The following is a 72,089-nucleotide window of genomic DNA, read 5'->3' as shown; positions in this document are numbered from 1 at the left end:
ACCCATGGAATGGGGGCCATGCATTATTGCTTGAAAGGGTCTGCATTTGCTCACCCAATCTCACCAATCCTCTCAGTCCCAAGTGTCCAGCCTTATGCCACATCCAGCTGTCATTGTAAATAGGGTCTTTCCAGGTTTCCTCAGACACCCTGAAGGAATTGTAAAGAATTTCCCTGTTTTTTGGTTTTGCTTTTGAAATTCCTTTTTATAGTGGGTTTGAGCTGATTCTCGCTGCCATGTTTATGCCACTCTAGACACACTTGATTCCCTTATGGAGTCATATCAATACATAGGTTTTAAGATTCTTACTAGTCAGATATATTCCTCTGCGGGAAATATGGGGTTTTGAGTCTCTTTCATTGAGGAAGGTGTAGGTCTTGTCTATTCCAAAGTTGGTTTTTGGAACGGTCCCTGTGCTTATATCAAACTCTGGTTTTATGCATCACCCCACCTCTCCATCCCCTTTATGCAGGCATAAGAGTGTTTTCTAAATGTGAGACTCTGTTCTCTTTCCTAACTCAGTTCACGTGTAGCCATGTTTACAGGATCTTCATAAGTGATATCTTATGATAAGTTTCTTTTTCTGTGTGACTTATTTCACTTAGAATCATCGTACCTGAATCCACTCACTTTGCTGCTACTGGTCTTATGACATTGATTTCATGGCTGAGGGATATTCCATCGTACGTAAGTACCACAATGTTTTGAACCATTTTTATATTTCCTGGGATATTTAAGGTGTACCCAAGTTGAGGTTCTTGTAGTCAGAGCAGCCCTAAATTTGGAGGTGGCTCTTTCTTATTGATTTTCAGTTTTCCCAAGGTATATTCCCTAGACTGGAAGTGGCCTTGGCTCTGTAGCTCTGTTGTTTACTTGTTTTAGGGAACACAATGCACTCCTCCAGTGAGGCAGTTGGCAATTTACATCCCGCCCATCAGCATAACAAGGCTCCCAGTTCTCCAGGGCCTGTCTTGCCTTTCTGGTTTTTACACATTTTGTGGATGTCCCTTTTGACCGGTGGGAAGTGATACTTCTTTGTAGTGCAGATTTGCATTGCCCGCTTGCTTGCTTGGCCAAAATGGGCGTATGCGTTTTCTCCTGAATATATTCAGGAGAAAACGCATACGCCCTTTTTGGCCAAGTGCACCATTGTCCAAGTTGTGCCCCTCTTCCTGTGCTTTACAGGCGATTCGAACGTACCTCTTGAAATCTGTTTCCTGCTATTTTGCCTCGCTTTCAAGTCCGCCTCGTTGACTTCCCTCAACAGATTTTTGGACGATAGTTGTCCTTTATCACTCTGCCAGTTTGTGAATTGCTGTGCCCCTGAGCTCCATTTCTCAACTCGTTTTTTGTGAGCTGAACGCAAGTCCAAAATTTTGGATCATGTCCTATACTGGTTCCCGGTGGGTGGCTGAGACTTTGGTTAATTCTTCTTCCTGCCGGGAAATTAGAGTGACATGTGCCCATCCAAATGCCTAACACCTACTCTCTCATGGGTTCTCCCTCGTCCCTTCCATCCTCTGCCAAATTGGGAACCTGTGCAAACCAGGAGGTTAAAGGGCCTGTCTCTCCAAGTTGGGAGATTGATAGTAAGGCAGTTGGAAAGTCAAACTGGAGCACCAGGAGAGGGACTATTCGTTGAGTTTTAGAAACCTTTCGTATTCACAGTGTGTCCATTCTCTAGGTTTCCTGTACATGTTATAGCTGTAGTAATATTCCCTTGAACATGGAGAGTTGGGACCCATGGAATGGGGGCCATGCATTATTGATTGAAAGGGTCTGCATTTGCTCACCCAATCTCACCAATCCTCTCAGTCCCAAGTGTCCAGCCTTATGCCACATCCAGCTGTCATTGTACATAGGGTCTTTCCAGGTTTCCTCAGACACCCTGAAGGAATTGTAAAGAATTTCCCTGTTTTTTGGTTTTGCTTTTGAAATTCCTTTTTATAGTGGGTTTGAGCTGATTCTCGCTTCCATGTTTATGCCACTCTAGACACACTTGATTCCCTTATGGAGTCATATCAATACATAGGTTTTAAGATTCTTACTAGTCAGATATATTCCTCTGTGGGAAATATGGGGTTTTGAGTCTCTTTCACTGAGGAAGGTGTAGGTCTTGTCTATTCCAAAGTTGGTTTTTGGAACGGTCCCTGTGCTTATATCAAACTCTGGTTTTATGCATCACCCCACCTCTCCATCCCCTTTATGCAGGCATAAGAGTGTTTTCTAAATGTGAGACTCTGTTCTCTTTCCTAACTCAGTTCACGTGTAGCCATGTTTACAGGATCTTCATAAGTGATATCTTATGATAAGTTTCTTTTTCTGTGTGACTTATTTCACTTAGAATCATCGTACCTGAATCCACTCACTTTGCTGCTACTGGTCTTATGACATTGATTTCATGGCTGAGGGATATTCCATCGTACGTAAGTACCACAATGTTTTGAACCATTTTTATATTGCCTGGGATATTTAAGGTGTACCCAAGTTGAGGTTCTTGTAGTCAGTGCAGCCCTAAATTTGGAGGTGGCTCTTTCTTATTGATTTTCAGTTTTCCCAAGGTATATTCCCTAGACTGGAAGTGGCCTTGGCTCTGTAGCTCTGTTGTTTACTTGTTTTAGGGAACACAATGCACTCCTCCAGTGAGGCAGTTGGCAATTTACATCCCGCCCATCAGCATAACAAGGCTCCCAGTTCTCCAGGGCCTGTCTTGCCTTTCTGGTTTTTACACATTTTGTGGATGTCCCTTTTGACCGGTGGGAATTGATACTTCTTTGTAGTGCAGATTTGCATTGCCCGCTTGCTTGCTTGGCCAAAATGGGCGTATGCGTTTTCTCCTGAATATATTCAGGAGAAAACGCATACGCCCTTTTTGGCCAAGTGCACCATTGTCCAAGTTGTGCCCCTCTTCCTGTGCTTTACAGGCGATTCCAACGTACCTCTTGAAATCTGTTTCCTGCTATTTTGCCTCGCTTTCAAGTCCGCCTCGTTGACTTCCCTCAACAGATTTTTGGACGATAGTTGTCCTTTATCACTCTGCCAGTTTGTGAATTGCTGTGCCCCTGAGCTCCATTTCTCAACTCGTTTTTTGTGAGCTGAACGCAAGTCCAAAATTTTGGATCATGTCCTATACTGGTTCCCGGTGGGTGGCTGAGACTTTGGTTAATTCTTCTTCCTGCCGGGAAATTAGAGTGACATGTGCCCATCCAAATGCCTAACAGCTACTCTCTCATGGGTTCTCCCTCGTCCCTTCCATCCTCTGCCAAATTGGGAACCTGTGCAAACCAGGAGGTTAAAGGGCCTGTCTCTCCAAGTTGGGAGATTGATAGTAAGGCAGTTGGAAAGTCAAACTGGAGCACCAGGAGAGGGACTATTCGTTGAGTTTTAGAAACCTTTCGTATTCACAGTGTGTCCATTCTCTAGGTTTCCTGTACATGTTATAGCTGTAGTAATATTCCCTTGAACATGGAGAGTTGGGACCCATGGAATGGGGGCCATGCATTATTGATTGAAAGGGTCTGCATTTGCTCACCCAATCTCACCAATCCTCTCAGTCCCAAGTGTCCAGCCTTATGCCACATCCAGCTGTCATTGTAGATAGGGTCTTTCCAGGTTTCCTCAGACACCCTGAAGGAATTGTAAAGAATTTCCCTGTTTTTTGGTTTTGCTTTTGAAATTCCTTTTTATAGTGGGTTTGAGCTGATTCTCGCTGCCATGTTTATGCCACTCTAGACACACTTGATTCCCTTATGGAGTCATATCAATACATAGGTTTTAAGATTCTTACTAGTCAGATATATTCCTCTGCGGGAAATATGGGGTTTTGAGTCTCTTTCACTGAGTAAGTTGTAGGTCTTGTCTATTCCAAAGTTGGTTTTTGGAACGGTCCCTGTGCTTATATCAAACTCTGGTTTTATGCATCACCCCACCTCTCCATCCCCTTTATGCAGGCATAAGAGTGTTTTCTAAATGTGAGACTCTGTTCTCTTTCCTAACTCAGTTCACGTGTAGCCATGTTTACAGGATCTTCATAAGTGATATCTTATGATAAGTTTCTTTTTCTGTGTGACTTATTTCACTCAGAATCATCGTACCTGAATCCACTCACTTTGCTGCTACTGGTCTTATGACATTGATTTCATGGCTGAGGGATATTCCATCGTACGTAAGTACCACAATGTTTTGAACCATTTTTATATTTCCTGGGATATTTAAGGTGTACTCAAGTTGAGGTTCTTGTATCCAGTGCAGCCCTAAATTTGGAGGTGGCTCTTTCTTATTGATTTTCAGTTTTCCCCAGGTATATTCCCTAGACTGGAAGTGGCCTTGGCTCTGTAGCTCTGTTGTTTACTTGTTTTAGGGAACACAATGCACTCCTCCAGTGAGGCAGTTGGCAATTTACATCCCGCCCATCAGCATAACAAGGCTCCCTGTTCTCCAGGGCCTGTCTTGCCTTTCTGGTTTTTACACATTTTGTGGATGTCCCTTTTGACCGGTGGGAAGTGATACTTCTTTGTAGTGCAGATTTGCATTGCCCGCTTGCTTGCTTGGCCAAAAAGGGCGTATGCGTTTTCTCCTGAATATATTCAGGAGAAAACGCATACGCCCTTTTTGGCCAAGTGCACCATTGTCCAAGTTGTGCCCCTCTTCCTGTGCTTTACAGGCGATTCCAACGTACCTCTTGAAATCTGTTTCCTGCTATTTTGCCTCGCTTTCAAGTCCGCCTCGTTGACTTCCCTCAACAGATTTTTGGACGATAGTTGTCCTTTATCACTCTGCCAGTTTGTGAATTGCTGTGCCCCTGAGCTCCATTTCTCAACTCGTTTTTTGTGAGCTGAACGCAAGTCCAAAATTTTGGATCATGTCCTATACTGGTTCCCGGTGGGTGGCTGAGACTTTGGTTAATTCTTCTTCCTGCCGGGAAATTAGAGTGACATGTGCCCATCCAAATGCCTAACAGCTACTCTCTCATGGGTTCTCCCTCGTCCCTTCCATCCTCTGCCAAATTGGGAACCTGTGCAAACCAGGAGGTTAAAGGGCCTGTCTCTCCAAGTTGGGAGATTGATAGTAAGGCAGTTGGAAAGTCAAACTGGAGCACCAGGAGAGGGACTATTCGTTGAGTTTTAGAAACCTTTCGTATTCACAGTGTGTCCATTCTCTAGGTTTCCTGTACATGTTATAGCTGTAGTAATATTCCCTTGAACATGGAGAGTTGGGACCCATGGAATGGGGGCCATGCATTATTGATTGAAAGGGTCTGCATTTGCTCACCCAATCTCACCAATCCTCTCAGTCCCAAGTGTCCAGCCTTATGCCACATCCAGCTGTCATTGTAGATAGGGTCTTTCCAGGTTTCCTCAGACACCCTGAAGGAATTGTAAAGAATTTCCCTGTTTTTTGGTTTTGCTTTTGAAATTCCTTTTCATAGTGGGTTTGAGCTGATTCTCGCTGCCATGTTTATGCCACTCTAGACACACTTGATTCCCTTATGGAGTCATATCAATACATAGGTTTTAAGATTCTTACTAGTCAGATATATTCCTCTGCGGGAAATATGGGGTTTTGAGTCTCTTTCACTGAGGAAGGTGTAGGTCTTGTCTATTCCAAAGTTGGTTTTTGGAACGGTCCCTGTGCTTATATCAAACTCTGGTTTTATGCATCACCCCACCTCTCCATCCCCTTTATGCAGGCATAAGAGTGTTTTCTAAATGTGAGACTCTGTTCTCTTTCCTAACTCAGTTCACGTGTAGCCATGTTTACAGGATCTTCATAAGTGATATCTTATGATAAGTTTCTTTTTCTGTGTGACTTATTTCACTTAGAATCATCGTACCTGAATCCACTCACTTTGCTGCTACTGGTCTTATGACATTGATTTCATGGCTGAGGGATATTCCATCGTACGTAAGTACCACAATGTTTTGAACCATTTTTATATTGCCTGGGATATTTAAGGTGTACCCAAGTTGAGGTTCTTGTAGTCAGTGCAGCCCTAAATTTGGAGGTGGCTCTTTCTTATTGATTTTCAGTTTTCCCAAGGTATATTCCCTAGACTGGAAGTGGCCTTGGCTCTGTAGCTCTGTTGTTTACTTGTTTTAGGGAACACAATGCACTCCTCCAGTGAGGCAGTTGGCAATTTACATCCCGCCCATCAGCATAACAAGGCTCCCAGTTCTCCAGGGCCTGTCTTGCCTTTCTGGTTTTTACACATTTTGTGGATGTCCCTTTTGACCGGTGGGAATTGATACTTCTTTGTAGTGCAGATTTGCATTGCCCGCTTGCTTGCTTGGCCAAAAAGGGCGTATGCGTTTTCTCCTGAATATATTCAGGAGAAAACGCATACGCCCTTTTTGGCCAAGTGCACCATTGTCCAAGTTGTGCCCCTCTTCCTGTGCTTTACAGGCGATTCCAACGTACCTCTTGAAATCTGTTTCCTGCTATTTTGCCTCGCTTTCAAGTCCGCCTCGTTGACTTCCCTCAACAGATTTTTGGACGATAGTTGTCCTTTATCACTCTGCCAGTTTGTGAATTGCTGTGCCCCTGAGCTCCATTTCTCAACTCGTTTTTTGTGAGCTGAACGCAAGTCCAAAATTTTGGATCATGTCCTATACTGGTTCCCGGTGGGTGGCTGAGACTTTGGTTAATTCTTCTTCCTGCCGGGAAATTAGAGTGACATGTGCCCATCCAAATGCCTAACAGCTACTCTCTCATGGGTTCTCCCTCGTCCCTTCCATCCTCTGCCAAATTGGGAACCTGTGCAAACCAGGAGGTTAAAGGGCCTGTCTCTCCAAGTTGGGAGATTGATAGTAAGGCAGTTGGAAAGTCAAACTGGAGCACCAGGAGAGGGACTATTCGTTGAGTTTTAGAAACCTTTCGTATTCACAGTGTGTCCATTCTCTAGGTTTCCTGTACATGTTATAGCTGTAGTAATATTCCCTTGAACATGGAGAGTTGGGACCCATGGAATGGGGGCCATGCATTATTGCTTGAAAGGGTCTGCATTTGCTCACCCAATCTCACCAATCCTCTCAGTCCCAAGTGTCCAGCCTTATGCCACATCCAGCTGTCATTGTAGATAGGGTCTTTCCAGGTTTCCTCAGACACCCTGAAGGAATTGTAAAGAATTTCCCTGTTTTTTGGTTTTGCTTTTGAAATTCCTTTTTATAGTGGGTTTGAGCTGATTCTCGCTGCCATGTTTATGCCACTCTAGACACACTTGATTCCCTTATGGAGTCATATCAATACATAGGTTTTAAGATTCTTACTAGTCAGATATATTCCTCTGTGGGAAATATGGGGTTTTGAGTCTCTTTCACTGAGTAAGGTGTAGGTCTTGTCTATTCCAAAGTTGGTTTTTGGAACGGTCCCTGTGCTTATATCAAACTCTGGTTTTATGCATCACCCCACCTCTCCATCCCCTTTATGCAGGCATAAGAGTGTTTTCTAAATGTGAGACTCTGTTCTCTTTCCTAACTCAGTTCACGTGTAGCCATGTTTACAGGATCTTCATAAGTGATATCTTATGATAAGTTTCTTTTTCTGTGTGACTTATTTCACTCAGAATCATCGTACCTGAATCCACTCACTTTGCTGCTACTGGTCTTATGACATTGATTTCATGGCTGAGGGATATTCCATCGTACGTAAGTACCACAATGTTTTGAACCATTTTTATATTTCCTGGGATATTTAAGGTGTACTCAAGTTGAGGTTCTTGTATCCAGTGCAGCCCTAAATTTGGAGGTGGCTCTTTCTTATTGATTTTCAGTTTTCCCCAGGTATATTCCCTAGACTGGAAGTGGCCTTGGCTCTGTAGCTCTGTTGTTTACTTGTTTTAGGGAACACAATGCACTCCTCCAGTGAGGCAGTTGGCAATTTACATCCCGCCCATCAGCATAACAAGGCTCCCTGTTCTCCAGGGCCTGTCTTGCCTTTCTGGTTTTTACACATTTTGTGGATGTCCCTTTTGACCGGTGGGAAGTGATACTTCTTTGTAGTGCAGATTTGCATTGCCTGCTTGCTTGCTTGGCCAAAAAGGGCGTATGCGTTTTCTCCTGAATATATTCAGGAGAAAACGCATACGCCCTTTTTGGCCAAGTGCACCATTGTCCAAGTTGTGCCCCTCTTCCTGTGCTTTACAGGCGATTCCAACGTACCTCTTGAAATCTGTTTCCTGCTATTTTGCCTCGCTTTCAAGTCCGCCTCGTTGACTTCCCTCAACAGATTTTTGGACGATAGTTGTCCTTTATCACTCTGCCAGTTTGTGAATTGCTGTGCCCCTGAGCTCCATTTCTCAACTCGTTTTTTGTGAGCTGAACGCAAGTCCAAAATTTTGGATCATGTCCTATACTGGTTCCCGGTGGGTGGCTGAGACTTTGGTTAATTCTTCTTCCTGCCGGGAAATTAGAGTGACATGTGCCCATCCAAATGCCTAACAGCTACTCTCTCATGGGTTCTCCCTCGTCCCTTCCATCCTCTGCCAAATTGGGAACCTGTGCAAACCAGGAGGTTAAAGGGCCTGTCTCTCCAAGTTGGGAGTTTGATAGTAAGGCAGTTGGAAAGTCAAACTGGAGCACCAGGAGAGGGACTATTCGTTGAGTTTTAGAAACCTTTCGTATTCACAGTGTGTCCATTCTCTAGGTTTCCTGTACATGTTATAGCTGTAGTAATATTCCCTTGAACATGGAGAGTTGGGACCCATGGAATGGGGGCCATGCATTATTGATTGAAAGGGTCTGCATTTGCTCACCCAATCTCACCAATCCTCTCAGTCCCAAGTGTCCAGCCTTATGCCACATCCAGCTGTCATTGTAGATAGGGTCTTTCCAGGTTTCCTCAGACACCCTGAAGGAATTGTAAAGAATTTCCCTGTTTTTTGGTTTTGCTTTTGAAATTCCTTTTTATAGTGGGTTTGAGCTGATTCTCGCTGCCATGTTTATGCCACTCTAGACACACTTGATTCCCTTATGGAGTCATATCAATACATAGGTTTTAAGATTCTTACTAGTCAGATATATTCCTCTGTGGGAAATATGGGGTTTTGAGTCTCTTTCACTGAGTAAGGTGTAGGTCTTGTCTATTCCAAAGTTGGTTTTTGGAACGGTCCCTGTGCTTATATCAAACTCTGGTTTTATGCATCACCCCACCTCTCCATCCCCTTTATGCAGGCATAAGAGTGTTTTCTAAATGTGAGACTCTGTTCTCTTTCCTAACTCAGTTCACGTGTAGCCATGTTTACAGGATCTTCATAAGTGATATCTTATGATAAGTTTCTTTTTCTGTGTGACTTATTTCACTTAGAATCATCGTACCTGAATCCACTCACTTTGCTGCTACTGGTCTTATGACATTGATTTCATGGCTGAGGGATATTCCATCGTACGTAAGTACCACAATGTTTTGAACCATTTTTATATTGCCTGGGATATTTAAGGTGTACCCAAGTTGAGGTTCTTGTAGTCAGTGCAGCCCTAAATTTGGAGGTGGCTCTTTCTTATTGATTTTCAGTTTTCCCAAGGTATATTCCCTAGACTGGAAGTGGCCTTGGCTCTGTAGCTCTGTTGTTTACTTGTTTTAGGGAACACAATGCACTCCTCCAGTGAGGCAGTTGGCAATTTACATCCCGCCCATCAGCATAACAAGGCTCCCAGTTCTCCAGGGCCTGTCTTGCCTTTCTGGTTTTTACACATTTTGTGGATGTCCCTTTTGACCGGTGGGAATTGATACTTCTTTGTAGTGCAGATTTGCATTGCCCGCTTGCTTGCTTGGCCAAAATGGGCGTATGCGTTTTCTCCTGAATATATTCAGGAGAAAACGCATACGCCCTTTTTGGCCAAGTTCACCATTGTCCAAGTTGTGCCCCTCTTCCTGTGCTTTACAGGCGATTCCAACGTACCTCTTGAAATCTGTTTCCTGCTATTTGGCCTCGCTTTCAAGTCCGCCTCGTTGACTTCCCTCAACAGATTTTTGGACGATAGTTGTCCTTTATCACTCTGCCAGTTTGTGAATTGCTGTGCCCCTGAGCTCCATTTCTCAACTCGTTTTTTGTGAGCTGAACGCAAGTCCAAAATTTTGGATCATGTCCTATACTGGTTCCCGGTGGGTGGCTGAGACTTTGGTTAATTCTTCTTCCTGCCGGGAAATTAGAGTGACATGTGCCCATCCAAATGCCTAACAGCTACTCTCTCATGGGTTCTCCCTCGTCCCTTCCATCCTCTGCCAAATTGGGAACCTGTGCAAACCAGGAGGTTAAAGGGCCTGTCTCTCCAAGTTGGGAGATTGATAGTAAGGCAGTTGGAAAGTCAAACTGGAGCACCAGGAGAGGGACTATTCGTTGAGTTTTAGAAACCTTTCGTATTCACAGTGTGTACATTCTCTAGGTTTCCTGTACATGTTATAGCTGTAGTAATATTCCCTTGAACATGGAGAGTTGGGACCCATGGAATGGGGGCCATGCATTATTGATTGAAAGGGTCTGCATTTGCTCACCCAATCTCACCAATCCTCTCAGTCCCAAGTGTCCAGCCTTATGCCACATCCAGCTGTCATTGTAGATAGGGTCTTTCCAGGTTTCCTCAGACACCCTGAAGGAATTGTAAAGAATTTCCCTGTTTTTTGGTTTTGCTTTTGAAATTCCTTTTTATAGTGGGTTTGAGCTGATTCTCGCTGCCATGATTATGCCACTTTAGATACACTTGATTCCCTTATGGAGACATATCAATACATAGGTTTTAAGATTCTTACTAGTCAGATATATTCCTCTTCTGGAAATATGGCGTTTTCAGTCTCTTTCACTGAGGAAGGTGTCGGTCTTGTCAATTCCAAAGTTGGTTTTTGAAACGGTCCCTGTGCTTATATCAAACTCTGGTTTTATGCATCACCCCACCTCTCCTTCCCCTTTATGCAGGCATAAGAGTGTTTTCTAAATGTGAGACTCTGTTCTCTTTCCTAACTCAGTTCACGTGTAGCCATGTTTACAGGATCTTCCTAAGTGATATCTTATGATAAGTTTCTTTTTCTGTGTGACTTATTTCACTTAGAATCATCGTACCTGAATCCACTCACTTTGCTGCTACTGGTCTTATGACATTGATTTCATGGCTGAGGGATATTCCATCTTACGTAAGTACCACAATGTTTTGAACCATTTTTATATTGCCTGGGATATTTAAGGTGTACCCAAGTTGAGGTTCTTGTAGTCAGTGCAGCCCTAAATTTGGAGGTGGCTCTTTCTTATTGATTTTCAGTTTTCCCAAGGTATATTCCCTAGACTGGAAGTGGCCTTGGCTCTGTAGCTCTGTTGTTTACTTGTTTTAGGGAACACAATGCACTCCTCCAGTGAGGCAGTTGGCAATTTACATCCCGCCCATCAGCATAACAAGGCTCCCAGTTCTCCAGGGCCTGTCTTGCCTTTCTGGTTTTTACACATTTTGTGGATGTCCCTTTTGACCGGTGGGAAATGATACTTCTTTGTAGTGCAGATTTGCATTGCCCGCTTGCTTGCTTGGCCAAAAAGGGCGTATGCGTTTTCTCCTGAATATATTCAGGAGAAAACGCATACGCCCTTTTTGGCCAAGTGCACCATTGTCCAAGTTGTGCCCCTCTTCCTGTGCTTTACAGGCGATTCCAAGGTACCTCTTGAAATCTGTTTCCTGCTATTTTGCCTCGCTTTCAAGTCCGCCTCGTTGACTTCCCTCAACAGATTTTTGGACGATAGTTGTCCTTTATCACTCTGCCAGTTTGTGAATTGCTGTGCCCCTGAGCTCCATTTCTCAACTCGTTTTTTGTGAGCTGAACGCAAGTCCAAAATTTTGGATCATGTCCTATACTGGTTCCCGGTGGGTGGCTGAGACTTTGGTTAATTCTTCTTCCTGCCGGGAAATTAGAGTGACATGTGCCCGTCCAAATGCCTAACAGCTATTCTCTCATGGGTTCTCCCTCGTCCCTTCCATCCTCTGCTAAATTGGGAACCTGTGCAAATCAGGAGGTTAAAGGGCCTGTCTCTCCAAGTTGGGAGATTGATAGTAAGGCAGTTGGAAAGTCAAACTGGAGCACCAGGAGAGGGACTATTCGTTGAGTTTTAGAAACCTTTCGTATTCACAGTGTGTCCATTCTCTAGGTTTCCTGTACATGTTATAGCTGTAGTAATATTCCCTTGAACATGGAGAGTTGGGACCCATGGAATGGGGGCCATGCATTATTGCTTGAAAGGGTCTGCATTCGCTCACCCAATCTCACCGATCCTCTCAGTCCCAAGTGTCCAGCCTTATGCCACATCCAGCTGTCATTGTAGATAGGGTCTTTCCAGGTTTCCTCAGACACCCTGAAGGAATTGTAAAGAATTTCCCTGTTTTTTGGTTTTGCTTTTGAAATTCCTTTTTATAGTGGGTTTGAGCTGATTCTCGCTGCCATGTTTATGCCACTCTAGACACACTTGATTCCCTTATGGAGACATATCAATACATAGGTTTTAAGATTCTTACTAGTCAGATATATTCCTCTGTGGGAAATATGGGGTTTTGAGTCTCTTTTACTGAGGAAGGTGTCGGTCTTGTCAATTCCAAAGTTGGTTTTTGAAACGGTCCCTGTGCTTATATCAAACTCTGGTTTTATGCATCACCCCACCTCTCCTTCCCCTTTATGCAGGCATAAGAGTGTTTTCTAAATGTGAGACTCTGTTCTCTTTCCTAACTCAGTTCACGTGTAGCCATGTTTACAGGATCTTCCTAAGTGATACCTTATGCTAAGTTTCTTTTTCTGTGTGACTTATTTCACTTAGAATCATCCTACCTGAATCCACTCACTTTGCTGCTACTGGTCTTATGACATTGATTTCATGGCTGAGGGATATTCCATCTTACGTAAGTACCACAATGTTTTGAACCATTTTTATATTGCCTGGGATATTTAAGGTGTACCCAAGTTGAGGTTCTTGTAGTCAGTGCAGCCCTAAATTTGGAGGTGGCTCTTTCTTATTGATTTTCAGTTTTCCCAAGGTATATTCCCTAGACTGGAAGTGGCCTTGGCTCTGTAGCTCTGTTGTTTACTTGTTTTAGGGAACACAATGCACTCCTCCAGTGAGGCAGTTGGCAATTTACATCCCGCCCATCAGCATAACAAGGCTCCCAGTTCTCCAGGGCCTGTCTTGCCTTTCTGGTTTTTACACATTTTGTGGATGTCCCTTTTGACCGGTGGGAAATGATACTTCTTTGTAGTGCAGATTTGCATTGCCCGCTTGCTTGCTTGGCCAAAAAGGGCGTATGCGTTTTCTCCTGAATATATTCAGGAGAAAACGCATACGCCCTTTTTGGCCAAGTGCACCATTGTCCAAGTTGTGCCCCTCTTCCTGTGCTTTACAGGCGATTCCAAGGTACCTCTTGAAATCTGTTTCCTGCTATTTTGCCTCGCTTTCAAGTCCGCCTCGTTGACTTCCCTCAACAGATTTTTGGACGATAGTTGTCCTTTATCACTCTGCCAGTTTGTGAATTGCTGTGCCCCTGAGCTCCATTTCTCAACTCGTTTTTTGTGAGCTGAACGCAAGTCCAAAATTTTGGATCATGTCCTATACTGGTTCCCGGTGGGTGGCTGAGACTTTGGTTAATTCTTCTTCCTGCCGGGAAATTAGAGTGACATGTGCCCGTCCAAATGCCTAACAGCTACTCTCTCATGGGTTCTCCCTCGTCCCTTCCATCCTCTGCCAAATTGGGAACCTGTGCAAACCAGGAGGTTAAAGGGTCTGTCTCTCCAAGTTGGGAGATTGATAGTAAGGCAGTTGGAAAGTCAAACTGGAGCACCAGGAGAGGGACTATTCGTTGAGTTATAGAAACCTTTAGTATTCACAGTGTGTCCATTCTCTAGGTTTCCTGTACATGTTATAGCTGTAGTAATATTCCCTTGAACCTGGAGAGTTGGGACCCATGGAATGGGGGCCATGCATTATTGCTTGAAAGGGTCTGCATTTGCTCACCCAATCTCACCAATCCTCTCAGTCCCAAGTGTCCAGCCTTATGCCACATCCAGCTGTCATTGTAGATAGGGTCTTTCCAGGTTTCCTCAGACACCCTGAAGGAATTGTAAAGAATTTCCCTGTTTTTTGGTTTTGCTTTTGAAATTCCTTTTTATAGTGGGTTTGAGCTGATTCTCGCTGCCATGTTTATGCCACTCTAGACACACTTGATTCCCTTATGGAGACATATCAATACATAGGTTTTAAGATTCTTACTAGTCAGATATATTCCTCTGTGGGAAATATGGGGTTTTGAGTCTCTTTCCCTGAGGAAGGGTCGGTCTTGTCAATTCCAAAGTTGGTTTTTGAATCGGTCCCTGTGCTTATATCAAACTCTGGTTTTATGCATCACCCCACCTCTCCTTCCCCTTTATGCAGGCATAAGAGTGTTTTCTAAATGTGAGACTCTGTTCTCTTTCCTAACTCAGTTCACGTGTAGCCATGTTTACAGGATCTTCATAAGTGATATCTTATGATAAGTTTCTTTTTCTGTGTGACTTATTTCACTCAGAATCATCGTACCTGAATCCACTCACTTTGCTGCTACTGGTCTTATGACATTGATTTCATGGCTGAGGGATATTCCATCGTGCGTAAGTACCACAATATTTTGAACCATTTTTATATTTCCTGGGATATTTAAGGTGTACCCAAGTTGAGGTTCTTGTAGTCATTGCAGCCCTAAATTTGGAGGTGGCTCTTTCTTATTGATTTTCAGTTTTCCCAAGGTATATTCCCTAGACTGGAAGTGGCCTTGGCTCTGTAGCTCTGTTGTTTACTTGTTTTAGGGAACACAATGCACTCCTCCAGTGAGGCAGTTGGCAATTTACATCCCGCCCATCAGCATAACAAGGCTCCCAGTTCTCCAGGGCCTGTCTTGCCTTTCTGGTTTTTACACATTTTGTGGATGTCCCTTTTGACCGGTGGGAAGTGATACTTCTTTGTAGTGCAGATTTGCATTGCCCGCTTGCTTGCTTGGCCAAAAAGGGCGTATGCGTTTTCTCCTGAATATATTCAGGAGAAAACGCATACGCCCTTTTTGGCCAAGTGCACCATTGTCCAAGTTGTGCCCCTCTTCCTGTGCTTTACAGGCGATTCCAAGGTACCTCTTGAAATCTGTTTCCTGCTATTTTGCCTCGCTTTCAAGTCCGCCTCGTTGACTTCCCTCAACAGATTTTTGGACGATAGTTGTCCTTTATCACTCTGCCAGTTTGTGAATTGCTGTGCCCCTGAGCTCCATTTCTCAACTCGTTTTTTGTGAGCTGAACGCAAGTCCAAAATTTTGGATCATGTCCTATACTGGTTCCCGGTGGGTGGCTGAGACTTTGGTAAATTCTTCTTCCTGCCGGGAAATTAGAGTGACATGTGCCCGTCCAAATGCCTAACAGCTACTCTCTCATGGGTTCTCCCTCGTCCCTTCCATCCTCTGCCAAATTGGGAACCTGTGCAAACCAGGAGGTTAAAGGGCCTGTCTCTCCAAGTTGGGAGATTGATAGTAAGGCAGTTGGAAATTCAAACTGGAGCACCAGGAGAGGGACTATTCGTTGAGTTTTAGAAACCTTTCGTATTCACAGTGTGTCCATTCTCTAGGTTTCCTGTACATGTTATAGCTGTAGTAATATTCCCTTGAACATGGAGAGTTGGGACCCATGGAATGGGGGCCATGCATTATTGCTTGAAAGGGTCTGCATTCGCTCACCCAATCTCACCAATCCTCTCAGTCCCAAGTGTCCAGCCTTATGCCACATCCAGCTGTCATTGTAGATAGGGTCTTTCCAGGTTTCCTCAGACACCCTGAAGGAATTGTAAAGAATTTCCCTGTTTTTTGGTTTTGCTTTTGAAATTCCTTTTTATAGTGGGTTTGAGCTGATAATCGCTGCCATGTTTATTCCACTCTAGACACACTTGATTCCCTTATGGAGACATATCAATACATAGGTTTTAAGATTCTTACTAGTCAGATATATTCCTCTGTGGGAAATATGGGGTTTTGAGTCTCTTTTACTGAGGAAGGTGTCGGTCTTGTCAATTCCAAAGTTGGTTTTTGAAACGGTCCCTGTGCTTATATCAAACTCTGGTTTTATGCATCACCCCACCTCTCCTTCCCCTTTATGCAGGCATAAGAGTGTTTTCTAAATGTGAGACTCTGTTCTCTTTCCTAACTCAGTTCACGTGTAGCCATGTTTACAGGATCTTCCTAAGTGATACCTTATGATAAGTTTCTTTTTCTGTGTGACTTATTTCACTTAGAATCATCCTACCTGAATCCACTCACTTTGCTGCTACTGGTCTTATGACATTGATTTCATGGCTGAGGGATATTCCATATTACGTAAGTAGCACAATGTTTTGAACCATTTTTATATTTCCTGGGATATTTAAGGTGTACCCAAGTTGAGGTTCTTGTAGTCAGTGCAGCCCTAAATTTGGAGGTGGCTCTTTCTTATTGATTTTCAGTTTTCCCAAGGTATATTCCCTAGACTGGATGTGGCCTTGGCTCTGTAGCTCTGTTGTTTACTTGTTTTAGGGAACACAATGCACTCCTCCAGTGAGGCAGTTGGCAATTTACATCCCGCCCATCAGCATAACAAGGCTCCCAGTTCTCCAGGGCCTGTCTTGCCTTTCTGGTTTTTACACATTTTGTGGATGTCCCTTTTGACCGGTGGGAAATGATACTTCTTTGTAGTGCAGATTTGCATTGCCCGCTTGCTTGCTTGGCCAAAAAGGGCGTATGCGTTTTCTCCTGAATATATTCAGGAGAAAACGCATACGCCCTTTTTGGCCAAGTGCACCATTGTCCAAGTTGTGCCCCTCTTCCTGTGCTTTACAGGCGATTCCAAGGTACCTCTTGAAATCTGTTTCCTGCTATTTTGCCTCGCTTTCAAGTCCGCCTCGTTGACTTCCCTCAACAGATTTTTGGACGATAGTTGTCCTTTATCACTCTGCCAGTTTGTGAATTGCTGTGCCCCTGAGCTCCATTTCTCAACTCGTTTTTTGTGAGCTGAACGCAAGTCCAAAATTTTGGATCATGTCCTATACTGGTTCCCGGTGGGTGGCTGAGACTTTGGTAAATTCTTCTTCCTGCCGGGAAATTAGAGTGACATGTGCCCGTCCAAATGCCTAACAGCTACTCTCTCATGGGTTCTCCCTCGTCCCTTCCATCCTCTGCCAAATTGGGAACCTGTGCAAACCAGGAGGTTAAAGGGCCTGTCTCTCCAAGTTGGGAGATTGATAGTAAGGCAGTTGGAAAGTCAAACTGGAGCACCAGGAGAGGGACTATTCGTTGAGTTTTAGAAACCTTTCGTATTCACAGTGTGTCCATTCTCTAGGTTTCCTGTACATGTTATAGCTGTAGTAATATTCCCTTGAACCTGGAGAGTTGGGACCCATGGAATGGGGGCCATGCATTATTGCTTGAAAGGGTCTGCATTTGCTCACCCAAACTCACCAATCCTCTCAGTCCCAAGTGTCCAGCCTTATGCCACATCCAGCTGTCATTGTAGATAGGGTCTTTCCAGGTTTCCTCAGACACCCTGAAGGAATTGTAAAGAATTTCCCTGTTTTTTGGTTTTGCTTTTGAAATTCCTTTTTATAGTGGGTTTGAGCTGATTCTCGCTGCCATGTTTATGCCACTCTAGACACACTTGATTCCCTTATGGAGACATATCAATACATAGGTTTTAAGATTCTTACTAGTCAGATATATTCCTCTGTGGGAAATATGGGGTTTTGAGTCTCTTTCCCTGAGGAAGGGTCGGTCTTGTCAATTCCAAAGTTGGTTTTTGAAACGGTCCCTGTGCTTATATCAAACTCTGGTGTTATGCATCACCCCACCTCTCCTTCCCCTTTATGCAGGCATAAGAGTGTTTTCTAAATGTGAGACTCTGTTCTCTTTCCTAACTCAGTTCACGTGTAGCCATGTTTACAGGATCTTCATAAGTGATATCTTATGATAAGTTTCTTTTTCTGTGTGACTTATTTCACTCAGAATCATCGTACCTGAATCCACTCACTTTGCTGCTACTGGTCTTATGACATTGATTTCATGGCTGAGGGATATTCCATCGTACGTAAGTACCACAATGTTTTGAACCATTTTTATATTTCCTGGGATATTTAAGGTGTACCCAAGTTGAGGTTCTTGTAGTCAGTGCAGCCCTAAATTTGGAGGTGGCTCTTTCTTATTGATTTTCAGTTTTCCCAAGGTATATTCCCTAGACTGGAAGTGGCCTTGGCTCTGTAGCTCTGTTGTTTACTTGTTTTAAGGAACACAATGCACTCCTCCAGTGAGGCAGTTGGCAATTTACATCCCGCCCATCAGCATAACAAGGCTCCCAGTTCTCCAGGGCCTGTCTTGCCTTTCTGGTTTTTACACATTTTGTGGATGTCCCTTTTGACCGGTGGGAAATGATACTTCTTTGTAGTGCAGATTTGCATTGCCCGCTTACTTGCTTGGCCAAAAAGGGCGTATGCGTTTTCTCCTGAATATATTCAGGAGAAAACGCATACGCCCTTTTTGGCCAAGTGCACCATTGTCCAAGTTGTGCCCCTCTTCCTGTGCTTTACAGGCGATTCCAAGGTACCTCTTGAAATCTGTTTCCTGCTATTTTGCCTCGCTTTCAAGTCCGCCTCGTTGACTTCCCTCAACAGATTTTTGGACGAGAGTTGTCCTTTATCACTCTGCCAGTTTGTGAATTGCTGTGCCCCTGAGCTCCATTTCTCAACTCGTTTTTTGTGAGCTGAACGCAAGTCCAAAATTTTGGATCATGTCCTATACTGGTTCCCGGTGGGTGGCTGAGACTTTGGTTAATTCTTCTTCCTGCCGGGAAATTAGAGTGACATGTGCCCATCCAAATGCCTAACAGCTACTCTCTCATGGGTTCTCCCTCGTCCCTTCCATCCTCTGCCAAATTGGGAACCTGTGCAAACCAGGAGGTTAAAGGGCCTGTCTCTCCAAGTTGGGAGATTGATAGTAAGGCAGTTGGAAATTCAAACTGGAGCACCAGGAGAGGGACTATTCGTTGAGTTTTAGAAACCTTTCGTATTCACAGTGTGTCCATTCTCTAGGTTTCCTGTACATGTTATAGCTGTAGTAATATTCCCTTGAACATGGAGAGTTGGGACCCATGGAATGGGGGCCATGCATTATTGCTTGAAAGGGTCTGCATTCGCTCACCCAATCTCACCAATCCTCTCAGTCCCAAGTGTCCAGCCTTATGCCACATCCAGCTGTCATTGTAGATAGGGTCTTTCCAGGTTTCCTCAGACACCCTGAAGGAATTGTAAAGAATTTCCCTGTTTTTTGGTTTTGCTTTTGAAATTCCTTTTTATAGTGGGTTTGAGCTGATAATCGCTGCCATGTGTATTCCACTCTAGACACACTTGATTCCCTTATGGAGACATATCAATACATAGCTTTTAAGATTCTTACTAGTCAGATATATTCCTCTGTGGGAAATATGGGGTTTTGAGTCTCTTTTACTGAGGAAGGTGTCGGTCTTGTCAATTCCAAAGTTGGTTTTTGAAACGGTCCCTGTGCTTATATCAAACTCTGGTTTTATGCATCACCCCACCTCTCCTTCCCCTTTATGCAGGCATAAGAGTGTTTTCTAAATGTGAGACTCTGTTCTCTTTCCTAACTCAGTTCACGTGTAGCCATGTTTACAGGATCTTCCTAAGTGATACCTTATGATAAGTTTCTTTTTCTGTGTGACTTATTTCACTTAGAATCATCCTACCTGAATCCACTCACTTTGCTGCTACTGGTCTTATGACATTGATTTCATGGCTGAGGGATATTCCATCTTACGTAAGTACCACAATGTTTTGAACCATTTTTATATTGCCTGGGATATTTAAGGTGTACCCAAGTTGAGGTTCTTGTAGTCAGTGCAGCCCTAAATTTGGAGGTGGCTCTTTCTTATTGATTTTCAGTTTTCCCAAGGTATATTCCCTAGACTGGAAGTGGCCTTGGCTCTGTAGCTCTGTTGTTTACTTGTTTTAGGGAACACAATGCACTCCTCCAGTGAGGCAGTTGGCAATTTACATCCCGCCCATCAGCATAACAAGGCTCCCAGTTCTCCAGGGCCTGTCTTGCCTTTCTGGTTTTTACACATTTTGTGGATGTCCCTTTTGACCGGTGGGAAATGATACTTCTTTGTAGTGCAGATTTGCATTGCCCGCTTGCTTGCTTGGCCAAAAAGGGCGTATGCGTTTTCTCCTGAATATATTCAGGAGAAAACGCATACGCCCTTTTTGGCCAAGTGCACCATTGTCCAAGTTGTGCCCCTCTTCCTGTGCTTTACAGGCGATTCCAAGGTACCTCTTGAAATCTGTTTCCTGCTATTTTGCCTCGCTTTCAAGTCCGCCTCGTTGACTTCCCTCAACAGATTTTTGGACGATAGTTGTCCTTTATCACTCTGCCAGTTTGTGAATTGCTGTGCCCCTGAGCTCCATTTCTCAACTCGTTTTTTGTGAGCTGAACGCAAGTCCAAAATTTTGGATCATGTCCTATACTGGTTCCCGGTGGGTGGCTGAGACTTTGGTAAATTCTTCTTCCTGCCGGGAAATTAGAGTGACATGTGCCCGTCCAAATGCCTAACAGCTACTCTCTCATGGGTTCTCCCTCGTCCCTTCCATCCTCTGCCAAATTGGGAACCTGTGCAAACCAGGAGGTTAAAGGGCCTGTCTCTCCAAGTTGGGAGATTGATAGTAAGGCAGTTGGAAAGTCAAACTGGAGCACCAGGAGAGGGACTATTCGTTGAGTTTTAGAAACCTTTCGTATTCACAGTGTGTCCATTCTCTAGGTTTCCTGTACATGTTATAGCTGTAGTAATATTCCCTTGAACCTGGAGAGTTGGGACCCATGGAATGGGGGCCATGCATTATTGCTTGAAAGGGTCTGCATTTGCTCACCCAAACTCACCAATCCTCTCAGTCCCAAGTGTCCAGCCTTATGCCACATCCAGCTGTCATTGTAGATAGGGTCTTTCCAGGTTTCCTCAGACACCCTGAAGGAATTGTAAAGAATTTCCCTGTTTTTTGGTTTTGCTTTTGAAATTCCTTTTTATAGTGGGTTTGAGCTGATTCTCGCTGCCATGTTTATGCCACTCTAGACACACTTGATTCCCTTATGGAGACATATCAATACATAGGTTTTAAGATTCTTACTAGTCAGATATATTCCTCTGTGGGAAATATGGGGTTTTGAGTCTCTTTCCCTGAGGAAGGGTCGGTCTTGTCAATTCCAAAGTTGGTTTTTGAAACGGTCCCTGTGCTTATATCAAACTCTGGTTTTATGCATCACCCCACCTCTCCTTCCCCTTTATGCAGGCATAAGAGTGTTTTCTAAATGTGAGACTCTGTTCTCTTTCCTAACTCAGTTCACGTGTAGCCATGTTTACAGGATCTTCATAAGTGATATCTTATGATAAGTTTCTTTTTCTGTGTGACTTATTTCACTCAGAATCATCGTACCTGAATCCACTCACTTTGCTGCTACTGGTCTTATGACATTGATTTCATGGCTGAGGGATATTCCATCTTACGTAAGTACCACAATGTTTTGAACCATTTTTATATTGCCTGGGATATTTAAGGTGTACCCAAGTTGAGGTTCTTGTAGTCAGTGCAGCCCTAAATTTGGAGGTGGCTCTTTCTTATTGATTTTCAGTTTTCCCAAGGTATATTCCCTAGACTGGAAGTGGCCTTGGCTCTGTAGCTCTGTTGTTTACTTGTTTTAGGGAACACAATGCACTCCTCCAGTGAGGCAGTTGGCAATTTACATCCCGCCCATCAGCATAACAAGGCTCCCAGTTCTCCAGGGCCTGTCTTGCCTTTCTGGTTTTTACACATTTTGTGGATGTCCCTTTTGACCGGTGGGAAATGATACTTCTTTGTAGTGCAGATTTGCATTGCCCGCTTGCTTGCTTGGCCAAAAAGGGCGTATGCGTTTTCTCCTGAATATATTCAGGAGAAAACGCATACGCCCTTTTTGGCCAAGTGCACCATTGTCCAAGTTGTGCCCCTCTTCCTGTGCTTTACAGGCGATTCCAAGGTACCTCTTGAAATCTGTTTCCTGCTATTTTGCCTCGCTTTCAAGTCCGCCTCGTTGACTTCCCTCAACAGATTTTTGGACGATAGTTGTCCTTTATCACTCTGCCAGTTTGTGAATTGCTGTGCCCCTGAGCTCCATTTCTCAACTCGTTTTTTGTGAGCTGAACGCAAGTCCAAAATTTTGGATCATGTCCTATACTGGTTCCCGGTGGGTGGCTGAGACTTTGGTAAATTCTTCTTCCTGCCGGGAAATTAGAGTGACATGTGCCCGTCCAAATGCCTAACAGCTACTCTCTCATGGGTTCTCCCTCGTCCCTTCCATCCTCTGCCAAATTGGGAACCTGTGCAAACCAGGAGGTTAAAGGGCCTGTCTCTCCAAGTTGGGAGATTGATAGTAAGGCAGTTGGAAATTCAAACTGGAGCACCAGGAGAGGGACTATTCGTTGAGTTTTAGAAACCTTTCGTATTCACAGTGTGTCCATTCTCTAGGTTTCCTGTACATGTTATAGCTGTAGTAATATTCCCTTGAACCTGGAGAGTTGGGACCCATGGAATGGGGGCCATGCATTATTGCTTGAAAGGGTCTGCATTTGCTCACCCAAACTCACCAATCCTCTCAGTCCCAAGTGTCCAGCCTTATGCCACATCCAGCTGTCATTGTAGATAGGGTCTTTCCAGGTTTCCTCAGACACCCTGAAGGAATTGTAAAGAATTTCCCTGTTTTTTGGTTTTGCTTTTGAAATTCCTTTTTATAGTGGGTTTGAGCTGATTCTCGCTGCCATGTTTATGCCACTCTAGACACACTTGATTCCCTTATGGAGACATATCAATATATAGGTTTTAAGATTCTTACTAGTCAGATATATTCCTCTGTGGGAAATATGGGGTTTTGAGTCTCTTTCCCTGAGGAAGGGTCGGTCTTGTCAATTCCAAAGTTGGTTTTTGAAACGGTCCCTGTGCTTATATCAAACTCTGGTTTTATGCATCACCCCACCTCTCCTTCCCCTTTATGCAGGCATAAGAGTGTTTTCTAAATGTGAGACTCTGTTCTCTTTCCTAACTCAGTTCACGTGTAGCCATGTTTACAGGATCTTCATAAGTGATATCTTATGATAAGTTTCTTTTTCTGTGTGACTTATTTCACTCAGAATCATCGTACCTGAATCCACTCACTTTGCTGCTACTGGTCTTATGACATTGATTTCATGGCTGAGGGATATTCCATCGTACGTAAGTACCACAATGTTTTGAACCATTTTTATATTTCCTGGGATATTTAAGGTGTACCCAAGTTGAGGTTCTTGTAGTCAGTGCAGCCCTAAATTTGGAGGTGGCTCTTTCTTATTGATTTTCAGTTTTCCCAAGGTATATTCCCTAGACTGGAAGTGGCCTTGGCTCTGTAGCTCTGTTGTTTACTTGTTTTAGGGAACACAAAGCACTCCTCCAGTGAGGCAGTTGGCAATTTACATCCCGCCCATCAGCATAACAAGGCTCCCAGTTCTCCAGGGCCTGTCTTGCCTTTCTGGTTTTTACACATTTTGTGGATGTCCCTTTTGACCGGTGGGAAATGATACTTCTTTGTAGTGCAGATTTGCATTGCCCGCTTACTTGCTTGGCCAAAAAGGGCGTATGCGTTTTCTCCTGAATATATTCAGGAGAAAACGCATACGCCCTTTTTGGCCAAGTGCACCATTGTCCAAGTTGTGCCCCTCTTCCTGTGCTTTACAGGCGATTCCAAGGTACCTCTTGAAATCTGTTTCCTGCTATTTTGCCTCGCTTTCAAGTCCGCCTCGTTGACTTCCCTCAACAGATTTTTGGACGAGAGTTGTCCTTTATCACTCTGCCAGTTTGTGAATTGCTGTGCCCCTGAGCTCCATTTCTCAACTCGTTTTTTGTGAGCTGAACGCAAGTCCAAAATTTTGGATCATGTCCTATACTGGTTCCCGGTGGGTGGCTGAGACTTTGGTTAATTCTTCTTCCTGCCGGGAAATTAGAGTGACATGTGCCCATCCAAATGCCTAACAGCTACTCTCTCATGGGTTCTCCCTCGTCCCTTCCATCCTCTGCCAAATTGGGAACCTGTGCAAACCAGGAGGTTAAAGGGCCTGTCTCTCCAAGTTGGGAGATTGATAGTAAGGCAGTTGGAAAGTCAAACTGGAGCACCAGGAGAGGGACTATTCGTTGAGTTTTAGAAACCTTTCATATTCACAGTGTGTCCATTCTCTAGGTTTCCTGTACATGTTATAGCTGTAGTAATATTCCCTTGAACCTGGAGAGTTGGGACCCATGGAATGGGGGCCATGCATTATTGCTTGAAATGGTCTGCATTTGCTCACCCAATCTCACCAATCCTCTCAGTCCCAAGTGTCCAGCCTTATGCCACATCCAGCTGTCATTGTAGATAGGGTCTTTCCAGGTTTCCTCAGACACCCTGAAGGAATTGTAAAGAATTTCCCTGTTTTTTGGTTTTGCTTTTGAAATTCCTTTTTATAGTGGGTTTGAGCTGATTCTCGCTGCCATGTTTATGCCACTCTAGACACACTTGATTCCCTTATGGAGACATATCAATACATAGGTTTTAAGATTTTTACTAGTCAGATATATTCCTCTGTGGGAAATATGGGGTTTTGAGTCTCTTTCACTGAGGAAGGTGTCGGTCTTGTCAATTCCAAAGTTGGTTTTTGAAACGGTCCCTGTGCTTATATCAAACTCTGGTTTTATGCATCACCCCACCTCTCCTTCCCCTTTATGCAGGCATAAGAGTGTTTTCTAAATGTGAGACTCTGTTCTCTTTCCTAACTCAGTTCACGTGTAGCCATGTTTACAGGATCTTCATAAGTGATATCTTATGATAAGTTTCTTTTTCTGTGTGACTTATTTCACTCAGAATCATCGTACCTGAATCCACTCACTTTGCTGCTACTGGTCTTATGACATTGATTTCATGGCTGAGGGATATTCCATCGTACGTAAGTACCACAATGTTTTGAACCATTTTTATATTTCCTGGGATATTTAAGGTGTACCCAAGTTGAGGTTCTTGTAGCCAGTGCAGCCCTAAATTTGGAGGTGGCTCTTTCTTATTGATTTTCAGTTTTCCCAAGGTATATTCCCTAGACTGGAAGTGGCCTTGGCTCTGTAGCTCTGTTGTTTACTTGTTTTAGGGAACACAATACACTCCTCCAGTGAGGCAGTTGGCAATTTACATCACGCCCATCAGCATAACAAGGCTCCCAGTTCTCCAGGGCCTGTCTTGCCTTTCTGGTTTTTACACATTTTGTGGATGTCCCTTTTGACCGGTGGGAAATGATACTTCTTTGTAGTGCAGATATGCATTGCCCGCTTACTTGCTTGGCCAAAAAGGGCGTATGCGTTTTCTCCTGAATATATTCAGGAGAAAACGCATACGCCCTTTTTGGCCAAGTGCACCATTGTCCAAGTTGTGCCCCTCTTCCTGTGCTTTACAGGCGATTCCAAGGTACCTCTTGAAATCTGTTTCCTGCTATTTTGCCTCGCTTTCAAGTCCACCTCGTTGACTTCCCTCAACAGATTTTTGGACGATAGTTGTCCTTTATCACTCTGCCAGTTTGTGAATTGCTGTGCCCCTGAGCTCCATTTCTCAACTCGTTTTTTGTGAGCTGAACGCAAGTCCAAAATTTTGGATCATGTCCTATTCTGGTTCCCGGTGGGTGGCTGAGACTTTGGTTAATTCTTCTTCCTGCCGGGAAATTAGAGTGACATGTGCCCGTCCAAATGCCTAACAGCTACTCTCTCATGGGTTCTCCCTCGTCCCTTCCATCCTCTGCCAAATTGGGAACCTGTGCAAACCAGGAGGTTAAAGGGCCTGTCTCTCCAAGTTGGGAGATTGATAGTAAGGCAGTTGGAAAGTCAAACTGGAGCACCAGGAGAGGGACTATTCGTTGAGTTTTAGAAACCTTTCGTATTCACAGTGTGTCCATTCTCTAGGTTTCCTGTACATGTTATAGCTGTAGTAATATTCCCTTGAACCTGGAGAGTTGGGACCCATGGAATGGGGGCCATGCATTATTGCTTGAAAGGGTCTGCATTTGCTCACCCAATCTCACCAATCCTCTCAGTCCCAAGTGTCCAGCCTTATGCCACATCCAGCTGTCATTGTAGATAGGGTCTTTCCAGGTTTCCTCAGACACCCTGAAGGAATTGTAAAGAATTTCCCTGTTTTTTGGTTTTGCTTTTGAAATTCCTTTTTATAGTGGGTTTGAGCTGATTCTCGCTGCCATGTTTATGCCACTCTAGACACACTTGATTCCCTTATGGAGACATATCAATACATAGGTTTTAAGATTCTTACTAGTCAGATATATTCCTCTGTGGGAAATATGGGGTTTTGAGTCTCTTTCACTGAGGAAGGTGTCGGTCTTGTCAATTCCAAAGTTGGTTTTTAAAACGGTCCCTGTGCTTATATCAAACTCTGGTTTTATGCATCACCCACCTCTCCTTCCCCTTTATGCAGGCATAAGAATGTTTTCTAAATGTGAGACTCTGTTCTCTTTCCTAACTCAGTTCACGTGTAGCCATGTTTACAGGATCTTCCTAAGTGATACCTTATGATAAGTTTCTTTTTCTGTGTGACTTATTTCACTTAGAATCATCCTACCTGAATCCACTCACTTTGCTGCTACTGGTCTTATGACATTGATTTCATGGCTGAGGGATATTCCATCTTACGTAAGTACCACAATGTTTTGAACCATTTTTATATTGCCTGGGATATTTAAGGTGTACCCAAGTTGAGGTTCTTGTAGTCAGTGCAGCCCTAAATTTGGAGGTGGCTCTTTCTTATTGATTTTCAGTTTTCCCAAGGTATATTCCCTAGACTGGAAGTGGCCTTGGCTCTGTAGCTCTGTTGTTTACTTGTTTTAGGGAACACAATGCACTCCTCCAGTGAGGCAGTTGGCAATTTACATCCCGCCCATCAGCATAACAAGGCTCCCAGTTCTCCAGGGCCTGTCTTGCCTTTCTGGTTTTTACACATTTTGTGGATGTCCCTTTTGACCGGTGGGAAATGATACTTCTTTGTAGTGCAGATTTGCATTGCCCGCTTGCTTGCTTGGCCAAAAAGGGCGTATGCGTTTTCTCCTGAATATATTCAGGAGAAAACGCATACGCCCTTTTTGGCCAAGTGCACCATTGTCCAAGTTGTGCCCCTCTTCCTGTGCTTTACAGGCGATTCCAAGGTACCTCTTGAAATCTGTTTCCTGCTATTTTGCCTCGCTTTCAAGTCCGCCTCGTTGACTTCCCTCAACAGATTTTTGGACGATAGTTGTCCTTTATCACTCTGCCAGTTTGTGAATTGCTGTGCCCCTGAGCTCCATTTCTCAACTCGTTTTTTGTGAGCTGAACGCAAGTCCAAAATTTTGGATCATGTCCTATACTGGTTCCCGGTGGGTGGCTGAGACTTTGGTAAATTCTTCTTCCTGCCGGGAAATTAGAGTGACATGTGCCCGTCCAAATGCCTAACAGCTACTCTCTCATGGGTTCTCCCTCGTCCCTTCCATCCTCTGCCAAATTGGGAACCTGTGCAAACCAGGAGGTTAAAGGGCCTGTCTCTCCAAGTTGGGAGATTGATAGTAAGGCAGTTGGAAAGTCAAACTGGAGCACCAGGAGAGGGACTATTCGTTGAGTTTTAGAAACCTTTCGTATTCACAGTGTGTCCATTCTCTAGGTTTCCTGTACATGTTATAGCTGTAGTAATATTCCCTTGAACCTGGAGAGTTGGGACCCATGGAATGGGGGCCATGCATTATTGCTTGAAAGGGTCTGCATTTGCTCACCCAAACTCACCAATCCTCTCAGTCCCAAGTGTCCAGCCTTATGCCACATCCAGCTGTCATTGTAGATAGGGTCTTTCCAGGTTTCCTCAGACACCCTGAAGGAATTGTAAAGAATTTCCCTGTTTTTTGGTTTTGCTTTTGAAATTCCTTTTTATAGTGGGTTTGAGCTGATTCTCGCTGCCATGTTTATGCCACTCTAGACACACTTGATTCCCTTATGGAGACATATCAATACATAGGTTTTAAGATTCTTACTAGTCAGATATATTCCTCTGTGGGAAATATGGGGTTTTGAGTCTCTTTCCCTGAGGAAGGGTCGGTCTTGTCAATTCCAAAGTTGGTTTTTGAAACGGTCCCTGTGCTTATATCAAACTCTGGTTTTATGCATCACCCCACCTCTCCTTCCCCTTTATGCAGGCATAAGAGTGTTTTCTAAATGTGAGACTCTGTTCTCTTTCCTAACTCAGTTCACGTGTAGCCATGTTTAGAGGATCTTCATAAGTGATATCTTATGATAAGTTTCTTTTTCTGTGTGACTTATTTCACTCAGAATCATCGTACCTGAATCCACTCACTTTGCTGCTACTGGTCTTATGACATTGATTTCATGGCTGAGGGATATTCCATCTTACGTAAGTACCACAATGTTTTGAACCATTTTTATATTGCCTGGGATATTTAAGGTGTACCCAAGTTGAGGTTCTTGTAGTCAGTGCAGCCCTAAATTTGGAGGTGGCTCTTTCTTATTGATTTTCAGTTTTCCCAAGGTATATTCCCTAGACTGGAAGTGGCCTTGGCTCTGTAGCTCTGTTGTTTACTTGTTTTAGGGAACACAATGCACTCCTCCAGTGAGGCAGTTGGCAATTTACATCCCGCCCATCAGCATAACAAGGCTCCCAGTTCTCCAGGGCCTGTCTTGCCTTTCTGGTTTTTACACATTTTGTGGATGTCCCTTTTGACCGGTGGGAAATGATACTTCTTTGTAGTGCAGATTTGCATTGCCCGCTTGCTTGCTTGGCCAAAAAGGGCGTATGCGTTTTCTCCTGAATATATTCAGGAGAAAACGCATACGCCCTTTTTGGCCAAGTGCACCATTGTCCATGTTGTGCCCCTCTTCCTGTGCTTTACAGGCGATTCCAAGGTACCTCTTGAAATCTGTTTCCTGCTATTTTGCCTCGCTTTCAAGTCCGCCTCGTTGACTTCCCTCAACAGATTTTTGGACGATAGTTGTCCTTTATCACTCTGCCAGTTTGTGAATTGCTGTGCCCCTGAGCTCCATTTCTCAACTCGTTTTTTGTGAGCTGAACGCAAGTCCAAAATTTTGGAGCATGTCCTATACTGGTTCCCGGTGGGTGGCTGAGACTTTGGTAAATTCTTCTTCCTGCCGGGAAATTAGAGTGACATGTGCCCGTCCAAATGCCTAACAGCTACTCTCTCATGGGTTCTCCCTCGTCCCTTCCATCCTCTGCCAAATTGGGAACCTGTGCAAACCAGGAGGTTAAAGGGCCTGTCTCTCCAAGTTGGGAGATTGATAGTAAGGCAGTTGGAAATTCAAACTGGAGCACCAGGAGAGGGACTATTCGTTGAGTTTTAGAAACCTTTCGTATTCACAGTGTGTCCATTCTCTAGGTTTCCTGTACATGTTATAGCTGTAGTAATATTCCCTTGAACCTGGAGAGTTGGGACCCATGGAATGGGGGCCATGCATTATTGCTTGAAAGGGTCTGCATTTGCTCACCCAAACTCACCAATCCTCTCAGTCCCAAGTGTCCAGCCTTATGCCACATCCAGCTGTCATTGTAGATAGGGTCTTTCCAGGTTTCCTCAGACACCCTGAAGGAATTGTAAAGAATTTCCCTGTTTTTTGGTTTTGCTTTTGAAATTCCTTTTTATAGTGGGTTTGAGCTGATTCTCGCTGCCATGTTTATGCCACTCTAGACACACTTGATTCCCTTATGGAGACATATCAATACATAGGTTTTAAGATTTTTACTAGTCAGATATATTCCTCTGTGGGAAATATGGGGTTTTGAGTCTCTTTCACTGAGGAAGGTGTCGGTCTTGTCAATTCCAAAGTTGGTTTTTGAAACGGTCCCTGTGCTTATATCAAACTCTGGTTTTATGCATCACCCCACCTCTCCTTCCCCTTTATGCAGGCATAAGAGTGTTTTCTAAATGTGAGACTCTGTTCTCTTTCCTAACTCAGTTCACGTGTAGCCATGTTTACAGGATCTTCATAAGTGATATCTTATGATAAGTTTCTTTTTCTGTGTGACTTATTTCACTCAGAATCATCGTACCTGAATCCACTCACTTTGCTGCTACTGGTCTTATGACATTGATTTCATGGCTGAGGGATATTCCATCGTACGTAAGTACCACAATGTTTTGAACCATTTTTATATTTCCTGGGATATTTAAGGTGTACCCAAGTTGAGGTTCTTGTAGCCAGTGCAGCCCTAAATTTGGAGGTGGCTCTTTCTTATTGATTTTCAGTTTTCCCAAGGTATATTCCCTAGACTGGAAGTGGCCTTGGCTCTGTAGCTCTGTTGTTTACTTGTTTTAGGGAACACAATACACTCCTCCAGTGAGGCAGTTGGCAATTTACATCACGCCCATCAGCATAACAAGGCTCCCAGTTCTCCAGGGCCTGTCTTGCCTTTCTGGTTTTTACACATTTTGTGGATGTCCCTTTTGACCGGTGGGAAATGATACTTCTTTGTAGTGCAGATATGCATTGCCCGCTTACTTGCTTGGCCAAAAAGGGCGTATGCGTTTTCTCCTGAATATATTCAGGAGAAAACGCATACGCCCTTTTTGGCCAAGTGCACCATTGTCCAAGTTGTGCCCCTCTTCCTGTGCTTTACAGGCGATTCCAACGTACCTCTTGAAATCTGTTTCCTGCTATTTTGCCTCGCTTTCAAGTCCACCTCGTTGACTTCCCTCAACAGATTTTTGGACGATAGTTGTCCTTTATCACTCTGCCAGTTTGTGAATTGCTGTGCCCCTGAGCTCCATTTCTCAACTCGTTTTTTGTGAGCTGAACGCAAGTCCAAAATTTTGGATCATGTCCTATTCTGGTTCCCGGTGGGTGGCTGAGACTTTGGTTAATTCTTCTTCCTGCCGGGAAATTAGAGTGACATGTGCCCGTCCAAATGCCTAACAGCTACTCTCTCATGGGTTCTCCCTCGTCCCTTCCATCCTCTGCCAAATTGGGAACCTGTGCAAACCAGGAGGTTAAAGGGCCTGTCTCTCCAAGTTGGGAGATTGATAGTAAGGCAGTTGGAAAGTCAAACTGGAGCACCAGGAGAGGGACTATTCGTTGAGTTTTAGAAACCTTTCGTATTCACAGTGTGTCCATTCTCTAGGTTTCCTGTACATGTTATAGCTGTAGTAATATTCCCTTGAACCTGGAGAGTTGGGACCCATGGAATGGGGGCCATGCATTATTGCTTGAAAGGGTCTGCATTTGCTCACCCAATCTCACCAATCCTCTCAGTCCCAAGTGTCCAGCCTTATGCCACATCCAGCTGTCATTGTAGATAGGGTCTTTCCAGGTTTCCTCAGACACCCTGAAGGAATTGTAAAGAATTTCCCTGTTTTTTGGTTTTGCTTTTGAAATTCCTTTTTATAGTGGGTTTGAGCTGATTCTCGCTGCCATGTTTATGCCACTCTAGACACACTTGATTCCCTTATGGAGACATATCAATACATAGGTTTTAAGATTCTTACTAGTCAGATATATTCCTCTGTGGGAAATATGGGGTTTTGAGTCTCTTTCACTGTGGAAGGTGTCGGTCTTGTCAATTCCAAAGTTGGTTTTTAAAACGGTCCCTGTGCTTATATCAAACTCTGGTTTTATGCATCACCCACCTCTCCTTCCCCTTTATGCAGGCATAAGAATGTTTTCTAAATGTGAGACTCTGTTCTCTTTCCTAACTCAGTTCACGTGTAGCCATGTTTACAGGATCTTCATAAGTGATATCTTATGATAAGTTTCTTTTTCTGTGTGACGTATTTCACTCAGAATCATCGTACCTGAATCCACTCACTTTGCTGCTACTGGTCTTATGACATTGATTTCATGGCTGAGGGATATTCCATCGTACGTAAGTACCACAATGTTTTGAACCATTTTTATATTTCCTGGCATATTTAAGGTGTACCCAAGTTGAGGTTCTTGTAGTCAGTGCAGCCCTAAATTTGGAGGTGGCTCTTTCTTATTGATTTTCAGTTTTCCCAAGGTATATTCCCTAGACTGGAAGTGGCCTTGGCTCTGTAGCTCTGTTGTTTACTTGTTTTAGGGAACACAATGCACTCCTCCAGTGAGGCAGTTGGCAATTTACATCCCGCCCATCAGCATAACAAGGCTCCCAGTTCTCCAGGGCCTGTCTTGCCTTTCTGGTTTTTACACATTTTGTGGATGTCCCTTTTGACCGGTGGGAAGTGATACTTCTTTGTAGTGCAGATTTGCATTGCCCGCTTGCTTGCTTGGCCAAAAAGGGCGTATGCGTTTTCTCCTGAATATATTCAGGAGAAAACACATACGCCCTTTTTGGCCAAGTGCACCATTGTCCAAGTTGTGCCCCTCTTCCTGTGCTTTACAGGCGATTCCAACGTACCTCATGAAATCTGTTTCCTGCTATTATGCCTCGCTTTCAAGTCCGCCTCGTTGACTTCCCTCAACAGATTTTTGGACGATAGTTGTCCTTTATCACTCTGCCAGTTTGTGAATTGCTGTGCCCCTGAGCTCCATTTCTCAACTCGTTTTTTGTGAGCTGAACGCAAGTCCAAAATTTTGGATCATGTCCTATACTGGTTCCCGGTGGGTGGCTGAGACTTTGGTTAATTCTTCTTCCTGCCGGGAAATTAGAGTGACATGTGCCCGTCCAAATGCCTAACAGCTACTCTCTCATGGGTTCTCCCTCGTCCCTTCCATCCTCTGCCAAATTGGGAACCTGTGCAAACCAGGAGGTTAAAGGGCCTGTCTCTCCAAGTTGGGAGATTGATAGTAAGGCAGTTGGAAAGTCAAACTGGAGCACCAGGAGAGGGACTATTCGTTGAGTTTTAGAAACCTTTCGTATTCACAGTGTGTCCATTCTCTAGGTTTCCTGTACATGTTATAGCTGTAGTAATATTCCCTTGAACCTGGAGAGTTGGGACCCATGGAATGGGGGCCATGCATTATTGCTTGAAAGGGTCTGCATTTGCTCACCCAATCTCACCAATCCTCTCAGTCCCAAGTGTCCAGCCTTATGCCACATCCAGCTGTCATTGTAGATAGGGTCTTTCCAGGTTTCCTCAGACACCCTGAAGGAATTGTAAAGAATTTCCCTGTTTTTTGGTTTTGCTTTTGAAATTCCTTTTTATAGTGGGTTTGAGCTGATTCTCGCTGCCATGTTTATGCCACTCTAGACACACTTGATTCCCTTATGGAGACATATCAATACATAGGTGTTAAGATTCTTACTAGTCAGATATATTCCTCTGTGGGAAATATGGGGTTTTGAGTCTCTTTCACTGAGGAAGGTGTCGGTCTTGTCAATTCCAAAGTTGGTTTTTAAAACGGTCCCTGTGCTTATATCAAACTCTGGTTTTATGCATCACCCCACCTCTCCTTCCCCTTTATGCAGGCATAAGAGTGTTTTCTAAATGTGAGACTCTGTTCTCTTTCCTAACTCAGTTCACGTGTAGCCATGTTTACAGGATCTTCCTAAGTGATACCTTATGATAAGTTTCTTTTTCTGTGTGACTTATTTCACTTAGAATCATCCTACCTGAATCCACTCACTTTGCTGCTACTGGTCTTATGACATTGATTTCATGGCTGAGGGATATTCCATCTTACGTAAGTACCACAATGTTTTGAACCATTTTTATATTGCCTGGGATATTTAAGGTGTACCCAAGTTGAGGTTCTTGTAGTCAGTGCAGCCCTAAATTTGGAGGTGGCTCTTTCTTATTGATTTTCAGTTTTCCCAAGGTATATTCCCTAGACTGGAAGTGGCCTTGGCTCTGTAGCTCTGTTGTTTACTTGTTTTAGGGAACACAATGCACTCCTCCAGTGAGGCAGTTGGCAATTTACATCCCGCCCATCAGCATAACAAGGCTCCCAGTTCTCCAGGGCCTGTCTTGCCTTTCTGGTTTTTACACATTTTGTGGATGTCCCTTTTGACCGGTGGGAAATGATACTTCTTTGTAGTGCAGATTTGCATTGCCCGCTTGCTTGCTTGGCCAAAAAGGGCGTATGCGTTTTCTCCTGAATATATTCAGGAGAAAACGCATACGCCCTTTTTGGCCAAGTGCACCATTGTCCAAGTTGTGCCCCTCTTCCTGTGCTTTACAGGCGATTCCAAGGTACCTCTTGAAATCTGTTTCCTGCTATTTTGCCTCGCTTTCAAGTCCGCCTCGTTGACTTCCCTCAACAGATTTTTGGACGATAGTTGTCCTTTATCACTCTGCCAGTTTGTGAATTGCTGTGCCCCTGAGCTCCATTTCTCAACTCGTTTTTTGTGAGCTGAACGCAAGTCCAAAATTTTGGATCATGTCCTATACTGGTTCCCGGTGGGTGGCTGAGACTTTGGTAAATTCTTCTTCCTGCCGGGAAATTAGAGTGACATGTGCCCGTCCAAATGCCTAACAGCTACTCTCTCATGGGTTCTCCCTCGTCCCTTCCATCCTCTGCCAAATTGGGAACCTGTGCAAACCAGGAGGTTAAAGGGCCTGTCTCTCCAAGTTGGGAGATTGATAGTAAGGCAGTTGGAAAGTCAAACTGGAGCACCAGGAGAGGGACTATTCGTTGAGTTTTAGAAACCTTTCGTATTCACAGTGTGTCCATTCTCTAGGTTTCCTGTACATGTTATAGCTGTAGTAATATTCCCTTGAACCTGGAGAGTTGGGACCCATGGAATGGGGGCCATGCATTATTGCTTGAAAGGGTCTGCATTTGCTCACCCAAACTCACCAATCCTCTCAGTCCCAAGTGTCCAGCCTTATGCCACATCCAGCTGTCATTGTAGATAGGGTCTTTCCAGGTTTCCTCAGACACCCTGAAGGAATTGTAAAGAATTTCCCTGTTTTTTGGTTTTGCTTTTGAAATTCCTTTTTATAGTGGGTTTGAGCTGATTCTCGCTGCCATGTTTATGCCACTCTAGACACACTTGATTCCCTTATGGAGACATATCAATACATAGGTTTTAAGATTCTTACTAGTCAGATATATTCCTCTGTGGGAAATATGGGGTTTTGAGTCTCTTTCCCTGAGGAAGGGTCGGTCTTGTCAATTCCAAAGTTGGTTTTTGAAACGGTCCCTGTGCTTATATCAAACTCTGGTTTTATGCATCACCCCACCTCTCCTTCCCCTTTATGCAGGCATAAGAGTGTTTTCTAAATGTGAGACTCTGTTCTCTTTCCTAACTCAGTTCACGTGTAGCCATGTTTACAGGATCTTCATAAGTGATATCTTATGATAAGTTTCTTTTTCTGTGTGACTTATTTCACTCAGAATCATCGTACCTGAATCCACTCACTTTGCTGCTACTGGTCTTATGACATTGATTTCATGGCTGAGGGATATTCCATCGTACGTAAGTACCACAATGTTTTGAACCATTTTTATATTTCCTGGGATATTTAAGGTGTACCCAAGTTGAGGTTCTTGTAGTCAGTGCAGCCCTAAATTTGGAGGTGGCTCTTTCTTATTGATTTTCAGTTTTCCCAAGGTATATTCCCTAGACTGGAAGTGGCCTTGGCTCTGTAGCTCTGTTGTTTACTTGTTTTAGGGAACACAAAGCACTCCTCCAGTGAGGCAGTTGGCAATTTACATCCCGCCCATCAGCATAACAAGGCTCCCAGTTCTCCAGGGCCTGTCTTGCCTTTCTGGTTTTTACACATTTTGTGGATGTCCCTTTTGACCGGTGGGAAATGATACTTCTTTGTAGTGCAGATTTGCATTGCCCGCTTACTTGCTTGGCCAAAAAGGGCGTATGCGTTTTCTCCTGAATATATTCAGGAGAAAACGCATACGCCCTTTTTGGCCAAGTGCACCATTGTCCAAGTTGTGCCCCTCTTCCTGTGCTTTACAGGCGATTCCAAGGTACCTCTTGAAATCTGTTTCCTGCTATTTTGCCTCGCTTTCAAGTCCGCCTCGTTGACTTCCCTCAACAGATTTTTGGACGAGAGTTGTCCTTTATCACTCTGCCAGTTTGTGAATTGCTGTGCCCCTGAGCTCCATTTCTCAACTCGTTTTTTGTGAGCTGAACGCAAGTCCAAAATTTTGGATCATGTCCTATACTGGTTCCCGGTGGGTGGCTGAGACTTTGGTTAATTCTTCTTCCTGCCGGGAAATTAGAGTGACATGTGCCCATCCAAATGCCTAACAGCTACTCTCTCATGGGTTCTCCCTCGTCCCTTCCATCCTCTGCCAAATTGGGAACCTGTGCAAACCAGGAGGTTAAAGGGCCTGTCTCTCCAAGTTGGGAGATTGATAGTAAGGCAGTTGGAAATTCAAACTGGAGCACCAGGAGAGGGACTATTCGTTGAGTTTTAGAAACCTTTCGTATTCACAGTGTGTCCATTCTCTAGGTTTCCTGTACATGTTATAGCTGTAGTAATATTCCCTTGAACATGGAGAGTTGGGACCCATGGAATGGGGGCCATGCATTATTGCTTGAAAGGGTCTGCATTCGCTCACCCAATCTCACCAATCCTCTCAGTCCCAAGTGTCCAGCCTTATGCCACATCCAGCTGTCATTGTAGATAGGGTCTTTCCAGGTTTCCTCAGACACCCTGAAGGAATTGTAAAGAATTTCCCTGTTTTTTGGTTTTGCTTTTGAAATTCCTTTTTATAGTGGGTTTGAGCTGATAATCGCTGCCATGTTTATTCCACTCTAGACACACTTGATTCCCTTATGGAGACATATCAATACATAGCTTTTAAGATTCTTACTAGTCAGATATATTCCTCTGTGGGAAATATGGGGTTTTGAGTCTCTTTTACTGAGGAAGGTGTCGGTCTTGTCAATTCCAAAGTTGGTTTTTGAAACGGTCCCTGTGCTTATATCAAACTCTGGTTTTATGCATCACCCCACCTCTCCTTCCCCTTTATGCAGGCATAAGAGTGTTTTCTAAATGTGAGACTCTGTTCTCTTTCCTAACTCAGTTCACGTGTAGCCATGTTTACAGGATCTTCCTAAGTGATACCTTATGATAAGTTTCTTTTTCTGTGTGACTTATTTCACTTAGAATCATCCTACCTGAATCCACTCACTTTGCTGCTACTGGTCTTATGACATTGATTTCATGGCTGAGGGATATTCCATCTTACGTAAGTACCACAATGTTTTGAACCATTTTTATATTGCCTGGGATATTTAAGGTGTACCCAAGTTGAGGTTCTTGTAGTCAGTGCAGCCCTAAATTTGGAGGTGGCTCTTTCTTATTGATTTTCAGTTTTCCCAAGGTATATTCCCTAGACTGGAAGTGGCCTTGGCTCTGTAGCTCTGTTGTTTACTTGTTTTAGGGAACACAATGCACTCCTCCAGTGAGGCAGTTGGCAATTTACATCCCGCCCATCAGCATAACAAGGCTCCCAGTTCTCCAGGGCCTGTCTTGCCTTTCTGGTTTTTACACATTTTGTGGATGTCCCTTTTGACCGGTGGGAAATGATACTTCTTTGTAGTGCAGATTTGCATTGCCCGCTTGCTTGCTTGGCCAAAAAGGGCGTATGCGTTTTCTCCTGAATATATTCAGGAGAAAACGCATACGCCCTTTTTGGCCAAGTGCACCATTGTCCAAGTTGTGCCCCTCTTCCTGTGCTTTACAGGCGATTCCAAGGTACCTCTTGAAATCTGTTTCCTGCTATTTTGCCTCGCTTTCAAGTCCGCCTCGTTGACTTCCCTCAACAGATTTTTGGACGATAGTTGTCCTTTATCACTCTGCCAGTTTGTGAATTGCTGTGCCCCTGAGCTCCATTTCTCAACTCGTTTTTTGTGAGCTGAACGCAAGTCCAAAATTTTGGATCATGTCCTATACTGGTTCCCGGTGGGTGGCTGAGACTTTGGTAAATTCTTCTTCCTGCCGGGAAATTAGTGTGACATGTGCCCGTCCAAATGCCTAACAGCTACTCTCTCATGGGTTCTCCCTCGTCCCTTCCATCCTCTGCCAAATTGGGAACCTGTGCAAACCAGGAGGTTAAAGGGCCTGTCTCTCCAAGTTGGGAGATTGATAGTAAGGCAGTTGGAAAGTCAAACTGGAGCACCAGGAGAGGGACTATTCGTTGAGTTTTAGAAACCTTTCGTATTCACAGTGTGTCCATTCTCTAGGTTTCCTGTACATGTTATAGCTGTAGTAATATTCCCTTGAACCTGGAGAGTTGGGACCCATGGAATGGGGGCCATGCATTATTGCTTGAAAGGGTCTGCATTTGCTCACCCAAACTCACCAATCCTCTCAGTCCCAAGTGTCCAGCCTTATGCCACATCCAGCTGTCATTGTAGATAGGGTCTTTCCAGGTTTCCTCAGACACCCTGAAGGAATTGTAAAGAATTTCCCTGTTTTTTGGTTTTGCTTTTGAAATTCCTTTTTATAGTGGGTTTGAGCTGATTCTCGCTGCCATGTTTATGCCACTCTAGACACACTTGATTCCCTTATGGAGACATATCAATACATAGGTTTTAAGATTCTTACTAGTCAGATATATTCCTCTGTGGGAAATATGGGGTTTTGAGTCTCTTTCCCTGAGGAAGGGTCGGTCTTGTCAATTCCAAAGTTGGTTTTTGAAACGGTCCCTGTGCTTATATCAAATTCTGGTTTTATGCATCACCCCACCTCTCCTTCCCCTTTATGCAGGCATAAGAGTGTTTTCTAAATGTGAGACTCTGTTCTCTTTCCTAACTCAGTTCACGTGTAGCCATGTTTACAGGATCTTCATAAGTGATATCTTATGATAAGTTTCTTTTTCTGTGTGACTTATTTCACTCAGAATCATCGTACCTGAATCCACTCACTTTGCTGCTACTGGTCTTATGACATTGATTTCATGGCTGAGGGATATTCCATCGTACGTAAGTACCACAATGTTTTGAACCATTTTTATATTTCCTGGGATATTTAAGGTGTACCCAAGTTGAGGTTCTTGTAGTCAGTGCAGCCCTAAATTTGGAGGTGGCTCTTTCTTATTGATTTTCAGTTTTCCCAAGGTATATTCCCTAGACTGGAAGTGGCCTTGGCTCTGTAGCTCTGTTGTTTACTTGTTTTAGGGAACACAATGCACTCCTCCAGTGAGGCAGTTGGCAATTTACATCCCGCCCATCAGCATAACAAGGCTCCCAGTTCTCCAGGGCCTGTCTTGCCTTTCTGGTTTTTACACATTTTGTGGATGTCCCTTTTGACCGGTGGGAAATGATACTTCTTTGTAGTGCAGATTTGCATTGCCCGCTTACTTGCTTGGCCAAAAAGGGCGTATGCGTTTTCTCCTGAATATATTCAGGAGAAAACGCATACGCCCTTTTTGGCCAAGTGCACCATTGTCCAAGTTGTGCCCCTCTTCCTGTGCTTTACAGGCGATTCCAAGGTACCTCTTGAAATCTGTTTCCTGCTATTTTGCCTCGCTTTCAAGTCCGCCTCGTTGACTTCCCTCAACAGATTTTTGGACGAGAGTTGTCCTTTATCACTCTGCCAGTTTGTGAATTGCTGTGCCCCTGAGCTCCATTTCTCAACTCGTTTTTTGTGAGCTGAACGCAAGTCCAAAATTTTGGATCATGTCCTATACTGGTTCCCGGTGGGTGGCTGAGACTTTGGTTAATTCTTCTTCCTGCCGGGAAATTAGAGTGACATGTGCCCATCCAAATGCCTAACAGCTACTCTCTCATGGGTTCTCCCTCGTCCCTTCCATCCTCTGCCAAATTGGGAACCTGTGCAAACCAGGAGGTTAAAGGGCCTGTCTCTCGAAGTTGGGAGATTGATAGTAAGGCAGTTGGAAAGTCAAACTGGAGCACCAGGAGAGGGACTATTCGTTGAGTTTTAGAAACCTTTCATATTCACAGTGTGTCCATTCTCTAGGTTTCCTGTACATGTTATAGCTGTAGTAATATTCCCTTGACCCTGGAGAGTTGGGACCCATGGAATGGGGGCCATGCATTATTGCTTGAAATGGTCTGCATTTGCTCACCCAATCTCACCAATCCTCTCAGTCCCAAGTGTCCAGCCTTATGCCACATCCAGCTGTCATTGTAGATAGGGTCTTTCCAGGTTTCCTCAGACACCCTGAAGGAATTGTAAAGAATTTCCCTGTTTTTTGGTTTTGCTTTTGAAATTCCTTTTTATAGTGGGTTTGAGCTGATTCTCGCTGCCATGTTTATGCCACTCTAGACACACTTGATTCCCTTATGGAGACATATCAATACATAGGTTTTAAGATTTTTACTAGTCAGATATATTCCTCTGTGGGAAATATGGGGTTTTGAGTCTCTTTCACTGAGGAAGGTGTCGGTCTTGTCAATTCCAAAGTTGGTTTTTGAAACGGTCCCTGTGCTTATATCAAACTCTGGTTTTATGCATCACCCCACCTCTCCTTCCCCTTTATGCAGGCATAAGAGTGTTTTCTAAATGTGAGACTCTGTTCTCTTTCCTAACTCAGTTCACGTGTAGCCATGTTTACAGGATCTTCATAAGTGATATCTTATGATAAGTTTCTTTTTCTGTGTGACTTATTTCACTCAGAATCATCGTACCTGAATCCACTCACTTTGCTGCTACTGGTCTTATGACATTGATTTCATGGCTGAGGGATATTCCATCGTACGTAAGTACCACAATGTTTTGAACCATTTTTATATTTCCTGGGATATTTAAGGTGTACCCAAGTTGAGGTTCTTGTAGCCAGTGCAGCCCTAAATTTGGAGGTGGCTCTTTCTTATTGATTTTCAGTTTTCCCAAGGTATATTCCCTAGACTGGAAGTGGCCTTGGCTCTGTAGCTCTGTTGTTTACTTGTTTTAGGGAACACAATACACTCCTCCAGTGAGGCAGTTGGCAATTTACATCACGCCCATCAGCATAACAAGGCTCCCAGTTCTCCAGGGCCTGTCTTGCCTTTCTGGTTTTTACACATTTTGTGGATGTCCCTTTTGACCGGTGGGAAATGATACTTCTTTGTAGTGCAGATATGCATTGCCCGCTTACTTGCTTGGCCAAAAAGGGCGTATGCGTTTTCTCCTGAATATATTCAGGAGAAAACGCATACGCCCTTTTTGGCCAAGTGCACCATTGTCCAAGTTGTGCCCCTCTTCCTGTGCTTTACAGGCGATTCCAACGTACCTCTTGAAATCTGTTTCCTGCTATTTTGCCTCGCTTTCAAGTCCAACTCGTTGACTTCCCTCAACAGATTTTTGGACGATAGTTGTCCTTTATCACTCTGCCAGTTTGTGAATTGCTGTGCCCCTGAGCTCCATTTCTCAACTCGTTTTTTGTGAGCTGAACGCAAGTCCAAAATTTTGGATCATGTCCTATTCTGGTTCCCGGTGGGTGGCTGAGACTTTGGTTAATTCTTCTTCCTGCCGGGAAATTAGAGTGACATGTGCCCGTCCAAATGCCTAACAGCTACTCTCTCATGGGTTCTCCCTCGTCCCTTCCATCCTCTGCCAAATTGGGAACCTGTGCAAACCAGGAGGTTAAAGGGCCTGTCTCTCCAAGTTGGGAGATTGATAGTAAGGCAGTTGGAAAGTCAAACTGGAGCACCAGGAGAGGGACTATTCGTTGAGTTTTAGAAACCTTTCGTATTCACAGTGTGTCCATTCTCTAGGTTTCCTGTACATGTTATAGCTGTAGTAATATTCCCTTGAACCTGGAGAGTTGGGACCCATGGAATGGGGGCCATGCATTATTGCTTGAAAGGGTCTGCATTTGCTCACCCAATCTCACCAATCCTCTCAGTCCCAAGTGTCCAGCCTTATGCCACATCCAGCTGTCATTGTAGATAGGGTCTTTCCAGGTTTCCTCAGACACCCTGAAGGAATTGTAAAGAATTTCCCTGTTTTTTGGTTTTGCTTTTGAAATTCCTTTTTATAGTGGGTTTGAGCTGATTCTCGCTGCCATGTTTATGCCACTCTAGACACACTTGATTCCCTTATGGAGACATATCAATACATAGGTTTTAAGATTCTTACTAGTCAGATATATTCCTCTGTGGGAAATATGGGGTTTTGAGTCTCTTTCACTGAGGAAGGTGTCGGTCTTGTCAATTCCAAAGTTGGTTTTTAAAACGGTCCCTGTGCTTATATCAAACTCTGGTTTTATGCATCACCCACCTCTCCTTCCCCTTTATGCAGGCATAAGAATGTTTTCTAAATGTGAGACTCTGTTCTCTTTCCTAACTCAGTTCACGTGTAGCCATGTTTACAGGATCTTCATAAGTGATATCTTATGATAAGTTTCTTTTTCTGTGTGACGTATTTCACTCAGAATCATCGTACCTGAATCCACTCACTTTGCTGCTACTGGTCTTATGACATTGATTTCATGGCTGAGGGATATTCCATCGTACGTAAGTACCACAATGTTTTGAACCATTTTTATATTTCCTGGCATATTTAAGGTGTACCCAAGTTGAGGTTCTTGTAGTCAGTGCAGCCCTAAATTTGGAGGTGGCTCTTTCTTATTGATTTTCAGTTTTCCCAAGGTATATTCCCTAGACTGGAAGTGGCCTTGGCTCTGTAGCTCTGTTGTTTACTTGTTTTAGGGAACACAATGCACTCCTCCAGTGAGGCAGTTGGCAATTTACATCCCGCCCATCAGCATAACAAGGCTCCCAGTTCTCCAGGGCCTGTCTTGCCTTTCTGGTTTTTACACATTTTGTGGATGTCCCTTTTGACCGGTGGGAAGTGATACTTCTTTGTAGTGCAGATTTGCATTGCCCGCTTGCTTGCTTGGCCAAAAAGGGCGTATGCGTTTTCTCCTGAATATATTCAGGAGAAAACACATACGCCCTTTTTGGCCAAGTGCACCATTGTCCAAGTTGTGCCCCTCTTCCTGTGCTTTACAGGCGATTCCAACGTACCTCATGAAATCTGTTTCCTGCTATTATGCCTCGCTTTCAAGTCCGCCTCGTTGACTTCCCTCAACAGATTTTTGGACGATAGTTGTCCTTTATCACTCTGCCAGTTTGTGAATTGCTGTGCCCCTGAGCTCCATTTCTCAACTCGTTTTTTGTGAGCTGAACGCAAGTCCAAAATTTTGGATCATGTCCTATACTGGTTCCCGGTGGGTGGCTGAGACTTTGGTTAATTCTTCTTCCTGCCGGGAAATTAGAGTGACATGTGCCCGTCCAAATGCCTAACAGCTACTCTCTCATGGGTTCTCCCTCGTCCCTTCCATCCTCTGCCAAATTGGGAACCTGTGCAAACCAGGAGGTTAAAGGGCCTGTCTCTCCAAGTTGGGAGATTGATAGTAAGGCAGTTGGAAAGTCAAACTGGAGCACCAGGAGAGGGACTATTCGTTGAGTTTTAGAAACCTTTTGTATTCACAGTGTGTCCATTCTCTAGGTTTCCTGTACATGTTATAGCTGTAGTAATATTCCCTTGAACCTGGAGAGTTGGGACCCATGGAATGGGGGCCATGCATTATTGCTTGAAAGGGTCTGCATTTGCTCACCCAATCTCACCAATCCTCTCAGTCCCAAGTGTCCAGCCTTATGCCACATCCAGCTGTCATTGTAGATAGGGTCTTTCCAGGTTTCCTCAGACACCCTGAAGGAATTGTAAAGAATTTCCCTGTTTTTTGGTTTTGCTTTTGAAATTCCTTTTTATAGTGGGTTTGAGCTGATTCTCGCTGCCATGTTTATGCCACTCTAGACACACTTGATTCCCTTATGGAGACATATCAATACATAGGTGTTAAGATTCTTACTAGTCAGATATATTCCTCTGTGGGAAATATGGGGTTTTGAGTCTCTTTCACTGAGGAAGGTGTCGGTCTTGTCAATTCCAAAGTTGGTTTTTAAAACGGTCCCTGTGCTTATATCAAACTCTGGTTTTATGCATCACCCCACCTCTCCTTCCCCTTTATGCAGGCATAAGAGTGTTTTCTAAATGTGAGACTCTGTTCTCTTTCCTAACTCAGTTCACGTGTAGCCATGTTTACAGGATCTTCATAAGTGATATCTTATGATAAGTTTCTTTTTCTGTGTGACTTATTTCACTCAGAATCATCGTACCTGAATCCACTCACTTTGCTGCTACTGGTCTTATGACATTGATTTCATGGCTGAGGGATATTCCATCGTACGTAAGTACCACAATGTTTTGAACCATTTTTATATTTCCTGGGATATTTAAGGTGTACCCAAGTTGAGGTTCTTGTAGTCAGAGCAGCCCTAAATTTGGAGGTGGCTCTTTCTTATTGATTTTCAGTTTTCCCAAGGTATATTCCCTAGACTGGAAGTGGCCTTGGCTCTGTAGCTCTGTTGTTTACTTGTTTTAGGGAACACAATGCACTCCTCCAGTGAGGCAGTTGGCAGTTTACATCCCGCCCATCAGCATAACAAGGCTCCCAGTTCTCCAGGGCCTGTCTTGCCTTTCTGGTTTTTACACATTTTGTGGATGTCCCTTTTGACCGGTGGGAAGTGATACTTCTTTGTAGTGCAGATTTGCATTGCCCGCTTGCTTGCTTGGCCAAAAAGGGCGTATGCGTTTTCTCCTGAATATATTCAGGAGAAAACGCATACGCCCTTTTTGGCCAAGTGCACCATTGTCCAAGTTGTGCCCCTCTTCCTGTGCTTTACAGGCGATTCCAAGGTACCTCTTGAAATCTGTTTCCTGCTATTTTGCCTCGCTTTCAAGTCCGCCTCGTTGACTTCCCTCAACAGATTTTTGGACGAGAGTTGTCCTTTATCACTCTGCCAGTTTGTGAATTGCTGTGCCCCTGAGCTCCATTTCTCAACTCGTTTTTTGTGAGCTGAACGCAAGTCCAAAATTTTGGATCATGTCCTATACTGGTTCCCGGTGGGTGGCTGAGACTTTGGTTAATTCTTCTTCCTGCCGGGAAATTAGAGTGACATGTGCCCGTCCAAATGCCTAACAGCTACTCTCTCATGGGTTCTCCCTCGTCCCTTCCATCCTCTGCCAAATTGGGAACCTGTGCAAACCAGGAGGTTAAAGGGCCTGTCTCTCCAAGTTGGGAGATTGATAGTAAGGCAGTTGGAAAGTCAAACTGGAGCACCAGGAGAGGGACTATTCGTTGAGTTTTAGAAACCTTTCGTATTCACAGTGTGTCCATTCTCTAGGTTTCCTGTACATGTTATAGCTGTAATAATATTCCCTTGAACCTGGAGAGTTGGGACCCATGGAAAGGGGGCCATGCATTATTGCTTGAAAGGGTCTGCATTTGCTCACCCAATCTCACCAATCCTCTCAGTCCCAAGTGTCCAGCCTTATGCCACATCCAGCTGTCATTGTAGATAGGGTCTTTCCAGGTTTCCTCAGACACCCTGAAGGAATTGTAAAGAATTTCCCTGTTTTTTGGTTTTGCTTTTGAAATTCCTTTTTATAGTGGGTTTGAGCTGATTCTCGCTGCCATGTTTATGCCACTCTAGACACACTTGATTCCCTTATGGAGTCATATCAATACATAGGTTTTAAGATTCTTACTAGTCAGATATATTCCTCTGTGGGAAATATGGGGTTTTGAGTCTCTTTCACTGAGGAAGGTGTCGGTCTTGTCAATTCCAAAGTTGGTTTTTGAAACGGTCCCTGTGCTTATATCAAACTCTGGTTTTATGCATCACCCCACCTCTCCTTCCCCTTTATGCAGGCATAAGAGTGTTTTCTAAATGTGAGACTCTGTTCTCTTTCCTAACTCAGTTCACGTGTAGCCATGTTTACAGGGTCTTCATAAGTGATATCTTATGATAAGTTTCTTTTTCTGTGTGACTTATTTCACTTAGAATCATCGTACCTGAATCCACTCACTTTGCTGCTACTGGTCTTATGACATTGATTTCATGGCTGAGGGATATTCCATCGTACGTAAGTACCACAATGTTTTGAACCATTTTTATATTTCCTGGGATATTTAAGGTGTACCCAAGTTGAGGTTCTTGTAGTCAGAGCAGCCCTAAATTTGGAGGTGGCTCTTTCTTATTGATTTTCAGTTTTCCCAAGGTATATTCCCTAGACTGGAAGTGGCCTTGGCTCTGTAGCTCTGTTGTTTACTTGTTTTAGGGAACACAATGCACTCCTCCAGTGAGGCAGTTGGCAGTTTACATCCCGCCCATCAGCATAACAAGGCTCCCAGTTCTCCAGGGCCTGTCTTGCCTTTCTGGTTTTTACACATTTTGTGGATGTCCCTTTTGACCGGTGGGAAATGATACTTCTTTGTAGTGCAGATTTGCATTGCCCGCTTGCTTGCTTGGCCAAAAAGGGCGTATGCGTTTTCTCCTGAATATATTCAGGAGAAAACGCATACGCCCTTTTTGGCCAAGTGCACCATTGTCCAAGTTGTGCCCCTATTCCTGTGCTTTACAGGCGATTCCAACATACCTCTTGAAATCTGTTTCCTGCTATTTTGCCTCGCTTTCAAGTCCGCCTCGTTGACTTCCCTCAACAGATTTTTGGACGATAGTTGTCCTTTATCACTCTGCCAGTTTGTGAATTGCTGTGCCCCTGAGCTCCATTTCTCAACTCGTTTTTTGTGAGCTGAACGCAAGTCCAAAATTTTGGATCATGTCCTATACTGGTTCCCGGTGGGTGGCTGAGACTTTGGTTAATTCTTCTTCCTGCCGGGAAATTAGAGTGACATGTGCCCGTCCAAATGCCTAACAGCTACTCTCTCATGGGTTCTCCCTCGTCCCTTCCATCCTCTGCCAAATTGGGAACCTGTGCAAACCAGGAGGTTAAAGGGCCTGTCTCTCCAAGTTGGGAGATTGATAGTAAGGCAGTTGGAAAGTCAAACTGGAGCACCAGGAGAGGGACTATTCGTTGAGTTTTAGAAACCTTTCGTATTCACAGTGTGTCCATTCTCTAGGTTTCCTGTACATGTTATAGCTGTAGTAATATTCCCTTGAACCTGGAGAGTTGGGACCCATGGAATGGGGGCCATGCATTATTGCTTGAAAGGGTCTGCATTTGCTCACCCAATCTCACCAATCCTCTCAGTCCCAAGTGTCCAGCCTTATGCCACATCCAACTGTCATTGTAGATAGGGTCTTTCCAGGTTTCCTCAGACACCCTGAAGGAATTGTAAAGAATTTCCCTGTTTTTTGGTTTTGCTTTTGAAATTCCTTTTTATAGTGGGTTTGAGCTGATTCTCGCTGCCATGATTATGCCACTTTAGATACACTTGATTCCCTTATGGAGACATATCAATTCATAGGTTTTAAGATTCTTACTAGTCAGATATATTCCTCTGTGGGAAATATGGGGTTTTGAGTCTCTTTCACTGAGGAAGGTGTCGGTCTTGTCAATTCCAAAGTTGGTTTTTGAAACGGTCCCTGTGCTTATATCAAACTCTGGTTTTATGCATCACCCCACCTCTCCTTCCCCTTTATGCAGGCATAAGAGTGTTTTCTAAATGTGAGACTCTGTTCTCTTTCCTAACTCAGTTCACGTGTAGCCATGTTTACAGGGTCTTCATAAGTGATATCTTATGATAAGTTTCTTTTTCTGTGTGACTTATTTCACTTAGAATCATCGTACCTGATTCCACTCACTTTGCTGCTGCTGGTCTTATGACATTGATTTCATGGCTGAGGGATATTCCATCGTACGTAAGTACCACAATGTTTTGAACCATTTTTATATTTCCTGGGATATTTAAGGTGTACCCAAGTTGAGGTTCTTGTAGTCAGAGCAGCCCTAAATTTGCAGGTGGCTCTTTCTTATTGATTTTCAGTTTTCCCAAGGTATATTCCCTAGACTGGAAGTGGCCTTGGCTCTGTAGCTCTGTTGTTTACTTGTTTTAGGGAACACAATGCACTCCTCCAGTGAGGCAGTTGGCAGTTTACATCCCGCCCATCAGCATAACAAGGCTCCCAGTTCTCCAGGGCCTGTCTTGCCTTTCTGGTTTTTACACATTTTGTGGATGTCCCTTTTGACCGGAGGGAAATGATACTTCTTTGTAGTGCAGATTTGCATTGCCCGCTTGCTTGCTTGGCCAAAAAGGGCGTATGCGTTTTCTCCTGAATATATTCAGGAGAAAACGCATACGCCCTTTTTGGCCAAGTGCACCATTGTCCAAGTTGTGCCCCTATTCCTGTGCTTTACAGGCGATTCCAAGGTACCTCTTGAAATCTGTTTCCTACTATTTTGCCTCGCTTTCAAGTCCGCCTCGTTGACTTCCCTCAACAGATTTTTGGACGATAGTTGTCCTTTATCACTCTGCCAGTTTGTGAATTGCTGTGCCCCTGAGCTCCATTTCTCAACTCGTTTTTTGTGAGCTGAACGCAAGTCCAAAATTTTGGATCATGTCCTATACTGGTTCCCGGTGGGTGGCTGAGACTTTGGTTAATTCTTCTTCCTGCCGGGAAATTAGAGTGACATGTGCCCGTCCAAATGCCTAACAGCTACTCTCTCATGGGTTCTCCCTCGTCCCTTCCATCCTCTGCCAAATTGGGAACCTGTGCAAACCAGGAGGTTAAAGGGCCTGTCTCTCCAAGTTGGGAGATTGATAGTAAGGCAGTTGGAAAGTCAAACTGGAGCACCAGGAGAGGGACTATTCGTTGAGTTTTAGAAACCTTTCGTATTCACAGTGTGTCCATTCTCTAGGTTTCCTGTACATGTTATAGCTGTAGTAATATTCCCTTGAACCTGGAGAGTTGGGACCCATGGAAAGGGGGCCATGCATTATTGCTTGAAAGGGTCTACATTTGCTCACCCAATCTCACCAATCCTCTCAGTCCCAAGTGTCCAGCCTTATGCCACATCCAGCTTTCATTGTAGATAGGGTCTTTCCAGGTTTCCTCAGACACCCTGAAGGAATTGTAAAGAATTTCCCTGTTTTTTTGGTTTTGCTTTTGAAATTCCTTTTTATAGTGGGTTTGAGCTGATTCTCGCTGCCATGTTTATGCCACTCTAAACACACTTGATTCCATTATGGAGTCATATCAATACATAGGTTTTAAGATTCTTACTAGTCAGATATATTCCTCTGTGGGAAATATGGGGTTTTGAGTCTCTTTCACTGAGGAAGGTGTAGGTCTTGTCTATTCCAAAGTTGGTTTTTGGAACGGTCCCTGTGCTTATATGAAACTCTGGTTTTATGCATCACCCCACCTCTCCATCCCCTTTATGCAGGCATAAGAGTGTTTTCTAAATGTGAGACTCTGTTCTCTTTCCTAACTCAGTTCACGTGTAGCCATGTTTACAGGCTCTTCCTAAGTGATATCTTATGATAAGTTTCTTTTTCTGTGTGACTTATTTCACTTAGAATCATCATACCTGAATCCACTCACTTTGCTGCTACTGGTCTTATGACATTGATTTCATGGCTGAGGGATATTCCATCGTACGTAAGTACCACAATGTTTTGAACCATTTTTATATTTCCTGGGATATTTAAGGTGTACCCAAGTTGAGGTTCTTGTAGTCAGAGCAGCCCTAAATTTGGAGGTGGCTCTTTCTTATTGATTTTCAGTTTTCCCAAGGTATATTCCCTAGACTGGAAGTGGCCTTGGCTCTGTAGCTCTGTTGTTTACTTGTTTTAGGGAACACAATGCACTCCTCCAGTGAGGCAGTTGGCAGTTTACATCCCGCCCATCAGCATAACAAGGCTCCCAGTTCTCCAGGGCCTGTCTTGCCTTTCTGGTTTTTACACATTTTGTGGATGTCCCTTTTGACCGGTGGGAAGTGATACTTCTTTGTAGTGCAGATTTGCATTGCCCGCTTGCTTGCTTGGCCAAAAAGGGCGTATGCGTTTTCTCCTGAATATATTCAGGAGAAAACGCATACGCCCTTTTTGGCCAAGTGCACCATTGTCCAAGTTGTGCCCCTCTTCCTGTGCTTTACAGGCGATTCCAAGGTACCTCTTGAAATCTGTTTCCTGCTATTTTGCCTCGCTTTCAAGTCCGCCTCGTTGACTTCCCTCAACAGATTTTTGGACGAGAGTTGTCCTTTATCACTCTGCCAGTTTGTGAATTGCTGTGCCCCTGAGCTCCATTTCTCAACTCGTTTTTTGTGAGCTGAACGCAAGTCCAAAATTTTGGATCATGTCCTATACTGGTTCCCGGTGGGTGGCTGAGACTTTGGTTAATTCTTCTTCCTGCCGGGAAATTAGAGTGACATGTGCCCGTCCAAATGCCTAACAGCTACTCTCTCATGGGTTCTCCCTCGTCCCTTCCATCCTCTGCCAAATTGGGAACCTGTGCAAACCAGGAGGTTAAAGGGCCTGTCTCTCCAAGTTGGGAGATTGATAGTAAGGCAGTTGGAAATTCAAACTGGAGCACCAGGAGAGGGACTATTCGTTGAATTTTAGAAACCTTTCGTATTCACAGTGTGTCCATTCTCTAGGTTTCCTGTACATGTTATAGATGTAATAATATTCCCTTGAACCTGGAGAGTTGGGACCCATGGAATGGGGGCCATGCATTATTGCTTGAAAGGGTCTGCATTTGCTCACCCAATCTCACCAATCCTCTCAGTCCCAAGTGTCCAGCCTTATGCCACATCCAGCTGTCATTGTAGATAGGGTCTTTCCAGGTTTCCTCAGACACCCTGAAGGAATTGTAAAGAATTTCCCTGTTTTTTGGTTTTGCTTTTGAAATTCCTTTTTATAGTGGGTTTGAGCTGATTCTCGCTGCCATGTTTATGCCACTCTAGACACACTTGATTCCCTTATGGAGTCATATCAATACATAGGTTTTAAGATTCTTACTAGTCAGATATATTCCTCTGCGGGAAATATGGGGTTTTGAGTCTCTTTCACTGAGGAAGGTGTCGGTCTTGTCAATTCCAAAGTTGGTTTTTGAAACGGTCCCTGTGCTTATATCAAACTCTGGTTTTATGCATCACGCCACCTCTCCTTCCCCTTTATGCAGGCATAAGAGTGTTTTCTAAATGTGAGACTCTGTTCTCTTTCCTAACTCAGTTCACGTGTAGCCATGTTTACAGGATCTTCATAAGTGATATCTTATGATAAGTTTCTTTTTCTGTGTGACTTATTTCACTCAGAATCATCGTACCTGAATCCACTCACTTTGCTGCTACTGGTCTTATGACATTGATTTCATGGCTGAGGGATATTCCATCGTACGTAAGTACCTCAATGTTTTGAACCATTTTTATATTTCCTGGGATATTTAAGGTGTACCCAAGTTGAGGTTCTTGTAGTCAGTGCAGCCCTAAATTTGGAGGTGGCTCTTTCTTATTGATTTTCAGTTTTCCCAAGGTATATTCCCTAGACTGGAAGTGGCCTTGGCTCTGTAGCTCTGTTGTTTACTTGTTTTAGGGAACACAATGCACTCCTCCAGTGAGGCAGTTGGCAATTTACATCCCGCCCATCAGCATAACAAGGCTCCCAGTTCTCCAGGGCCTGTCTTGCCTTTCTGGTTTTTACACATTTTGTGGATGTCCCTTTTGACCGGTGGGAAATGATACTTCTTTGTAGTGCAGATTTGCATTGCCCGCTTACTTGCTTGGCCAAAAAGGGCGTATGCGTTTTCTCCTGAATATATTCAGGAGAAAACGCATACGCCCTTTTTGGCCAAGTGCACCATTGTCCAAGTTGTGCCCCTCTTCCTGTGCTTTACAGGCGATTCCAAGGTACCTCTTGAAATCTGTTTCCTGCTATTTTGCCTCGCTTTCAAGTCCGCCTCGTTGACTTCCCTCAACAGATTTTTGGACGAGAGTTGTCCTTTATCACTCTGCCAGTTTGTGAATTGCTGTGCCCCTGAGCTCCATTTCTCAACTCGTTTTTTGTGAGCTGAACGCAAGTCCAAAATTTTGGATCATGTCCTATACTGGTTCCCGGTGGGTGGCTGAGACTTTGGTTAATTCTTCTTCCTGCCGGGAAATTAGAGTGACATGTGCCCATCCAAATGCCTAACAGCTACTCTCTCATGGGTTCTCCCTCGTCCCTTCCATCCTCTGCCAAATTGGGAACCTGTGCAAACCAGGAGGTTAAAGGGCCTGTCTCTCGAAGTTGGGAGATTGATAGTAAGGCAGTTGGAAAGTCAAACTGGAGCACCAGGAGAGGGACTATTCGTTGAGTTTTAGAAACCTTTCATATTCACAGTGTGTCCATTCTCTAGGTTTCCTGTACATGTTATAGCTGTAGTAATATTCCCTTGAACCTGGAGAGTTGGGACCCATGGAATGGGGGCCATGCATTATTGCTTGAAATGGTCTGCATTTGCTCACCCAATCTCACCAATCCTCTCAGTCCCAAGTGTCCAGCCTTATGCCACATCCAGCTGTCATTGTAGATAGGGTCTTTCCAGGTTTCCTCAGACACCCTGAAGGAATTGTAAAGAATTTCCCTGTTTTTTGGTTTTGCTTTTGAAATTCCTTTTTATAGTGGGTTTGAGCTGATTCTCGCTGCCATGTTTATGCCACTCTAGACACACTTGATTCCCTTATGGAGACATATCAATACATAGGTTTTAAGATTTTTACTAGTCAGATATATTCCTCTGTGGGAAATATGGGGTTTTGAGTCTCTTTCACTGAGGAAGGTGTCGGTCTTGTCAATTCCAAAGTTGGTTTTTGAAACGGTCCCTGTGCTTATATCAAACTCTGGTTTTATGCATCACCCCACCTCTCCTTCCCCTTTATGCAGGCATAAGAGTGTTTTCTAAATGTGAGACTCTGTTCTCTTTCCTAACTCAGTTCACGTGTAGCCATGTTTACAGGATCTTCATAAGTGATATCTTATGATAAGTTTCTTTTTCTGTGTGACTTATTTCACTCAGAATCATCGTACCTGAATCCACTCACTTTGCTGCTACTGGTCTTATGACATTGATTTCATGGCTGAGGGATATTCCATCGTACGTAAGTACCACAATGTTTTGAACCATTTTTATATTTCCTGGGATATTTAAGGTGTACCCAAGTTGAGGTTCTTGTAGCCAGTGCAGCCCTAAATTTGGAGGTGGCTCTTTCTTATTGATTTTCAGTTTTCCCAAGGTATATTCCCTAGACTGGAAGTGGCCTTGGCTCTGTAGCTCTGTTGTTTACTTGTTTTAGGGAACACAATACACTCCTCCAGTGAGGCAGTTGGCAATTTACATCCTGCCCATCAGCATAACAAGGCTCCCAGTTCTCCAGGGCCTGTCTTGCCTTTCTGGTTTTTACACATTTTGTGGATGTCCCTTTTGACCGGTGGGAAATGATACTTCTTTGTAGTGCAGATATGCATTGCCCGCTTGCTTGCTTGGCCAAAAAGGGCGTATGCGTTTTCTCCTGAATATATTCAGGAGAAAACGCATACGCCCTTTTTGGCCAAGTGCACCATTGTCCAAGTTGTGCCCCTCTTCCTGTGCTTTACAGGCGATTCCAACGTACCTCTTGAAATCTGTTTCCTGCTATTTTGCCTCGCTTTCAAGTCCGCCTCGTTGACTTCCCTCAACAGATTTTTGGACGATAGTTGTCCTTTATCACTCTGCCAGTTTGTGAATTGCTGTGCCCCTGAGCTCCATTTCTCAACTCGTTTTTTGTGAGCTGAACGCAAGTCCAAAATTTTGGATCATGTCCTATACTGGTTCCCGGTGGGTGGCTGAGACTTTGGTTAATTCTTCTTCCTGCCGGGAAATTAGAGTGACATGTGCCCGTCCAAATGCCTAACAGCTACTCTCTCATGGGTTCTCCCTCGTCCCTTCCATCCTCTGCCAAATTGGGAACCTGTGCAAACCAGGAGGTTAAAGGGCCTGTCTCTCCAAGTTGGGAGATTGATAGTAAGGCAGTTGGAAAGTCAAACTGGAGCACCAGGAGAGGGACTATTCGTTGAGTTTTAGAAACCTTTCGTATTCACAGTGTGTCCATTCTCTAGGTTTCCTGTACATGTTATAGCTGTAGTAATATTCCCTTGAACCTGGAGAGTTGGGACCCATGGAATGGGGGCCATGCATTATTGCTTGAAAGGGTCTGCATTTGCTCACCCAATCTCACCAATCCTCTCAGTCCCAAGTGTCCAGCCTTATGCCACATCCAGCTGTCATTTTAGATAGGGTCTTTCCAGGTTTCCTCAGACACCCTGAAGGAATTGTAAAGAATTTCCCTGTTTTTTGGTTTTGCTTTTGAAATTCCTTTTTATAGTGGGTTTGAGCTGATTCTCGCTGCCATGTTTATGCCACTCTAGACACACTTGATTCCCTTATGGAGACATATCAATACATAGGTGTTAAGATTCTTACTAGTCAGATATATTCCTCTGTGGGAAATATGGGGTTTTGAGTCTCTTTCACTGAGGAAGGTGTCGGTCTTGTCAATTCCAAAGTTGGTTTTTAAAACGGTCCCTGTGCTTATATCAAACTCTGGTTTTATGCATCACCCCACCTCTCCTTCCCCTTTATGCAGGCATAAGAGTGTTTTCTAAATGTGAGACTCTGTTCTCTTTCCTAACTCAGTTCACGTGTAGCCATGTTTACAGGATCTTCCTAAGTGATACCTTATGATAAGTTTCTTTTTCTGTGTGACTTATTTCACTTAGAATCATCCTACCTGAATCCACTCACTTTGCTGCTACTGGTCTTATGACATTGATTTCATGGCTGAGGGATATTCCATCTTACGTAAGTACCACAATGTTTTGAACCATTTTTATATTGCCTGGGATATTTAAGGTGTACCCAAGTTGAGGTTCTTGTAGTCAGTGCAGCCCTAAATTTGGAGGTGGCTCTTTCTTATTGATTTTCAGTTTTCCCAAGGTATATTCCCTAGACTGGAAGTGGCCTTGGCTCTGTAGCTCTGTTGTTTACTTGTTTTAGGGAACACAATGCACTCCTCCAGTGAGGCAGTTGGCAATTTACATCCCGCCCATCAGCATAACAAGGCTCCCAGTTCTCCAGGGCCTGTCTTGCCTTTCTGGTTTTTACACATTTTGTGGATGTCCCTTTTGACCGGTGGGAAATGATACTTCTTTGTAGTGCAGATTTGCATTGCCCGCTTGCTTGCTTGGCCAAAAAGGGCGTATGCGTTTTCTCCTGAATATATTCAGGAGAAAACGCATACGCCCTTTTTGGCCAAGTGCACCATTGTCCAAGTTGTGCCCCTCTTCCTGTGCTTTACAGGCGATTCCAAGGTACCTCTTGAAATCTGTTTCCTGCTATTTTGCCTCGCTTTCAAGTCCGCCTCGTTGACTTCCCTCAACAGATTTTTGGACGATAGTTGTCCTTTATCACTCTGCCAGTTTGTGAATTGCTGTGCCCCTGAGCTCCATTTCTCAACTCGTTTTTTGTGAGCTGAACGCAAGTCCAAAATTTTGGATCATGTCCTATACTGGTTCCCGGTGGGTGGCTGAGACTTTGGTAAATTCTTCTTCCTGCCGGGAAATTAGAGTGACATGTGCCCGTCCAAATGCCTAACAGCTACTCTCTCATGGGTTCTCCCTCGTCCCTTCCATCCTCTGCCAAATTGGGAACCTGTGCAAACCAGGAGGTTAAAGGGCCTGTCTCTCCAAGTTGGGAGATTGATAGTAAGGCAGTTGGAAAGTCAAACTGGAGCACCAGGAGAGGGACTATTCGTTGAGTTTTAGAAACCTTTCGTATTCACAGTGTGTCCATTCTCTAGGTTTCCTGTACATGTTATAGCTGTAGTAATATTCCCTTGAACCTGGAGAGTTGGGACCCATGGAATGGGGGCCATGCATTATTGCTTGAAAGGGTCTGCATTTGCTCACCCAAACTCACCAATCCTCTCAGTCCCAAGTGTCCAGCCTTATGCCACATCCAGCTGTCATTGTAGATAGGGTCTTTCCAGGTTTCCTCAGACACCCTGAAGGAATTGTAAAGAATTTCCCTGTTTTTTGGTTTTGCTTTTGAAATTCCTTTTTATAGTGGGTTTGAGCTGATTCTCGCTGCCATGTTTATGCCACTCTAGACACACTTGATTCCCTTATGGAGACATATCAATACATAGGTTTTAAGATTCTTACTAGTCAGATATATTCCTCTGTGGGAAATATGGGGTTTTGAGTCTCTTTCCCTGAGGAAGGGTCGGTCTTGTCAATTCCAAAGTTGGTTTTTGAAACGGTCCCTGTGCTTATATCAAACTCTGGTTTTATGCATCACCCCACCTCTCCTTCCCCTTTATGCAGGCATAAGAGTGTTTTCTAAATGTGAGACTCTGTTCTCTTTCCTAACTCAGTTCACGTGTAGCCATGTTTACAGGATCTTCATAAGTGATATCTTATGATAAGTTCCTTTTTCTGTGTGACTTATTTCACTCAGAATCATCGTACCTGAATCCACTCACTTTGCTGCTACTGGTCTTATGACATTGATTTCATGGCTGAGGGATATTCCATCGTACGTAAGTACCACAATGTTTTGAACCATTTTTATATTTCCTGGGATATTTAAGGTGTACCCAAGTTGAGGTTCTTGTAGTCATTGCAGCCCTAAATTTGGAGGTGGCTCTTTCTTATTGATTTTCAGTTTTCCCAAGGTATATTCCCTAGACTGGAAGTGGCCTTGGCTCTGTAGCTCTGTTGTTTACTTGTTTTAGGGAACACAAAGCACTCCTCCAGTGAGGCAGTTGGCAATTTACATCCCGCCCATCAGCATAACAAGGCTCCCAGTTCTCCAGGGCCTGTCTTGCCTTTCTGGTTTTTACACATTTTGTGGATGTCCCTTTTGACCGGTGGGAAATGATACTTCTTTGTAGTGCAGATTTGCATTGCCCGCTTACTTGCTTGGCCAAAAAGGGCGTATGCGTTTTCTCCTGAATATATTCAGGAGAAAACGCATACGCCCTTTTTGGCCAAGTGCACCATTGTCCAAGTTGTGCCCCTCTTCCTGTGCTTTACAGGCGATTCCAAGGTACCTCTTGAAATCTGTTTCCTGCTATTTTGCCTCGCTTTCAAGTCCGCCTCGTTGACTTCCCTCAACAGATTTTTGGACGAGAGTTGTCCTTTATCACTCTGCCAGTTTGTGAATTGCTGTGCCCCTGAGCTCCATTTCTCAACTCGTTTTTTGTGAGCTGAACGCAAGTCCAAAATTTTGGATCATGTCCTATACTGGTTCCCGGTGGGTGGCTGAGACTTTGGTTAATTCTTCTTCCTGCCGGGAAATTAGAGTGACATGTGCCCATCCAAATGCCTAACAGCTACTCTCTCATGGGTTCTCCCTCGTCCCTTCCATCCTCTGCCAAATTGGGAACCTGTGCAAACCAAGAGGTTAAAGGGCCTGTCTCTCCAAGTTGGGAGATTGATAGTAAGGCAGTTGGAAATTCAAACTGGAGCACCAGGAGAGGGACTATTCGTTGAGTTTTAGAAACCTTTCGTATTCACAGTGTGTCCATTCTCTAGGTTTCCTGTACATGTTATAGCTGTAGTAATATTCCCTTGAACATGGAGAGTTGGGACCCATGGAATGGGGGCCATGCATTATTGCTTGAAAGGGTCTGCATTCGCTCACCCAATCTCACCAATCCTCTCAGTCCCAAGTGTCCAGCCTTATGCCACATCCAGCTGTCATTGTAGATAGGGTCTTTCCAGGTTTCCTCAGACACCCTGAAGGAATTGTAAAGAATTTCCCTGTTTTTTGGTTTTGCTTTTGAAATTCCTTTTTATAGTGGGTTTGAGCTGATAATCGCTGCCATGTTTATTCCACTCTAGACACACTTGATTCCCTTATGGAGACATATCAATACATAGGTTTTAAGATTCTTACTAGTCAGATATATTCCTCTGTGGGAAATATGGGGTTTTGAGTCTCTTTTACTGAGGAAGGTGTCGGTCTTGTCAATTCCAAAGTTGGTTTTTGAAACGGTCCCTGTGCTTATATCAAACTCTGGTTTTATGCATCACCCCACCTCTCCTTCCCCTTTATGCAGGCATAAGAGTGTTTTCTAAATGTGAGACTCTGTTCTCTTTCCTAACTCAGTTCACGTGTAGCCATGTTTACAGGATCTTCCTAAGTGATACCTTATGATAAGTTTCTTTTTCTGTGTGACTTATTTCACTTAGAATCATCCTACCTGAATCCACTCACTTTGCTGCTACTGGTCTTATGACATTGATTTCATGGCTGAGGGATATTCCATCTTACGTAAGTACCACAATGTTTTGAACCATTTTTATATTGCCTGGGATATTTAAGGTGTACCCAAGTTGAGGTTCTTGTAGTCAGTGCAGCCCTAAATTTGGAGGTGGCTCTTTCTTATTGATTTTCAGTTTTCCCAAGGTATATTCCCTAGACTGGAAGTGGCCTTGGCTCTGTAGCTCTGTTGTTTACTTGTTTTAGGGAACACAATGCACTCCTCCAGTGAGGCAGTTGGCAATTTACATCCCGCCCATCAGCATAACAAGGCTCCCAGTTCTCCAGGGCCTGTCTTGCCTTTCTGGTTTTTACACATTTTGTGGATGTCCCTTTTGACCGGTGGGAAATGATACTTCTTTGTAGTGCAGATTTGCATTGCCCGCTTGCTTGCTTGGCCAAAAAGGGCGTATGCGTTTTCTCCTGAATATATTCAGGAGAAAACGCATACGCCCTTTTTGGCCAAGTGCACCATTGTCCAAGTTGTGCCCCTATTCCTGTGCTTTACAGGCGATTCCAAGGTACCTCTTGAAATCTGTTTCCTGCTATTTTGCCTCGCTTTCAAGTCCGCCTCGTTGACTTCCCTCAACAGATTTTTGGACGAGAGTTGTCCTTTATCACTCTGCCAGTTTGTGAATTGCTGTGCCCCTGAGCTCCATTTCTCAACTCGTTTTTTGTGAGCTGAACGCAAGTCCAAAATTTTGGATCATGTCCTATACTGGTTCCCGGTGGGTGGCTGAGACTTTGGTTAATTCTTCTTCCTGCCGGGAAATTAGAGTGACATGTGCCCATCCAAATGCCTAACAGCTACTCTCTCATGGGTTCTCCCTCGTCCCTTCCATCCTCTGCCAAATTGGGAACCTGTGCAAACCAGGAGGTTAAAGGGCCTGTCTCTCGAAGTTGGGAGATTGATAGTAAGGCAGTTGGAAAGTCAAACTGGAGCACCAGGAGAGGGACTATTCGTTGAGTTTTAGAAACCTTTCATATTCACAGTGTGTCCATTCTCTAGGTTTCCTGTACATGTTATAGCTGTAGTAATATTCCCTTGAACCTGGAGAGTTGGGACCCATGGAATGGGGGCCATGCATTATTGCTTGAAATGGTCTGCATTTGCTCACCCAATCTCACCAATCCTCTCAGTCCCAAGTGTCCAGCCTTATGCCACATCCAGCTGTCATTGTAGATAGGGTCTTTCCAGGTTTCCTCAGACACCCTGAAGGAATTGTAAAGAATTTCCCTGTTTTTTGGTTTTGCTTTTGAAATTCCTTTTTATAGTGGGTTTGAGCTGATTCTCGCTGCCATGTTTATGCCACTCTAGACACACTTGATTCCCTTATGGAGACATATCAATACATAGGTTTTAAGATTTTTACTAGTCAGATATATTCCTCTGTGGGAAATATGGGGTTTTGAGTCTCTTTCACTGAGGAAGGTGTCGGTCTTGTCAATTCCAAAGTTGGTTTTTGAAACGGTCCCTGTGCTTATATCAAACTCTGGTTTTATGCATCACCCCACCTCTCCTTCCCCTTTATGCAGGCATAAGTGTGTTTTCTAAATGTGAGACTCTGTTCTCTTTCCTAACTCAGTTCACGTGTAGCCTTGTTTACAGGATCTTCATAAGTGATATCTTATGATAAGTTTCTTTTTCTGTGTGACTTATTTCACTCAGAATCATCGTACCTGAATCCACTCACTTTGCTGCTACTGGTCTTATGACATTGATTTCATGGCTGAGGGATATTCCATCGTACGTAAGTACCACAATGTTTTGAACCATTTTTATATTTCCTGGGATATTTAAGGTGTACCCAAGTTGAGGTTCTTGTAGCCAGTGCAGCCCTAAATTTGGAGGTGGCTCTTTCTTATTGATTTTCAGTTTTCCCAAGGTATATTCCCTAGACTGGAAGTGGCCTTGGCTCTGTAGCTCTGTTGTTTACTTGTTTTAGGGAACACAATACACTCCTCCAGTGAGGCAGTTGGCAATTTACATCACGCCCATCAGCATAACAAGGCTCCCAGTTCTCCAGGGCCTGTCTTGCCTTTCTGGTTTTTACACATTTTGTGGATGTCCCTTTTGACCGGTGGGAAATGATACATCTTTGTAGTGCAGATATGCATTGCCCGCTTACTTGCTTGGCCAAAAAGGGCGTATGCGTTTTCTCCTGAATATATTCAGGAGAAAACGCATACGCCCTTTTTGGCCAAGTGCACCATTGTCCAAGTTGTGCCCCTCTTCCTGTGCTTTACAGGCGATTCCAACGTACCTCTTGAAATCTGTTTCCTGCTATTTTGCCTCGCTTTCAAGTCCACCTCGTTGACTTCCCTCAACAGATTTTTGGACGATAGTTGTCCTTTATCACTCTGCCAGTTTGTGAATTGCTGTGCCCCTGAGCTCCATTTCTCAACTCGTTTTTTGTGAGCTGAACGCAAGTCCAAAATTTTGGATCATGTCCTATTCTGGTTCCCGGTGGGTGGCTGAGACTTTGGTTAATTCTTCTTCCTGCCGGGAAATTAGAGTGACATGTGCCCGTCCAAATGCCTAACAGCTACTCTCTCATGGGTTCTCCCTCGTCCCTTCCATCCTCTGCCAAATTGGGAACCTGTGCAAACCAGGAGGTTAAAGGGCCTGTCTCTCCAAGTTGGGAGATTGATAGTAAGGCAGTTGGAAAGTCAAACTGGAGCACCAGGAGAGGGACTATTCGTTGAGTTTTAGAAACCTTTCGTATTCACAGTGTGTCCATTCTCTAGGTTTCCTGTACATGTTATAGCTGTAGTAATATTCCCTTGAACCTGGAGAGTTGGGACCCATGGAATGGGGGCCATGCATTATTGCTTGAAAGGGTCTGCATTTGCTCACCCAATCTCACCAATCCTCTCAGTCCCAAGTGTCCAGCCTTATGCCACATCCAGCTGTCATTGTAGATAGGGTCTTTCCAGGTTTCCTCAGACACCCTGAAGGAATTGTAAAGAATTTCCCTGTTTTTTGGTTTTGCTTTTGAAATTCCTTTTTATAGTGGGTTTGAGCTGATTCTCGCTGCCATGTTTATGCCACTCTAGACACACTTGATTCCCTTATGGAGACATATCAATACATAGGTTTTAAGATTCTTACTAGTCAGATATATTCCTCTGTGGGAAATATGGGGTTTTGAGTCTCTTTCACTGAGGAAGGTGTCGGTCTTGTCAATTCCAAAGTTGGTTTTTAAAACGGTCCCTGTGCTTATATCAAACTCTGGTTTTGTGCATCACCCACCTCTCCTTCCCCTTTATGCAGGCATAAGAATGTTTTCTAAATGTGAGACTCTGTTCTCTTTCCTAACTCAGTTCACGTGTAGCCATGTTTACAGGATCTTCATAAGTGATATCTTATGATAAGTTTCTTTTTCTGTGTGACGTAATTCTCTCAGAATCATCGTACCTGAATCCACTCACTTTGCTGCTACTGGTCTTATGACATTGATTTCATGGCTGAGGGATATTCCATCGTACGTAAGTACCACAATGTTTTGAACCATTTTTATATTTCCTGGCATATTTAAGGTGTACCCAAGTTGAGGTTCTTGTAGTCAGTGGAGCCCTAAATTTGGAGGTGGCTCTTTCTTATTGATTTTCAGTTTTCCCAAGGTATATTCCCTAGACTGGAAGTGGCCTTGGCTCTGTAGCTCTGTTGTTTACTTGTTTTAGGGAACACAATGCACTCCTCCAGTGAGGCAGTTGGCAATTTACATCCCGCCCATCAGCATAACAAGGCTCCCAGTTCTCCAGGGCCTGTCTTGCCTTTCTGGTTTTTACACATTTTGTGGATGTCCATTTTGACCGGTGGGAAGTGATATTTCTTTGTAGTGCAGATTTGCATTGCCCGCTTGCTTGCTTGGCCAAAAAGGGCGTATGCGTTTTCTCCTGAATATATTCAGGAGAAAACACATACGCCCTTTTTGGCCAAGTGCACCATTGTCCAAGTTGTGCCCCTCTTCCTGTGCTTTACAGGCGATTCCAACGTACCTCATGAAATCTGTTTCCTGCTATTATGCCTCGCTTTCAAGTCCGCCTCGTTGACTTCCCTCAACAGATTTTTGGACGATAGTTGTCCTTTATCACTCTGCCAGTTTGTGAATTGCTGTGCCCCTGAGCTCCATTTCTCAACTCGTTTTTTGTGAGCTGAACGCAAGTCCAAAATTTTGGATCATGTCCTATACTGGTTCCCGGTGGGTGGCTGAGACTTTGGTTAATTCTTCTTCCTGCCGGGAAATTAGAGTGACATGTGCCCGTCCAAATGCCTAACAGCTACTCTCTCATGGGTTCTCCCTCGTCCCTTCCATCCTCTGCCAAATTGGGAACCTGTGCAAACCAGGAGGTTAAAGGGCCTGTCTCTCCAAGTTGGGAGATTGATAGTAAGGCAGTTGGAAAGTCAAACTGGAGCACCAGGAGAGGGACTATTCGTTGAGTTTTAGAAACCTTTTGTATTCACAGTGTGTCCATTCTCTAGGTTTCCTGTACATGTTATAGCTGTAGTAATATTCCCTTGAACCTGGAGAGTTGGGACCCATGGAATGGGGGCCATGCATTATTGCTTGAAAGGGTCTGCATTTGCTCACCCAATCTCACCAATCCTCTCAGTCCCAAGTGTCCAGCCTTATGCCACATCCAGCTGTCATTGTAGATAGGGTCTTTCCAGGTTTCCTCAGACACCCTGAAGGAATTGTAAAGAATTTCCCTGTTTTTTGGTTTTGCTTTTGAAATTCCTTTTTATAGTGGGTTTGAGCTGATTCTCGCTGCCATGTTTATGCCACTCTAGACACACTTGATTCCCTTATGGAGACATATCAATACATAGGTGTTAAGATTCTTACTAGTCAGATATATTCCTCTGTGGGAAATATGGGGTTTTGAGTCTCTTTCACTGAGGAAGGTGTCGGTCTTGTCAATTCCAAAGTTGGTTTTTAAAACGGTCCCTGTGCTTATATCAAACTCTGGTTTTATGCATCACCCCACCTCTCCTTCCCCTTTATGCAGGCATAAGAGTGTTTTCTAAATGTGAGACTCTGTTCTCTTTCCTAACTCAGTTCACGTGTAGCCATGTTTACAGGATCTTCATAAGTGATATCTTATGATAAGTTTCTTTTTCTGTGTGACTTATTTCACTCAGAATCATCGTACCTGAATCCACTCACTTTGCTGCTACTGGTCTTATGACATTGATTTCATGGCTGAGGGATATTCCATCGTACGTAAGTACCACAATGTTTTGAACCATTTTTATATTTCCTGGGATATTTAAGGTGTACCCAAGTTGAGGTTCTTGTAGTCAGTGCAGCCCTAAATTTGGAGGTGGCTCTTTCTTATTGATTTTCAGTTTTCCCAAGGTATATTCCCTAGACTGGAAGTGGCCTTGGCTCTGTAGCTCTGTTGTTTACTTGTTTTAGGGAACACAATGCACTCCTCCAGTGAGGCAGTTGGCAATTTACATCCCGCCCATCAGCATAACAAGGCTCCCAGTTCTCCAGGGCCTGTCTTGCCTTTCTGGTTTTTACACATTTTGTGGATGTCCATTTTGACCGGTGGGAAGTGATACTTCTTTGTAGTGCAGATTTGCATTGCCCGCTTGCTTGCTTGGCCAAAAAGGCGTATGCGTTTTCCCCTGAATATATTCAGGAGAAAACGCATATGCCCTTTTTGGCCAAGTGCACCATTGTCCAAGTTGTGCCCCTCTTCCTGTGCTTTACAGGCGATTCCAAGGTACCTCTTGAAATCTGTTTCCTGCTATTTTGCCTCGCTTTCAAGTCCGCCTCGTTGACTTCCCTCAACAGATTTTTGGACGAGAGTTGTCCTTTATCACTCTGCCAGTTTGTGAATTGCTGTGCCCCTGAGCTCCATTTCTCAACTCGTTTTTTGTGAGCTGAACGCAAGTCCAAAATTTTGGATCATGTCCTATACTGGTTCCCGGTGGGTGGCTGAGACTTTGGTTAATTCTTCTTCCTGCCGGGAAATTAGAGTGACATGTGCCCATCCAAATGCCTAACAGCTACTCTCTCATGGGTTCTCCCTCGTCCCTTCCATCCTCTGCCAAATTGGGAACCTGTGCAAACCAGGAGGTTAAAGGGCCTGTCTCTCGAAGTTGGGAGATTGATAGTAAGGCAGTTGGAAAGTCAAACTGGAGCACCAGGAGAGGGACTATTCGTTGAGTTTTAGAAACCTTTCATATTCACAGTGTGTCCATTCTCTAGGTTTCCTGTACATGTTATAGCTGTAGTAATATTCCCTTGAACCTGGAGAGTTGGGACCCATGGAATGGGGGCCATGCATTATTGCTTGAAATGGTCTGCATTTGCTCACCCAATCTCACCAATCCTCTCAGTCCCAAGTGTCCAGCCTTATGCCACATCCAGCTGTCATTGTAGATAGGGTCTTTCCAGGTTTCCTCAGACACCCTGAAGGAATTGTAAAGAATTTCCCTGTTTTTTGGTTTTGCTTTTGAAATTCCTTTTTATAGTGGGTTTGAGCTGATTCTCGCTGCCATGTTTATGCCACTCTAGACACACTTGATTCCCTTATGGAGACATATCAATACATAGGTTTTAAGATTTTTACTAGTCAGATATATTCCTCTGTGGGAAATATGGGGTTTTGAGTCTCTTTCACTGAGGAAGGTGTCGGTCTTGTCAATTCCAAAGTTGGTTTTTGAAACGGTCCCTGTGCTTATATCAAACTCTGGTTTTATGCATCACCCCACCTCTCCTTCCCCTTTATGCAGGCATAAGAGTGTTTTCTAAATGTGAGACTCTGTTCTCTTTCCTAACTCAGTTCACGTGTAGCCATGTTTACAGGATCTTCATAAGTGATATCTTATGATAAGTTTCTTTTTCTGTGTGACTTATTTCACTCAGAATCATCGTACCTGAATCCACTCACTTTGCTGCTACTGGTCTTATGACATTGATTTCATGGCTGAGGGATATTCCATCGTACGTAAGTACCACAATGTTTTGAACCATTTTTATATTTCCTGGGATATTTAAGGTGTACCCAAGTTGAGGTTCTTGTAGCCAGTGCAGCCCTAAATTTGGAGGTGGCTCTTTCTTATTGATTTTCAGTTTTCCCAAGGTATATTCCCTAGACTGGAAGTGGCCTTGGCTCTGTAGCTCTGTTGTTTACTTGTTTTAGGGAACACAATACACTCCTCCAGTGAGGCAGTTGGCAATTTACATCACGCCCATCAGCATAACAAGGCTCCCAGTTCTCCAGGGCCTGTCTTGCCTTTCTGGTTTTTACACATTTTGTGGATGTCCCTTTTGACCGGTGGGAAATGATACTTCTTTGTAGTGCAGATATGCATTGCCCGCTTACTTGCTTGGCCAAAAAGGGCGTATGCGTTTTCTCCTGAATATATTCAGGAGAAAACGCATACGCCCTTTTTGGCCAAGTGCACCATTGTCCAAGTTGTGCCCCTCTTCCTGTGCTTTACAGGCGATTCCAACGTACCTCTTGAAATCTGTTTCCTGCTATTTTGCCTCGCTTTCAAGTCCACCTCGTTGACTTCCCTCAACAGATTTTTGGACGATAGTTGTCCTTTATCACTCTGCCAGTTTGTGAATTGCTGTGCCCCTGAGCTCCATTTCTCAACTCGTTTTTTGTGAGCTGAACGCAAGTCCAAAATTTTGGATCATGTCCTATACTGGTTCCCGGTGGGTGGCTGAGACTTTGGTTAATTCTTCTTCCTGCCGGGAAATTAGAGTGACATGTGCCCCTCCAAATGCCTAACAGCTACTCTCTCATGGGTTCTGCCTCGTCCCTTCCATCCTCTGCCAAATTGGGAACCTGTGCAAACCAGGAGGTTAAAGGGCCTGTCTCTCCAAGTTGGGAGATTGATAGTAAGGCAGTTGGAAAGTCAAACTGGAGCACCAGGAGAGGGACTATTCGTTGAGTTTTAGAAACCTTTCGTATTCACAGTGTGTCCATTCTCTAGGTTTCCTGTACATGTTATAGCTGTAGTAATATTCCCTTGAACCTGGAGAGTTGGGACCCATGGAATGGGGGCCATGCATTATTGCTTGAAAGGGTCTGCATTTGCTCACCCAATCTCACCAATCCTCTCAGTCCCAAGTGTCCAGCCTTATGCCACATACAGCTGTCATTGTAGACAGGGTCTTTTCAGGTTTCCTCAGACACCCTGAAGGAATTGTAAAGAATTTCCCTGTTTTTTGGTTTTGCTTTTGAAATTCCTTTTTATAGTGGGTTTGAGCTGATTCTCGCTGCCATATTTATGCCACTCTAGACACACTTGATTCCCTTATGCAGACATATCTGTACATAGGTTTTAAGATTCTTACTAGTCAGATATATTCCTCTGTGGGAAATATGGGGTTTTGAGTCTCTTTCACTGAGGAAGGTGTAGGTCTTGTCTATTCCAAAGTTGGTTTTTGGAACGGTCCCTGTGCTTATATCAAACTCTGGTTTTATGCATCACCCCACCTCTCCTTCCCCTTTAAGCAGGCATAAGCGTGTTTTCTAAATGTGAGACTCTGTTCTCTTTCCTAACTCAGTTCACGTGTAGCCATGTTTACAGGATCTTCCTAAGTGATATCTTATGATAAGTTTCTTTTTCTGTGTGACTTATTTCACTTAGAATCATCGTACCTGAATCCACTCACTTTGCTGCTACTGGTCTTATGACATTGATTTCATGGCTGAGGGATATTCCATCGTACGTAAGTACCACAATGTTTTGAACCATTTTTATATTTCCTGGGATATTTAAGGTGTACCCAAGTTGAGGTTCTTGTAGCCAGTGCAGCCCTAAATTTGGAGGTGGCTCTTTCTTATTGATTTTCAGTTTTCCCAAGGTATATTCCTTAGACTGGAAGTGGCCTTGGCTCTGTCGCTCTGTTGTTTACTTCTTTTAGGGAACACAATGCACTCCTCCAGTGAGGCAGTTGGCAATTTACATCCCGCCCATCAGCATAACAAGGCTCCCTGTTCTCCAGGGCCTGTCTTGCCTTTCTGGTTTTTACACATTTTGTGGATGTCCCTTTTGACCGGTGGGAAATGATACTTCTTTGTAGTGCAGATTTGCATTGCCCGCTTGCTTGCTTGGCCAAAAAGGGCGTATGCGTTTTCTCCTGAATATATTCAGGAGAAAACGCATACGCCCTTTTTGGCCAAGTGCATCATTGTCCAAGTTGTGCCCCTCTTCCTGTGCTTTACAGGCGATTCCAAGGTACCTCTTGAAATCTGTTTCCTGCTATTTTGCCTCGCTTTCAAGTCCACCTCGTTGACTTCCCTCAACAGATTTTTGGACGATAGTTGTCCTTTATCACTCTGCCAGTTTGTGAATTGCTGTGCCCCTGAGCTCCATTTCTCAACTCGTTTTTTGTGAGCTGAACGCAAGTCCAAAATTTTGGATCATGTCCTATACTGGTTCCCGGTGGGTGGCTGAGACTTTGGTTAATTCTTCTTCCTGCCGGGAAATTAGAGTGACATGTGCCCGTCCAAATGCCTAACAGCTACTCTCTCATGGGTTCTCCCTCGTCCCTTCCATCCTCTGCCAAATTGGGAACCTGTGCAAACCAGGAGGTTAAAGGGCCTGTCTCTCCAAGTTGGGAGATTGATAGTAAGGCAGTTGGAAAGTCAAACTGGAGCACCAGGAGAGGGACTATTCGTTGAGTTTTAGAAACCTTTCGTATTCACAGTGTGTCCATTCTCTAGGTTTCCTGTACATGTTATAGCTGTAGTAATATTCCCTTGAACCTGGAGAGTTGGGACCCATGGAATGGGGGCCATGCATTATTGCTTGAAAGGGTCTGCATTTGCTCACCCAATCTCACCAATCCTCTCAGTCCCAAGTGTCCAGCCTTATGCCACATCCAGCTGTCATTGTAGATAGGGTCTTTCCAGGTTTCCTCAGACACCCTGAAGGAATTGTAAAGAATTTCCCTGTTTTTTGGTTTTGCTTTTGAAATTCCTTTTTATAGTGGGTTTGAGCTGATTCTCGCTGCCATGTTTATGCCACTCTAGACACACTTGATTCCCTTATGGAGACATATCAATTCATAGGTTTTAAGATTTTTACTAGTCAGATATATTCCTCTGTGGGAAATATGGGGTTTTGAGTCTCTTTCACTGAGGAAGGTGTCGGTCTTGTCAATTCCAAAGTTGGTTTTTGAAACGGTCCCTGTGCTTATATCAAACTCTGGTTTTATGCATCACCCCACCTCTCCTTCCCCTTTAAGCAGGCATAAGAGTGTTTTCTAAATGTGAGACTCTGTTCTCTTTCCTAACTCAGTTCACGTGTAGCCATGTTTACAGGATCTTCCTAAGTGATATCTTATGATAAGTTTCTTTTTCTGTGTGACTTATTTCACTTAGAATCATCGTACCTGAATCCAATCACTTTGCTGCTACTGGTCTTATGACATTGATTTCATGGCTGAGGGATATTCCATCGTACGTAAGTACCACAATGTTTTGAACCATTTTTATATTTCCTGGGATATTTAAGGTGTACCCAAGTTGAGGTTCTTGTAGCCAGTGCAGCCCTAAATTTGGAGGTGGCTCTTTCTTATTGATTTTCAGTTTTCCCAAGGTATATTCCCTAGACTGGAAGTGGCCTTGGCTCTGTAGCTCTGTTGTTTACTTGTTTTAGGGAACACAATGCACTCCTCCAGTGAGGCAGTTGGCAATTTACATCCCGCCCATCAGCATAACAAGGCTCCCAGTTCTCCAGGGCCTGTCTTGCCTTTCTGGTTTTTACACATTTTGTGGATGTCCCTTTTGACCGGTGGGAAGTGATACTTCTTTGTAGTGCAGATTTGCATTGCCGGCTTGCTTGCTTGGCCAAAAAGGGCGTATGCGTTTTCTCCTGAATATATTCAGGAGAAAACGCATACGCCCTTTTTGGCCAAGTGCACTATTGTCCAAGTTGTGCCCCTCTTCCTGTGCTTTACAGGCGATTCCAAGGTACCTCTTGAAATCTGTTTCCTGCTATTTTGCCTCGCTTTCAAGTCCGCCTCGTTGACTTCCCTCAACAGATTTTTGGACGATAGTTGTCCTTTATCACTCTGCCAGTTTGTGAATTGCTGTGCCCCTGAGCTCCATTTCTCAACTCGTTTTTTGTGAGCTGAACGCAAGTCCAAAATTTTGGATCATGTCCTATTCTGGTTCCCGGTGGGTGGCTGAGACTTTGGTTAATTCTTCTTCCTGCCGGGAAATTAGAGTGACATGTGCCCGTCCAAATGCCTAACAGCTACTCTCTCATGGGTTCTCCCTCGTCCCTTCCATCCTCTGCCAAATTGGGAACCTGTGCAAACCAGGAGGTTAAAGGGCCTGTCTCTCCAAGTTGGGAGATTGATAGTAAGGCAGTTGGAAAGTCAAACTGGAGCACCAGGAGAGGGACTATTCGTTGAGTTTTAGAAACCTTTCATATTCACAGTGTGTCCATTCTCTAGGTTTCCTGTACATGTTATAGCTGTAGTAATATTCCCTTGAACCTGGAGAGTTGGGACCCATGGAATGGGGGCCATGCATTATTGCTTGAAAGGGTCTGCATTTGCTCACCCAATCTCACCAATCCTCTCAGTCCCAAGTGTCCAGCCTTATGCCACATACAGCTGTCATTGTAGACAGGGTCTTTTCAGGTTTCCTCAGACACCCTGAAGGAATTGTAAAGAATTTCCCTGTTTTTTGGTTTTGCTTTTGAAATTCCTTTTTATAGTGGGTTTGAGCTGATTCTCGCTGCCATATTTATGCCACTCTAGACACACTTGATTCCCTTATGCAGACATATCTGTACATAGGTTTTAAGATTCTTACTAGTCAGATATATTCCTCTGTGGGAAATATGGGGTTTTGAGTCTCTTTCACTGAGGAAGGTGTAGGTCTTGTCTATTCCAAAGTTGGTTTTTGGAACGGTCCCTGTGCTTATATCAAACTCTGGTTTTATGCATCACCCCACCTCTCCTTCCCCTTTAAGCAGGCATAAGCGTGTTTTCTAAATGTGAGACTCTGTTCTCTTTCCTAACTCAGTTCACGTGTAGCCATGTTTACAGGATCTTCCTAAGTGATATCTTATGATAAGTTTCTTTTTCTGTGTGACTTATTTCACTTAGAATCATCGTACCTGAATCCACTCACTTTGCTGCTACTGGTCTTATGACATTGATTTCATGGCTGAGGGATATTCCATCGTACGTAAGTACCACAATGTTTTGAACCATTTTTATATTTCCTGGGATATTTAAGGTGTACCCAAGTTGAGGTTCTTGTAGCCAGTGCAGCCCTAAATTTGGAGGTGGCTCTTTCTTATTGATTTTCAGTTTTCCCAAGGTATATTCCTTAGACTGGAAGTGGCCTTGGCTCTGTCGCTCTGTTGTTTACTTCTTTTAGGGAACACAATGCACTCCTCCAGTGAGGCAGTTGGCAATTTACATCCCGCCCATCAGCATAACAAGGCTCCCTGTTCTCCAGGGCCTGTCTTGCCTTTCTGGTTTTTACACATTTTGTGGATGTCCCTTTTGACCGGTGGGAAATGATACTTCTTTGTAGTGCAGATTTGCATTGCCCGCTTGCTTGCTTGGCCAAAAAGGGCGTATGCGTTTTCTCCTGAATATATTCAGGAGAAAACGCATACGCCCTTTTTGGCCAAGTGCATCATTGTCCAAGTTGTGCCCCTCTTCCTGTGCTTTACAGGCGATTCCAAGGTACCTCTTGAAATCTGTTTCCTGCTATTTTGCCTCGCTTTCAAGTCCACCTCGTTGACTTCCCTCAACAGATTTTTGGACGATAGTTGTCCTTTATCACTCTGCCAGTTTGTGAATTGCTGTGCCCCTGAGCTCCATTTCTCAACTCGTTTTTTGTGAGCTGAACGCAAGTCCAAAATTTTGGATCATGTCCTATACTGGTTCCCGGTGGGTGGCTGAGACTTTGGTTAATTCTTCTTCCTGCCGGGAAATTAGAGTGACATGTGCCCGTCCAAATGCCTAACAGCTACTCTCTCATGGGTTCTCCCTCGTCCCTTCCATCCTCTGCCAAATTGGGAACCTGTGCAAACCAGGAGGTTAAAGGGCCTGTCTCTCCAAGTTGGGAGATTGATAGTAAGGCAGTTGGAAAGTCAAACTGGAGCACCAGGAGAGGGACTATTCGTTGAGTTTTAGAAACCTTTCGTATTCACAGTGTGTCCATTCTCTAGGTTTCCTGTACATGTTATAGCTGTAGTAATATTCCCTTGAACCTGGAGAGTTGGGACCCATGGAATGGGGGCCATGCATTATTGCTTGAAAGGGTCTGCATTTGCTCACCCAATCTCACCAATCCTCTCAGTCCCAAGTGTCCAGCCTTATGCCACATCCAGCTGTCATTGTAGATAGGGTCTTTCCAGGTTTCCTCAGACACCCTGAAGGAATTGTAAAGAATTTCCCTGTTTTTTGGTTTTGCTTTTGAAATTCCTTTTTATAGTGGGTTTGAGCTGATTCTCGCTGCCATGTTTATGCCACTCTAGACACACTTGATTCCCTTATGGAGACATATCAATTCATAGGTTTTAAGATTTTTACTAGTCAGATATATTCCTCTGTGGGAAATATGGGGTTTTGAGTCTCTTTCACTGAGGAAGGTGTCGGTCTTGTCAATTCCAAAGTTGGTTTTTGAAACGGTCCCTGTGCTTATATCAAACTCTGGTTTTATGCATCACCCCACCTCTCCTTCCCCTTTAAGCAGGCATAAGAGTGTTTTCTAAATGTGAGACTCTGTTCTCTTTCCTAACTCAGTTCACGTGTAGCCATGTTTACAGGATCTTCCTAAGTGATATCTTATGATAAGTTTCTTTTTCTGTGTGACTTATTTCACTTAGAATCATCGTACCTGAATCCAATCACTTTGCTGCTACTGGTCTTATGACATTGATTTCATGGCTGAGGGATATTCCATCGTACGTAAGTACCACAATGTTTTGAACCATTTTTATATTTCCTGGGATATTTAAGGTGTACCCAAGTTGAGGTTCTTGTAGCCAGTGCAGCCCTAAATTTGGAGGTGGCTCTTTCTTAT

The sequence above is a fragment of the Mesoplodon densirostris genome, chromosome 11 (genome assembly GCF_025265405.1).
Source record: "Mesoplodon densirostris isolate mMesDen1 chromosome 11, mMesDen1 primary haplotype, whole genome shotgun sequence".
Lineage (NCBI taxonomy): Eukaryota > Metazoa > Chordata > Mammalia > Artiodactyla > Ziphiidae > Mesoplodon > Mesoplodon densirostris.
This window is presented reverse-complemented; position numbering follows the sequence as displayed.